Here is a 72,089-nt window from a genome sequence, read left to right on the forward strand (position 1 = left end):
TTTTTTCTTTTTCTTTGTACATTCTAAACTAAAAGTTTTTTCCATTTTATATTTGAAATTTTTATTCATTTTGTCTTTTTATATTTTTTTGATTTGCTAATTTTTTATTTTCCCCTTTTTTCGTATTTTATTTAATTTTTTCCCTTAATTTATTTTTTTCTTTTTTTTTTCCATTTTGTAATTTTTTTAATAACTTTTTCCCTTCACAATTTTCCTTCTCTTTGCCTTGCTTTCATTTTTACTTGTTTTAATTTTTTTGTTGTTTTAAAATTTTTTATTTTTCCGTTTTTTATTCCAAATCTTTTGTCTTTTCATTTTTATTCTTTTCTTGCTTCTCTTTTTTTTTCCACAAATTTCCTTTCATTTCTTATTTGCGTTTTTAAATTCTCATACTTTTTTTTATTTTGCATTAACTTTGCTCTTTTTTAATTTTTTCTCTGACTTTTTATATTATTAGGTCTTATATGTTTTTCAATTTTTTTGTATTTTTTAAACTAATTTTTTTTTCATTTTGTCATTCCATTTCATTTTTGAAATTTTTATTCAATTTTTGTCCTTTTTTTATTTTCTTACTTTTTATATTTTTTGTTGTATTTTTGTTTTTTTGTGCTTTATTTATCTTTTTTCTTTTGCTTTACTTTTTTTTCTTTTTTTATTTTCTTTCTTTATTTATAATTTCATAAATTTTTATAAAGTTTTAGAATTTTTTATTTTTCTATCTTTTTTTCTTTTATCATTCTTGGTTATTTTCTATTGCATTTTTATATTTTTTTCATTAACTTTTTCTCCTTCCAAATTTTTCTTCTTTTTTGTTCACTTTTTTCTTTGTTTAAAAATTTTCTATAAATTTTTTCTTTTTCTTTTATTTCATATTTTTGCCTCTTCATTTTTTATTTTTTTCTTTTTTTTCTCAAATTTTATTTTATATATTTTGTATTTCCATTTTTTTCTTCTTAAATCTTTTTGTTCACACCTTTTTTTATTTCTTCTTTATAGTTTTAAAACCTCAAACTTCTTTTTTTGTGCACTTTCTTTTATTTTATTTTTCATCTTTCATATTTTTTTTATTTTTCTTTGTACATTCTGAACCAATAGTTTTTTTCATTTTATATTTGAAATTTTTATTCATTTTGTCTTTTTATATTTTTTGATTCGCTAATTTTTTATTTTCTTACTTTCTTTATTTTTATTTTTTCCTTTTTTGGTATTTTATTTAATTTTTTCTCTTAATTTATTTTTTTATTTTCTTTTTTTTCTACTTTGTAATTTTTTAATAACTTTTTCCCTTCATAATTTGCCTTCTTTTTGCTTTTTTTTCATATGCTTTCATTTTTACTTGTTTTAATTTTTTTTGTTGTTTTAAAAATTTCTATCTTTCTATTTTTTATTCCAAATCTTTTGTCTCTTTTTTTCCTCAAATTTCCTTTCATTTCTTATTTGCGCTTTTAAATTCTCATACTTTTTTTTTTATTTTGCATTAACTTTTCTCTTTTTTAATTTTTTGTCTGACTTTTTATATTGTTAGGTCTTATATGTTTTTCAATTTTTTTTTTTATTTTTTAAACTAATTTTATTTTCATTTTGTCATTCCATTTCATTTTTGAAATTTTTATTCATTTTTTGTCCTCTTTCATTTTCTTACCTTTTATAATTTTTTGTTGTATTTTTGTTTTTTTTTTTTTTCTCTTTTCCTGCTTTATTTATCTTTTTTCTTTTGCTTTAATTTTTTTTCTTATTTTAATTTTTCCGTCGTTTTAAAAATTTTATTTTTCTATTTTTTATTCCAATTCTTTTTTTTTTCCATAAATTTCCTTTCATTTCTTATTTGTGTTTTTAAATTCTCAAACTTTTTATATTGTTAGAACTTATATGTTTTTCAATTTTTTGTATTTTTTAAACTAATTTTTTTCATTTTGTCATTCCATTTCATTTTTGAAATTTTTATTCAATTTTTGTCCTTTTTCATTTTCTTACTTTTTATATTTTTTGTAGTATTTTTGTTTTTTTGTGCTTTATTTATCTTTTTTCTTTTGCTTTAATTTTTTTTCGTATTTTATTTTCTTTCTTTATTTATAATTTCATAAATTTTTATAAAGTTTTAGAATTTTTTATTTTTCTATCTTTTTTTCTTTTATCATTCTTGGTTATTTTCTATTGCATTTTTATAATTTTTCATTAACTTTTTCTCCTTTCAAATTTTTCTTCTTTTTTTTTATGTGCTTTCATTTTTTTTTGTTCACTTTTTTCTTTGTTTTAAAATTTTCTATAAATTTTTTTCTTTTTATTTTTTTTTATTTTTTTCTTCTTTTTCTCAAATTTTATTTTATATATTTTGCATTTTTTATTTTTTTTCTTAAATCTTTTTGTTCACACCTTTTTTTATTTCTTCTTTATAATTTTAAAACCTCAAACTTCTTTTTTTGTGCACTTTCTTTTATTTTATTTTTCATCTTTCATATTTTATATCTTTTTCCTCTATTTGTTTTTTTTTTTTTTTTGTTTTTCTTTCTACATTCTAAACTAAAAGTTTTTTCCATTTTATATTTGAAATTTTTATTCATTTGTCTTTTTATATTTTTTTGCTTCGCTAATTTTTTATTTTCTTACTTTGTTTATTTTTATTTTTCCTTTTTGGGTATTTTATTTAATTTTTTCTCTTAATTTATTTTTTTTCAACTTTGTAATTTTTTAATAACTTTTTCCCTTCACAATTTTCCTTCTTTTTACTTTTTTTTCATATGCTTTCATTTTTTCGTTGTTTTAAAAATTTTTATTTTTCTATTTTTTATTCCAAATCTTTTGTCTTTTCTTGCTTCTCTTTTTTTTTTCCACAAATTTCCTTTCATTTCTTATTTGCATTTTTAAATTCTCATACTTTTTTTTATTTTGCATTAACTTTTTTCTTTTTTAATTTTTTGTCTGACTTTTTATATTGTTAGGACTTATATGTTTTTCAATTTTTTTGTATTTTTTAAACTAATTTTTTTTTTCATTTTGTCATTCCATTTCATTTTTGTCCTTTTTTTGTATTTCTTTTCTTTTTGTTTTATTTCATATTTTTTGCCTCTTCATTTTTTATTTTTTTCTTCTTTTTCTCATTTTTTTCTCAAATATTTTTTTATATATTTTGTATTTTCATTTGTTATTTTTTTCTTAAATCTTTTTGTTCACACCTTTTTTTATTTCTTCTTTGTAATTTTAAAACCTCAAACTTCTTTTTTTGTGCACTTTCTTTTTATATTTGAAATTTTTATTCATTTTGTCTTTTTATATTTTTTGATTCCCTAATTTTTTATTTTCTTACTTTGTTTATTTTTATTTTTTTCCTTTTATATTTTTTGATTCCCTAATTTTTTTTTTTACTTTGTAAATTTTTAATAACTTTTTCCCTTTGCAATTTTCCTTCTTTTTGCTTTTTTTTTTCCACAAATTTCCTTTCATTTCTTATTTGCGTTTTTAAATTCTCATACTTTTTTTTTGTTTTGCTTTAACTTTTCTCTTTTTTAATTTTTTGTCAGACTTTTTAGATTGTTTGGTCTTATATGTTTTTTAATTTTTTGAATTTTTTAAACTAATTTTTTTTTTCATTTTGTCATTCCATTTCATTTTTGAAATTTTTATTCAATTTTTGTCCTTTTTCATTTTCTTACTTTTTATAATTTTTTGTTGTATTTTTGTTTTTTTTCTTTTTTCGTGCTTTATCTATCTTTTTTCTTTTGCTTTAATTTTTTTTCTTATTTTATTTTCTTTCTTTATTCATAATTTCATAAATTTTTATAAAGTTTTGGAATTTTTTATTTTTCTATCTTTTTTTCTTTTATCATTCTTGGTTATTTTCTGTTGCATTTTTATAATTTTGCTTCTTTTTTTTACTTTTTTTTATGTGCTTTCATTCTTTTTCGTTCAGTTTTTTCTTTGTTTTAAAATTTTCTATAAATTTTTTTCTTTTTGTTTTATTTCATATTTTTGCCTCTTCATTCTTTATTTTTTCTTCTTTTTCTCAAATTTTATTTTATATATTTTGTATTTTTTTCTTAAATCTTTGTGTTCACACCTTTTTTTTATTTCTTCTTTATAATTTTAAAACCTCAAACTTCTTTTTTTATGCACTTTCTTTTATTTTATCTTTCATCTTTCATATTTTATATCTTTTTCCTCTATTTGCTATTATTTTTTTTCTTTTTCTTTGTACATTCTAAACTAAAAGTTTTTTCCATTTTATATTTGAAATTTTTATTCATTTTGTCTTTTTATATTTTTTTGATTTGCTAATTTTTTATTTTCCCCTTTTTTCGTATTTTATTTAATTTTTTCCCTTAATTTATTTTTTTCTTTTTTTTTTCCATTTTGTAATTTTTTTAATAACTTTTTCCCTTCACAATTTTCCTTCTCTTTGCCTTGCTTTCATTTTTACTTGTTTTAATTTTTTTGTTGTTTTAAAATTTTTTATTTTTCCGTTTTTTATTCCAAATCTTTTGTCTTTTCATTTTTATTCTTTTCTTGCTTCTCTTTTTTTTTCCACAAATTTCCTTTCATTTCTTATTTGCGTTTTTAAATTCTCATACTTTTTTTTATTTTGCATTAACTTTGCTCTTTTTTAATTTTTTCTCTGACTTTTTATATTATTAGGTCTTATATGTTTTTCAATTTTTTTGTATTTTTTAAACTAATTTTTTTTTCATTTTGTCATTCCATTTCATTTTTGAAATTTTTATTCAATTTTTGTCCTTTTTTTATTTTCTTACTTTTTATATTTTTTGTTGTATTTTTGTTTTTTTGTGCTTTATTTATCTTTTTTCTTTTGCTTTACTTTTTTTTCTTTTTTTATTTTCTTTCTTTATTTATAATTTCATAAATTTTTATAAAGTTTTAGAATTTTTTATTTTTCTATCTTTTTTTCTTTTATCATTCTTGGTTATTTTCTATTGCATTTTTATATTTTTTTCATTAACTTTTTCTCCTTCCAAATTTTTCTTCTTTTTTGTTCACTTTTTTCTTTGTTTAAAAATTTTCTATAAATTTTTTCTTTTTCTTTTATTTCATATTTTTGCCTCTTCATTTTTTATTTTTTTCTTTTTTTTCTCAAATTTTATTTTATATATTTTGTATTTCCATTTTTTTCTTCTTAAATCTTTTTGTTCACACCTTTTTTTATTTCTTCTTTATAGTTTTAAAACCTCAAACTTCTTTTTTTGTGCACTTTCTTTTATTTTATTTTTCATCTTTCATATTTTTTTTATTTTTCTTTGTACATTCTGAACCAATAGTTTTTTTCATTTTATATTTGAAATTTTTATTCATTTTGTCTTTTTATATTTTTTGATTCGCTAATTTTTTATTTTCTTACTTTCTTTATTTTTATTTTTTCCTTTTTTGGTATTTTATTTAATTTTTTCTCTTAATTTATTTTTTTATTTTCTTTTTTTTCTACTTTGTAATTTTTTAATAACTTTTTCCCTTCATAATTTGCCTTCTTTTTGCTTTTTTTTCATATGCTTTCATTTTTACTTGTTTTAATTTTTTTTGTTGTTTTAAAAATTTCTATCTTTCTATTTTTTATTCCAAATCTTTTGTCTCTTTTTTTCCTCAAATTTCCTTTCATTTCTTATTTGCGCTTTTAAATTCTCATACTTTTTTTTTTATTTTGCATTAACTTTTCTCTTTTTTAATTTTTTGTCTGACTTTTTATATTGTTAGGTCTTATATGTTTTTCAATTTTTTTTTTTATTTTTTAAACTAATTTTATTTTCATTTTGTCATTCCATTTCATTTTTGAAATTTTTATTCATTTTTTGTCCTCTTTCATTTTCTTACCTTTTATAATTTTTTGTTGTATTTTTGTTTTTTTTTTTTTTCTCTTTTCCTGCTTTATTTATCTTTTTTCTTTTGCTTTAATTTTTTTTCTTATTTTAATTTTTCCGTCGTTTTAAAAATTTTATTTTTCTATTTTTTATTCCAATTCTTTTTTTTTTCCATAAATTTCCTTTCATTTCTTATTTGTGTTTTTAAATTCTCAAACTTTTTATATTGTTAGAACTTATATGTTTTTCAATTTTTTGTATTTTTTAAACTAATTTTTTTCATTTTGTCATTCCATTTCATTTTTGAAATTTTTATTCAATTTTTGTCCTTTTTCATTTTCTTACTTTTTATATTTTTTGTAGTATTTTTGTTTTTTTGTGCTTTATTTATCTTTTTTCTTTTGCTTTAATTTTTTTTCGTATTTTATTTTCTTTCTTTATTTATAATTTCATAAATTTTTATAAAGTTTTAGAATTTTTTATTTTTCTATCTTTTTTTCTTTTATCATTCTTGGTTATTTTCTATTGCATTTTTATAATTTTTCATTAACTTTTTCTCCTTTCAAATTTTTCTTCTTTTTTTTTATGTGCTTTCATTTTTTTTTGTTCACTTTTTTCTTTGTTTTAAAATTTTCTATAAATTTTTTTCTTTTTATTTTTTTTTATTTTTTTCTTCTTTTTCTCAAATTTTATTTTATATATTTTGCATTTTTTATTTTTTTTCTTAAATCTTTTTGTTCACACCTTTTTTTATTTCTTCTTTATAATTTTAAAACCTCAAACTTCTTTTTTTGTGCACTTTCTTTTATTTTATTTTTCATCTTTCATATTTTATATCTTTTTCCTCTATTTGTTTTTTTTTTTTTTTTGTTTTTCTTTCTACATTCTAAACTAAAAGTTTTTTCCATTTTATATTTGAAATTTTTATTCATTTGTCTTTTTATATTTTTTTGCTTCGCTAATTTTTTATTTTCTTACTTTGTTTATTTTTATTTTTCCTTTTTGGGTATTTTATTTAATTTTTTCTCTTAATTTATTTTTTTTCAACTTTGTAATTTTTTAATAACTTTTTCCCTTCACAATTTTCCTTCTTTTTACTTTTTTTTCATATGCTTTCATTTTTTCGTTGTTTTAAAAATTTTTATTTTTCTATTTTTTATTCCAAATCTTTTGTCTTTTCTTGCTTCTCTTTTTTTTTTCCACAAATTTCCTTTCATTTCTTATTTGCATTTTTAAATTCTCATACTTTTTTTTATTTTGCATTAACTTTTTTCTTTTTTAATTTTTTGTCTGACTTTTTATATTGTTAGGACTTATATGTTTTTCAATTTTTTTGTATTTTTTAAACTAATTTTTTTTTTCATTTTGTCATTCCATTTCATTTTTGTCCTTTTTTTGTATTTCTTTTCTTTTTGTTTTATTTCATATTTTTTGCCTCTTCATTTTTTATTTTTTTCTTCTTTTTCTCATTTTTTTCTCAAATATTTTTTTATATATTTTGTATTTTCATTTGTTATTTTTTTCTTAAATCTTTTTGTTCACACCTTTTTTTATTTCTTCTTTGTAATTTTAAAACCTCAAACTTCTTTTTTTGTGCACTTTCTTTTTATATTTGAAATTTTTATTCATTTTGTCTTTTTATATTTTTTGATTCCCTAATTTTTTATTTTCTTACTTTGTTTATTTTTATTTTTTTCCTTTTATATTTTTTGATTCCCTAATTTTTTTTTTTACTTTGTAAATTTTTAATAACTTTTTCCCTTTGCAATTTTCCTTCTTTTTGCTTTTTTTTTTCCACAAATTTCCTTTCATTTCTTATTTGCGTTTTTAAATTCTCATACTTTTTTTTTGTTTTGCTTTAACTTTTCTCTTTTTTAATTTTTTGTCAGACTTTTTAGATTGTTTGGTCTTATATGTTTTTTAATTTTTTGAATTTTTTAAACTAATTTTTTTTTTCATTTTGTCATTCCATTTCATTTTTGAAATTTTTATTCAATTTTTGTCCTTTTTCATTTTCTTACTTTTTATAATTTTTTGTTGTATTTTTGTTTTTTTTCTTTTTTCGTGCTTTATCTATCTTTTTTCTTTTGCTTTAATTTTTTTTCTTATTTTATTTTCTTTCTTTATTCATAATTTCATAAATTTTTATAAAGTTTTGGAATTTTTTATTTTTCTATCTTTTTTTCTTTTATCATTCTTGGTTATTTTCTGTTGCATTTTTATAATTTTGCTTCTTTTTTTTACTTTTTTTTATGTGCTTTCATTCTTTTTCGTTCAGTTTTTTCTTTGTTTTAAAATTTTCTATAAATTTTTTTCTTTTTGTTTTATTTCATATTTTTGCCTCTTCATTCTTTATTTTTTCTTCTTTTTCTCAAATTTTATTTTATATATTTTGTATTTTTTTCTTAAATCTTTGTGTTCACACCTTTTTTTTTATTTCTTCTTTATAATTTTAAAACCTCAAACTTCTTTTTTTATGCACTTTCTTTTATTTTATCTTTCATCTTTCATATTTTATATCTTTTTCCTCTATTTGCTATTATTTTTTTTCTTTTTCTTTGTACATTCTAAACTAAAAGTTTTTTCCATTTTATATTTGAAATTTTTATTCATTTTGTCTTTTTATATTTTTTTGATTCGCTAATTTTTTATTTTCCCCTTTTTTTGTATTTTATTTAATTTTTTCCCTTAATTTTTTTTTCTTTTTTTTTTCCATTTTGTAATTTTTTTAATAACTTTTTCCCTTCACAATTTTCCTTCTCTTTGCCTTGCTTTCATTTTTACTTGTTTTAATTTTTTTGTTGTTTTAAAATTTTTTATTTTTCCGTTTTTTATTCCAAATCTTTTGTCTTTTCATTTTTATTCTTTTCTTGCTTCTCTTTTTTTTTCCACAAATTTCCTTTCATTTCTTATTTGCGTTTTTAAATTCTTATACTCTTTTTTATTTTGCATTAACTTTGCTCTTTTTTAATTTTTTCTCTGACTTTTTATATTATTAGGTCTTATATGTTTTTCAATTTTTTTGTATTTTTTAAACTAATTTTTTTTTCATTTTGTCATTCCATTTCATTTTTGAAATTTTTATTCAATTTTTGTCCTTTTTTTATTTTCTTACTTTTTATATTTTTTGTTGTATTTTTGTTTTTTTGTGCTTTATTTATCTTTTTTCTTTTGCTTTACTTTTTTTTTTCTTTATTTATAACTTCATAAATTTTTATAAAGTTTTAGAATTTTTTATTTTTCTATCTTTTTTTCTTTTATCATTCTTGGTTATTTTCTATTGCATTTTTATATTTTTTTCATTAACTTTTTCTCCTTCCAAATTTTTCTTCTTTTTTTTTATATGCCATCATTCTTTTTTGTTCACTTTTTTCTTTGTTTAAAAATTTTCTATAAATTTTTTCTTTTTCTTTTATTTCATATTTTTGCCTCTTCATTTTTTATTTTTTTCTTCTTTTTCTCAAATTTTATTTTATATATTTTGTATTTCCATTTTTTTTTTCTTAAATCTTTTTGTTCACACCTTTTTTTATTTCTTCCTTATAGTTTTAAAACCTCAAACTTCTTTTTTTGTGCACTTTCTTTTATTTTATTTTTCATCTTTCATATTTTTTTTATTTTTCTTTGTACATTCTGAACCAATAGTTTTTTTCATTTTATATTTGAAATTTTTATTCATTTTGTCTTTTTATATTTTTTGATTCGCTAATTTTTTATTTTCTTACTTTGTTTATTTTTATTTTTTCCTTTTTTGGTATTTTATTTAATTTTTTCTCTTAATTTATTTTTTTATTTTCTTTTTTTTCTACTTTGTAATTTTTTAATAACCTTTTCCCTTCATAATTTGCCTTCTTTTTGCTTTTTTTTTTCATATGCTTTCATTTTTACTTGTTTTAATTTTTTTTGTTGTTTTAAAATTTTCTATTTTTCAATTTTTTATTCCAAATCTTTTGTCTCTTTTTTTCCTCAAATTTCCTTTCATTTCTTATTTGCGCTTTTAAATTCTCATACTTTTTTTTTTATTTTGCATTAACTTTTCTCTTTTTTAATTTTTTGTCTGACTTTTTATATTGTTAGGTCTTATATGTTTTTCAATTTTTTTTTATTTTTTAAACTAATTTTATTTTCATTTTGTCATTCCATTTCATTTTTGAAATTTTTATTCATTTTTTGTCCTCTTTCATTTTCTTACCTTTTATAATTTTTTGTTGTATTTTTGTTGTATTTTTTCTTTTTTCATGCTTTATTTATCTTTTTTCTTTTGCTTTAATTTTTTTTCTTATTTTAATTTTTCGTCGTTTTAAAAATTTTATTTTTCTATTTTTTATTCCAATTCTTTTTTTTTTCCATAAATTTCCTTTCATTTCTTATTTCTGTTTTTAAATTCTCAAACTTTTTATATTGTTAGAACTTATATGTTGTTCAATTTTTTGTATTTTTTAAGCTAATTTTTTTCATTTTGTCGTTCCATTTCATTTTTGAAATTTTTATTCAATTTTTGTCCTTTTTCATTTTCTTACTTTTTATATTTTTGTAGTATTTTTGTTTTTTTGTGCTTTATTAATCTTTTTTCTTTTGCTTTAATTTTTTTTCGTATTTTATTTTCTTTCTTTATTTATAATTTCATAAATTTTTATAAAGTTTTAGAATTTTTTATTTTTCTATCTTTTTTTCTTTTATCATTCTTGGTTATTTTCTATTGCATTTTTATAATTTTTCATTAACTTTTTCTCCTTTCAAATTTTTCTTCTTTTTTTTACTTTTTTTTATGTGCTTTCATTTTTTTTTGTTCACTTTTTTCTTTGTTTTAAAATTTTCTATAAATTTTTTTCTTTTTATTTTTTTTTTCATATTTTTGCCTCTTCATTTTTTATTTTTTTCTTCTTTTTCTCAAATTTTATTTTATATACTTTGCATTTTTTATTTTTTTTCTTAAATCTTTTTGTTCACACCTTTTTTTATTTCTTCTTTATAATTTTAAAACCTCAAACTTCTTTTTTTGTGCACTTTCTTTTATTTTATTTTTCATCTTTCATATTTTATATCTTTTTCCTCTATTTGTTTTTTTTTTTATTTTTCTTTCTACATTCTAAACTAAAAGTTTTTTCCATTTTATATTTGAAATTTTTATTCATTTGTCTTTTTATATTTTTTTGCTTCGCTAATTTTTTATTTTCTTACTTTGTTTATTTTTATTTTTCCTTTCTGGGTATTTTGTTTAATTTTTTCTCTTAATTTATTTTTTTTCAACTTTGTAATTTTTTAATAACTTTTTCCCTTCACAATTTTCCTTCTTTTTACTTTTTTTTCATATGCTTTCATTTTTTCGTTGTTTTAAAAATTTTTATTTTTCTATTTTTTATTCCAAATCTTTTGTCTTTTCTTGCTTCTCTTTTTTTTTTCCACAAATTTCCTTTCATTTCTTATTTGCATTTTTAAATTCTCATACTTTTTTTTATTTTGCATTAACTTTTTTCTTTTTTAATTTTTTGTCTGACTTTTTATATTGTTAGGACTTATATGTTTTTCAATTTTTTTGTATTTTTTAAACTAATTTTTTTTCATTTTGTCATTCCATTTCATTTCTGAAATTTTTATTCAATTTTTGTCCTTTTTTGTATTTTTTTCTTTTTGTTTTATTTCATATTTTTGCCTCTTCATTTTTTATTTTTTTCTTCTTTTTCTCATTTTTTTCTCAAATACTTTTTTATATATTTTGTATTTTCATTTTTTATTTTTTTCTTAAATCTTTTTGTTCACACCTTTTTTTATTTCTTCTTTGTAATTTTAAAACCTCAAACTTCTTTTTTTGTGCACTTTCTTTTTATATTTGAAATTTTTATTCATTTTGTCTTTTTATATTTTTTGATTCCCTAATTTTTTATTTTCTTACTTTGTTTATTTTTATTTTTTTCCTTTTATATTTTTTGATTCCCTAATTTTTTTTTTACTTTGTAAATTTTTAATAACTTTTTCCCTTTGCAATTTTCCTTCTTTTTGCTTTTTTTTTTTCATATGTTTTCATTTTTACTTTTTTTAATTTTTTCGTTGTTTTAAAAATTTTTATTTTTCTCTTTTTTATTCCAAATCTTTTGTCTTTTCTTTTTTTTCCACAAATTTCCTTTCATTTCTTATTTGCGTTTTTAAATTCTCATACTTTTTTTTTTGTTTTGCATTAACTTTTCTCTTTTTTAATTTTTTGTCAGACTTTTTAGATTGTTTGGTCTTATATGTTTTTTAATTTTTTGAATTTTTTAAACTAATTTTTTTTTTCATTTTGTCATTCCATTTCATTTTTAAAATTTTTATTCAATTTTTGTCCTTTTACATTTTCTTACTTTTTATAATTTTTTGTTGTATTTTTGTTTTTTTTTTTTTTCGTGCTTTATCTATCTTTTTTCTTTTGCTTTAATTTTTTTTCTTATTTTATTTTCTTTCTTTATTCATAATTTCATAAATTTTTATAAAGTTTTGGAATTTTTTATTTTTCTATCTTTTTTTCTTTTATCATTCTTGGTTATTTTCTGTTGCATTTTTATAATTTTTCTTCTTTTTTTTACTTTTTTTTTATGTGCTTTCATTCTTTTTCGTTCAGTTTTTTCTTTGTTTTAAAATTTTCTATAAATTTTTTTCTTTTTGTTTTATTTCATATTTTTGCCTCTTCATTTTTATTTTTTTCTTCTTTTTCTCAAATTTTATTTTATATATTTTGTATTTTTTTCTTCAATCTTTGTGTTCACACCTTTTTTTTATTTCTTCGTTATAATTTTAAAACCTCAAACTTCTTTTTTTGTGCACTTTCTTTTATTTTATTTTTCATCTTTCATATTTTATATCTTTTTCCTCTATTTGCTATTATTTTTTTTCTTTTTCTTTGTACATTCTAAACTAAAAGTTTTTTCCATTTTATATTTGAAATTTTTATTCATTTTGTCTTTTTATATTTTTTTTATTCGCTAATTTTTTATTTTCTTTCTTTGTTTATTTTTATTTTTCCCTTTTTTCGTATTTTATTTAATTTTTTCCCTTAATTTATTTTTTTCTTTTTTTTTTCCATTTTGTAATTTTTTTAATAACTTTTTCCCTTCACAATTTTCCTTCACTTTGCCTTTTTTTCATATGCTTTCATTTTTACTTGTTTTAATTTTTTTGTTGTTTTAAAATTTTTTATTTTTCCATTTTTTATTCCAAATCTTTTGTCTTTTCATTTTTATTCTTTTCTTGCTTCTCTTTTTTTTTCCACAAATTTCCTTTCATTTCTTATTTGCGTTTTTAAATTCTCATACTCTTTTTTATTTTGCATTAACTTTGCTCTTTTTTAATTTTTTCTCTGACTTTTTATATTATTAGGTCTTATATGTTTTTCAATTTTTTTGTATTTTTTAAACTAATTTTTTTTTCATTTTGTCATTCCATTTCATTTTTGAAATTTTTATTCAATTTTTGTCCTTTTTTTATTTTCTTACTTTTTATATTTTTTGTTGTATTTTTGTTTTTTTGTGCTTTATTTATCTTTTTTCTTTTGCTTTACTTTTTTTTCTTTCTTTATTTATAATTTCATAAATTTTTATAAAGTTTTAGAATTTTTTCTTTTTCTATCTTTTTTTCTTTTATCATTCTTGGTTATTTTCTATTGCATTTTTATATTTTTTTATTAACTTTTTCTCCTTCCAAATTTTTCTTCTTTTTTTTTTACTTTTTTTTTATATGCCATCATTCTTTTTTGTTCACTTTTTTCTTTGTTTAAAAATTTTCTATAAATTTTTTCTTTTTCTTTTATTTCATATTTTTGCCTCTTCATTTTTTATTTTTTCTTCTTTTTCTCAAATTTTATTTTATATATTTTGTATTTCCATTTTTTTTTTCTTAAATCTTTTTGTTCACACCTTTTTTTATTTCTTCTTTATAGTTTTAAAACCTCAAACTTCTTTTTTTGTGCACTTTCTTTTATTTTATTTTTCATCTTTCATATTTTATATCTTTTTCCTCTGTTTGTTATATTTTTTTTTATTTTTCTTTGTACATTCTGAACCAATAGTTTTATTCATTTTGTCTTTTTATATTTTTTGATTCGCTAGTTTTTTATTTTCTTACTTTGTTTATTTTTATTTTTTCCTTTTTTGGTATTTTATTTAATTTTTTCTCTTAATTAATTTTTTTATTTTCTTTTTTTTCTACTTTGTAATTTTTTAATAACTTTTTCCCTTCATAATTTGCCTTCTTTTTGCTTTTTTTTCATATGCTTTCATTTTTACTTGTTTTAATTTTTTTTGTTGTTTTAAAAATTTCTATTTTTCAATTTTTTATTCCAAATCTTTTGTCTCTTTTTTTCCTCAAATTTCCTTTCATTTCTTATTTGCGCTTTTAAATTCTCATACTTTTTTTTTATTTTGCATTAACTTTTCTCTTTTTTAATTTTTTGTCTGACTTTTTATATTGTTAGGTCTTATATGTTTTTCAATTTTTTTTTATTTTTTAAACTAATTTTATTTTCATTTTGTCATTCCATTTCATTTTTGAAATTTTTATTCATTTTTTGTCCTCTTTCATTTTCTTACCTTTTATAATTTTTTGTTGTATTTTTGTTTTTTTTTTCTTTTTTCATGCTTTATTTATCTTTTTTCTTTTGCTTTAATTTTTTTTCTTATTTTAATTTTTCGTCGTTTTAAAAATTTTATTTTTCTATTTTTTATTCCAATTCTTTTTTTTTTCCATAAATTTCCTTTCATTTCTTATTTGTGTTTTTAAATTCTCAAACTTTTTATATTGTTAGAACTTATATGTTTTTCAATTTTTTGTATTTTTTAAACTAATTTTTTTCATTTTGTCGTTCCATTTCATTTTTGAAATTTTTATTCAATTTTTGTCCTTTTTCATTTTCTTACTTTTTATATTTTTGTAGTATTTTTGTTTTTTTGTGCTTTATTTATCTTTTTTCTTTTGCTTTAATTTTTTTCGTATTTTATTTTCTTTCTTTATTTATAATTTCATAAATTTTTATAAAGTTTTAGAATTTTTTATTTTTCTATCTTTTTTTCTTTTATCATTCTTGGTTATTTTCTATTGCATTTTTATAATTTTTCATTAAGTTTTTCTCCTTTCAAATTTTTCTTCTTTTTTTTACTTTTTTTTATGTGCTTTCATTTTTTTTTGTTCACTTTTTTCTCTGTTTTAAAATTTTCTATAAATTTTTTTCTTTTTATTTTTTTTTCATATTTTTGCCTCTTCATTTTTTATTTTTTTCTTCTTTTTCTCAAATTTTATTTTATATATTTTGCATTTTTTATTTTTTTTCTTAAATCTTTTTGTTCACACCTTTTTTTATTTCTTCTTTATAATTTTAAAACCTCAAACTTCTTTTTTTGTGCACTTTCTTTTATTTTATTTTTCATCTTTCATATTTTATATCTTTTTCCTCTATTTGTTTTTTTTTTGTTTTTCTTTCTACATTCTAAACTAAAAGTTTTTTCCATTTTATATTTGAAATTTTTATTCATTTGTCTTTTTATATTTTTTTGCTTCGCTAATTTTTTATTTTCTTACTTTGTTTATTTTTATTTTTCCTTTCTGGGTATTTTATTTAATTTTTTCTCTTAATTTATTTTTTTTCAACTTTGTAATTTTTTAATAACTTTTTCCCTTCACAATTTTCCTTCTTTTTACTTTTTTTTCATATGCTTTCATTTTTTCGTTGTTTTAAAAATTTTTATTTTTCTATTTTTTATTCTAAATCTTTTGTCTTTTCTTGCTTCTCTTTTTTTTTTCCACAAATTTCCTTTCATTTCTTATTTGCATTTTTAAATTCTCATACTTTTTTTTATTTTGCATTAACTTTTTTCTTTTTTAATTTTTTGTCTGACTTTTTATATTGTTAGGACTTATATGTTTTTCAATTTTTTTGTATTTTTTAAACTAATTTTTTTTTCATTTTGTCATTCCATTTCATTTTTGAAATTTTTTTTCAATTTTTGTCCTTTTTTTGTATTTTTTTTCTTTTTGTTTTATTTCATATTTTTGCCTCTTCATTTTTTATTTTTTTCTCAAATATTTTTTTATATATTTTGTATTTTCATTTGTTATTTTTTTCTTAAATCTTTTTGTTCACACCTTTTTTTTATTTCTTCTTTGTAATTTTAAAACCTCAAACTTCTTTTTTTGTGCACTTTCTTTTTATATTTGAAATTTTTATTCATTTTGTCTTTTTATATTTTTTGATTCCCTAATTTTTTTTTTTACTTTGTAAATTTTTAATAACTTTTTCCCTTTGCAATTTTCCTTCTTTTTGCTTTTTTTTTTCATATGTTTTCATTTTTACTTTTTTTAATTTTTTCGTTGTTTTAAAAATTTTTATTTTTCTCTTTTTTATTCCAAATCTTTTGTCTTTTCTTTTTTTTTTCCACAAATTTCCTTTCATTTCTTATTTGCGTTTTTAAATTCTCATACTTTTTTTTTGTTTTGCATTAACTTTTCTCTTTTTTAATTTTTTGTCAGACTTTTTAGATTGTTTGGTCTTATATGTTTTTTAATTTTTTGAATTTTTTAAACTAATTTTTTTTTTCATTTTGTCATTCCATTTCATTTTTGAAATTTTTATTCAATTTTTGTCCTTTTTCATTTTCTTACTTTTTATAAATTTTTGTTGTATTTTTGTTTTTTTTCTTTTTTCGTGCTTTATCTATCTTTTTTCTTTTGCTTTAATTTTTTTTCTTATTTTATTTTCTTTCTTTATTCATAATTTCATAAATTTTTATAAAGTTTTGGAAATTTTTATTTTTCTATCTTTTTTTCTTTTATCATTCTTGGTTATTTTCTGTTGCATTTTTATAATTTTTCTTCTTTTTTTTATGTGCTTTCATTCTTTTTCGTTCAGGTTTTTCTTTGTTTTAAAATTTTCTATAAATTTTTTTCTTTTTGTTTTATTTCATATTTTTGCCTCTTCATTCTTTATTTTTTTCTTCTTTTTCTCAAATTTTATTTTATATATTTTGTATTTTCATTTTTTATTTTTTTCTTAAATCTTTTTGTTCACACCTTTTTTTTTTCTTCTTTATAACTTTAAAACCTCAAACTTATTTTTTTGTGCACTTTCTTTTATTTTATTTTTCATCTTTCATATTTTATATCTTTTTCCTCTATTTGTTATTTTTTTTCTTTTTCTTTGTAAATTATAAACTAAAAGTTTTTTCCATTTTATATTTGATTATTCATTTTGTCTTTTTATATTTTTTTGATTCGCTAATTTTTTATTTTTTTCTACTTTGTAATTTCTTAATAAATTTTTCCCTTCACAATTTTCCTTCTTTTTGCTTTTTTTACATATGCTTTCATGTTTACTTGTTTTAATTTTTCATTGTTTTAAAAATTTTTATTTTTCTGTTTTTTATTGCAAATCTTTTGTCTTTTCTTTTTTTTTCCACAAATTTCCTTTCATTTCTTATTTGCGTTTTTAAATTCTCATACTTTTTTTTATTTTGCATTAACTTTTCTCTTTTTTAATTTTTTGTCTGACTTTTTGTATTGTTTGGTCTTATATGTTTTTCAATTTTTTTGTATTTTTTAAACTAATTTTTTTTCATTTTGTCATTCCATTTCATTTTTGAAATTTTTATTCAATTTTTGTCCTTTTTCATTTTCTTAGTTTTTATATTTTTTGTTGTATTTTTTTTTTTTTCATGCTTTATTTATCTTTTTTCTTTTGCTTTAATTTTTTCCTTATTTTATTTTTGTTCTTTTTTTATAATTTCATAAATTTTTATAAAGTTTGGAATTTTTTATTTTCCTATCTTTTTTTCTTTTATCATTCTTGGTTATTTTCTATTGCATTTTTATAATTTTTCATTAACGTTTTCTCTTTTCAAATTTTTCTTCTTTTTTTTACTTTTTTTATCTGCTTTCATTCTCTTTTGTTCGCTTTTTTCTTTGTTTTAAAATTTTCTATAAATTTTTTTCTTTTTGTTTTATTTCATTTTTTTGCCTCTTCATTTTTTATTTTTTTCTTCTTTTTCTCAAATTTTATTTTATATATTTTGTATTTTTGTCTTAAATCTTTTTGTTCACACCTTTTTTTATTTCTTCTTTATAATTTTAAAACCTCAAACTTCTTTTTTTGTGCACTTTCTTTTATTTTATTTTTCTTCTTTCATATTTTATATCTTTTTCCTCTATTTGCTATTATTTTTTTTCTTTTTCTTTGTACATTCTGAACTAAAAGTTTTTTCCATTTTATATTTGAAATTTTTATTCATTTTGTCTTTTTATATTTTTTTGATTCGCTAATTTTTTATTTTCTTTCTTTGTTTATTTTTATTTTTCCCTTTTCGTATTTTATTTAATTTTTTCCCTTAATTTATTTTTTTTCTTTTTTTTCCATTTTGTAATTTTTTTAATAACTTTTTCCCTTCACAATTTTCCTTCTCTTTGCCTTTTTTTCATATGCTTTCATTTTTACTTGTTTTAATTTTTTTGTTGTTTTAAAAATTTTTATTTTTCTGTTTTTTATTCCAAATCTTTTGTCTTTTCATTTTTATTCTTTTCTTGCTCCTCTTTTTTTTTCCACAAATTTCCTTTCATTTCTTATTTGCGTTTTTAAATTCTCATACTTTTTTTTTATTTTTGTGCTTTATTTATCTTTTTTCTTTTGCTTTACTTTTTTTTCTTTTTTTATTTTCTTTCTTTATTTATAATTTCATAAATTTTTATAAAGTTTTAAAATTTTTATTTTTCTATCTTTTTTTCTTTTATCATTCTTGGTTATTTTCTATTGCATTTTTATATTTTTTTCATTAACTTTTTCTCCTTCCAAAATTTTCTTCTTTTTTTTTACTTTTTTTTTATATGCCATCATTCTTTTTTGTTCACTTTTTTCTTTGTTTTAAAATTTTCTATAAATTTTTTCTTTTTCTTTTATTTCATATTTTTGCCTCTTCATTTTTTATTTTTTTCTTCTTTTTCTCAAATTTTATTTTATATATTTTGTATTTTCATTTTTTTTCTTAAATCTTTTTGTTCATACCTTTTTTTTATTTCTTCTTTATAGTTTTAAAACCTCAAACTTCTTTTTTTGTGCACTTTCTTTTATTTTATTTTTCATCTTTCATATTTTATATCTTTTTCCTCTGTTTGTTATATTTTTTTATTTTTCTTTGTACATTCTGAACCAATAGTTTTTTTAATTTTATATTTGAAATTTTTATTCATTTTATCTTTTTATATTTTTTGATTCGCTAATTTTTTATTTTCTTACTTTGTTTATTTTTATTTTTTCCTTTTTTGGTATTTTATTTAATTTTTTCTCTTAATTAATTTTTTTATTTTCTTTTTTTTCTACTTTGTAATTTTTTAATAACTTTTTCCCTTCATAATTTGCCTTCTTTTTGCTTTTTTTTCATAAGCTTTCATTTTTACTTGTTTTAATTTTTTTTGTTGTTTTAAAAATTTCTATTTTTCTATTTTTTATTCCAAATCTTTTGTCTCTTTTTTTCCTCAAATTTCCTTTCATTACTTATTTGCGCTTTTAAATTCTCATACTTTTTTTTTATTTTACATTAACTTTTATCTTTTTTAATTTTTTGTCTGACTTTTTATATTGTTAGGTCTTATATGTTTTTCGATTTTTTTGTATTTTTTAAACTAATTTTTTTTTCATTTTGTCATTCCATTTCACTTTTGAAATTTTTATTCAATTTTTATCCTTTTTCATTTTCTTACTTTTTATATTTTTTGTTTTTTTTTTTGTTTTTTCATGCTTTATTTATCTTTTTTCTTTTGCTTTAATTTTTTTCTTATTTTATTTTCTTTCTTTATTTATAATTTCATAAATTTTTATAAAGTTTGGAATTTTTTATTTTTCTATCTTTTTTTCTTTTATCATTCTTGGTTATTTTCTATTGCATTTTTATAATTTTTCTTTAACTTTTTCTCTTTTCAAATTTTTCTTCTTTTTTTTACTTTTTTTATGTGCTTTCATTCTCTTTTGTTCGCTTTTTTCTTTGTTTTAAAATTTTCTATAAATTTTTTTCTTTTTGTTTTATTTCATTTTTTTGCCTCTTCATTTTTTATTTTATATATTTTGTATTTTTTTCTTAAATCTTTGTGTTCACACCTTTTTTTATTTCTTCTTTATAATTTTAAAACCTCAAACTTCTTTTTTTTGTGCACTTTCTTTTATTTTATTTTTCATCTTTCATATTTTATATCTTTTTCCTCTATTTGCTATTATTTTTTTTTCTTTTTCTTTGTACATTCTAAACTAAAAGTTTTTTCCATTTTATATTTGAAATTTTTATTCATTTTGTCTTTTTATATTTTTTTGATTCGCTAATTTTTTATTTTCTTTCTTTGTTTATTTTTATTTTTCCCTTTTTTCGTATTTTATTTAATTTTTTCCCTTAATTTGTTTTTTTTCTCTTTTTTTTTTCCATTTTGTAATTTTTTTAATAACTTTTTCCCTTCACAATTTTCCTTATCTTTGCCTTTTTTTCATATGCTTTCATTTTTACTTGTTTTAATTTTTTTGTTGTTTTAAAAATTTTTATTTTTCTGTTTTTTATTCCAAATCTTTTGTCTTTTCTTGCTTCTCTTTTTTTTTTCCACAAATTTCCTTTCATTTCTTATTTGCGTTTTTAAATTCTCATACTTTTTTTTTTATTTTGCATTAACTTTGCTCTTTTTTAATTTTTTCTCTGACTTTTTATATTATTAGGTCTTATATGTTTTTTAATTTTTTGTATTTTTTAAACTAATTTTTTTTTCATTTTGTCATTCCATTTCATTTTTGAAATTTTTATGAAATTTTTGTCCTTTTTTTATTTTCTTACTTTTTATATTTTTTGTTGTATTTTTGTTTTTTTTGTGCTTTATTTATCTTTTTTCTTTTGCTTTACTTTTTTTTCTTTTTTTATTTTCTTTCTTTATTTATAATTTCATAAATTTTTATTAAGTTTTAGAATTTTTTATTTTTCTATCTTTTTTTCTTTGATCATTCTTGGTTATTTTCTATTGCATTTTTATATTTTTTTCATTAACTTTTTCTCCTTCCAAATTTTTCTTTTTTTTTTTATATGCCATCATTCTTTTTTGTTCACTTTTTTCTTTGTTTTAAAATTTTCTATAAATTTTTTCTTTTTCTTTTATTTCATATTTTTGCCTCTTTATTTTTTATTTTTTTCTTCTTTTTCTCAAATTTTATTTTATATATTTTGTATTTTCATTTTTTTTCTTAAATCTTTTTGTTCACACCTTTTTTTATTTCTTCTTTATAGTTTTAAAACCTCAAACTTCTTTTTTTGTGTACTTTCTTTTATTTTATTTTTCATCTTTCACATTTTATATCTTTTTCCTCTGCTTGTTATATTTTTTTTATTTTTCTTTGTACATTTTGAAGCAATAGTTTTTTTCATTTTATATTTGAAATTTTTATTCATTTTGTCTTTTTATATTTTTTGATTCGCTAATTTTTTATTTTCTTACTTTGTTTATTTTTTCCTTTTTTGGTATTTTATTTAATTTTTTCTCTTAATTTATTTTTTATTTTTTTTTTTTCTACTTTGTAATTTTTTAATAACTTTTTCCCTTCATAATTTGCCTTCTTTTTGCTTTTTTTTCATATGCTTTCATTTTTACTTGTTTTAATTTTTTTTGTTGTTTTAAAATTTTCTATTTTTCTACTTTTTATTCCAAATCTTTTGTCTCTTTTTTTTCCTCAAATTTCCTTTCATTTCTTATTTGCGCTTTTAAATTCTCATACTTTTTTTTTTTATTTTGCATTAACTTTTCTCTTTTTTAATTTTTTGTCTGACTTTTTATATTGTTAGGTCTTATATGTTTTTCAATTTTTTTTTATTTTTTAAACTAATTTTATTTTCATTTTTGAAATTTTTATTCATTTTTTGTCCTCTTTCATTTTCTTACCTTTTATAATTTTTTGTTGTATTTTTGTTTTTTTTTTCTTTTTTCATGCTTTATTTATCTTTTTTCTTTTGCTTTAATTTTTTTTCTTATTTTAATTTTTCTTCGTTTTAAAAATTTTATTTTTCTATTTTTTATTCCAAATCTTTTGTCTTTTCTTTTTTTTTTTCCATAAATTTCCTTTCATTTCTTATTTGTGTTTTTAAATTCTCAAACTTTTTATATTGTTAGAACTTATATGTTTTTCAATTTTTTGTATTTTTTAAACTAATTTTTTTCATTTTGTCATTCCATTTCATTTTTGAAATTTTTATTCAATTTTTGTCCTTTTTCATTTTCTTACTTTTTATATTTTTTGTTGTATTTTTGTTTTTTGTGCTTTATTTATCTTTTTTCTTTTGCTTTAATTTTTTTTCGTATTTTATTTTCTTTCTTTATTTATAATTTCATAAATTTTTATAAAGTTTTGGAATTTTTTATTTTTCTATCTTTTTTTCTTTTATCATTCTTGGTTATTTTCTATTGCATTTTTATAATTTTTCATTAACTTTTTCTCCTTTCAAATTTTTCTTCTTTTTTTTACTTTTTTTTTATGTGCTTTCATTTTTTTTTTGTTCAGTTTTTTCTTTGTTTTAAAATTTTCTATAAATTTTTTTCTTTTTATTTTTTTTTCATATTTTTGCCTCTTCTTTTTTTATTTTTTTCTTAAATCTTTTTGTTCACACCTTTTTTTATTTCTTCTTTATAATTTTAAAACCTCAAACTTCTTTTTTTGTGCACTTTCTTTTATTTTATTTTTCATCTTTCATATTTTATATATTTTTCCTCTATTTGGTTTTTTTTTTTTTTTCTTTGTACATTCTAAACTAAAAGTTTTTTCCATTTTATATTTGAAATTTTTATTCATTTGTCTTTTTATATTTTTTTGCTTTGCTAATTTTTTATTTTCTTACTTTGTTTATTTTTATTTTTCCTTTCTGGGTATTTTATTTAATTTTTTCTCTCAATTTATTTTTTTTCAACTTTGTAATTTTTTAATAACTTTTTTCCTTCACAATTTTCCTTCTTTTTGCTTTTTTTTCATATGCTTTCATTTTTTCGTTGTTTTAAAATTTTTTATTTTTCTATTTTTTATTCCAAATCTTTTGTCTTTTCTTGCTTCTCTTTTTTTTTTCCACAAATTTCCTTTCATTTCTTATTTGCATTTTTAAATTCTCATACTTTTTTTTATTTTGCATTAACTTTTTTCTTTTTTAATTTTTTGTCTGACTTTTTATATTGTTAGGACTTATATGTTTACTAATTTTTTTTCCTTTTGTCATTCCATTTCATTTTTGAAATTTTTATTCAATTTTTGTCCTTTTTTTGTATTTTTTTTCTTTGTTTTAAAATTTTCTATAAATTTTTTTCTTTTTGTTTTATTTCATATTTTTGCCTCTTCTTTTTCTCATTTTTTTCTCAAATATTTTTTTATATATTTTGTATTTTCATTTGTTATTTTTTTCTTAAATCTTTTTGTTCACACCTTTTTTTATTTTTTCTTTGTAATTTTAAAACCTCAAACTTCTTTTTTTGTGCACTTTCTTTTTATATTTGAAATTTTTATTCATTTTGTCTTTTTATATTTTTTATTTTCTTACTTTGTTTATTTTTATTTTTTTCCTTTTATATTTTTTGATTCCCTAATTTTTTTTTACTTTGTAAATTTTTAATAACTTTTTCCCTTTGCAATTTTCCTTCTTTTTGCTTTTTTTTTTTCATATGTTTTCATTTTTACTTTTTTTAATTTTTTCGCTGTTTTAAAAATTTTTATTTTTCTGTTTTTTATTCCAAATCTTTTGTCTTTTCTTTTTTTTCCACAAATTTCCTTTCATTTCATATTTGCGTTTTTAAATTCTCATACTTTTTTTTATTTTGCATTAACTTTTCTCTTTTTTAATTTTTTGTCAAACTTTTTAGATTGTTTGGTCTTATATGTTTTTTAATTTTTTGTATTTTTTAAACTAATCTTTTTTTCATTTTGTCATTCCATTTCATTTTTGAAATTTTTATTCAATTTTTGTCTTTTTTCATTTTCTTACTTTTTATAATTTTTTGTTGTATTTTTGTTTTTTTTTTCTTTTTTCGTGCTTTATCTATCTTTTTTCTTTTGCTTTAATTTTTTTTCTTATTTTATTTTCTTTCTTTATTCATAATTTCATAAATCTTTATAAAGTTTTGGAATTTTTAATTTTTTTATCTTTTTTTCTTTTATCATTCTTGGTTATTTTCTATTGCATTTTTATATTTTTTTCATTAACTTTTTCTCCTTCCAAATTTTTCTTCTTTTTTTTTATATGCCATCATTCTTTTTTGTTCACTTTTTTCTTTGTTTTAAAATTTTCTATAAATTTTTTTCTTTTTCTTTTATTTCATATTTTTGCCTGTTCATTTTTTATTTTTTTCTTCTTTTTCTCAAATTTTATTTTATATATTTTGTATTTTCATTTTTTTTCTTAAATCTTTTTGTTCACACCTTTTTTTATTTCTTCTTTATAGTTTTAAAACCTCAAACTTCTTTTTTTGTGCACTTTCTTTTATTTTATTTTTCATTTTCATATTTTATATCTCTTTCCTCTGTTTGTTATATTTTTTTTATTTTTCTTTGTACATTCTGAACCAATAGTTTTTTTCATTTTATATTTGAAATTTTTATTCATTTTGTCTTTTTATATTTTTTGATTCGCTAATTTTTTATTTTCTTACTTTGTTTATTTTTATTTTTTCCTTTTTTGGTATTTTATTTAATTTTTTCTCTTAATTTATTTTTTATTTTCTTTTTTTTCTACTTTGTAATTTTTTAATAACTTTTTCCCTTCATAATTTGCCTTCTTTTTGCTTTTTTTTTCATAAGCTTTCATTTTTACTTGTTTTAATTTTTTTTGTTGTTTTAAAAATTTCTATTTTTCTATTTTTTATTGCAAATCTTTTGTCTCTTTTTTTCCTCAAATTTCCTTTCATTTCTTATTTGCGCTTTTAAATTCTCATACTTTTTTTTTTATTTTGCATTAACTTTTCTCTTTTTTAATTTTTTGTCTGACTTTTTATATTGTTAGGTCTCATATGTTTTTCAATTTTTTTTTTAAACTAATTTTATTTTCATTTTGTCATTCCATTTCATTTTTGAAATTTTTATTCATTTTTTGTCCTCTTTCATTTTCTTACCTTTTATAATTTTTTGTTGTATTTTTGTTTTTTTTTCATGCTTTATTTATCTTTTTTCTTTTGCTTTAATTTTTTTTCTTATTTTAATTTTTTGTCGTTTTAAAAATTTTATTTTTCTATTTTTTATTCCAATTCTTTTTTTTTTCCACAAATTTGCTTTCATTTCTTATTTGTGTTTTTAAATTCTCAAACTTTTTATATTGTTAGAACTTATATGTTTTTCAATTTTTTGTATTTTTTAAACTAATTTTTTTCATTTTGTCGTTCCATTTCATTTTTGAAATTTTTATTGAATTTTTGTCCTTTTTCATTTTCTTACTTTTTATATTTTTTGTAGTATTTTTGTTTTTTTGTGCTTTATTTATCTTTTTTCTTTTGCTTTAAATTTTTTTCGTATTTTATTTTCTTTCTTTATTTATAATTTCATAAATTTTTATAAAGTTTTAGAATTTTTTATTTTTCTATCTTTTTTTCTTTTATCATTCTTGGTTATTTTCTATTGCATTTTTATAATTTTTCATTAACTTTTTCTCCTTTCAAATTTTTCTTCTTTTTTTTACCTTTTTTTTTTATGTGCTTTCATTTTTTTTTGTTCACTTTTTTCTTTGTTTTAAAATTTTCTATAAATTTTTTTCTTTTTATTTTTTTTTCATATTTTTGCCTCTTCATTTTTTATTTTTTTCTTCTTTTTCTCAAATTTTATTTTATATATTTTGCATTTTGCATTTTTTATTTTTTTCTTAAATCTTTTTGTTCACACCTTTTTTTATTTCTTCTTTATAATTTTAAAACCTCAAACTTCTTTTTTTGTGCACTTTCTTTTATTTTATTTTTCATCTTTCATATTTTATATCTTTTTCCTCTATTTGTTTTTTTTTTTTTGTTTTTCTTTCTACATTCTAAACTAAAAGTTTTTTCCATTTTATATTTGAAATTTTTATTCATTTGTCTTTTTATATTTTTTTGCTTCGCTAATTTTTTATTTTCTTACTTTGTTTATTTTTATTTTTCCTTTCTGGGTATTTTATTTAATTTTTTCTCTTAATTTATTTTTTTTCAACTTTGTAATTTTTTAATAACTTTTTCCCTTCACAATTTCCTTCTTTTTACTTTTTTTTCATATGCTTTCATTTTTTCATTGTTTTAAAAATTTTTATTTTTCTATTTTTTATTCCAAATCTTTTGTCTTTTCTTGCTTCTCTTTTTTTTTCCACAAATTTCCTTTCATTTCTTATTTGCATTTTTAAATTCTCATACTTTTTTTTTATTTTGCATTAACTTTTTTCTTTTTTAATTTTTTGTCTGAATTTTTATATTGTTAGGACTTATATGTTTTTCAATTTTTTTTGTATTTTTTAAACTAATTTTTTTTCATTTTGTCATTCCATTTCATTTTTGAAATTTTTATTCAATTTTTGTCCTTTTTTTGTATTTTTTTTCTTTTTGTTTTATTTCATATTTTTGCCTCTTCATTTTTTATTTTTTTCTTCTTTTTCTCATTTTTTTTCTCAAATATTTTTTTTATATATTTTATATTTTCATTTGTTATTTTTTTCTTAAATCTTTTTGTTCACACCTTTTTTTATTTCTTCTTTGTAATTTTAAAACCTCAAACTTCTTTTTTTGTGCACTTTCTTTTTATATTTGAAATTTTTTTTCATTTTGTCTTTTTATATTTTTTGATTCCCTAATTTTTTATTTTCTTACTTTGTTTATTTTTATTTTTTTCCTTTTATATTTTTTGATTCCCCAATTTTTTTTTTACTTTGTAAATTTTTAATAACTTTTTCCCTTTGCAATTTTCCTTCTTTTTGCTTTTTTTTTTCATATGTTTTCATTTTTACTTTTTTTAATTTTTTCGTTGTTTTAAAAATTTTTATTTTTCTCTTTTTTAATCCAAATCTTTTGTCTTTTCTTTTTTTTTTCCACAAATTTCCTTTCATTTCTTATTTGCGTTTTTAAATTCTCATACTTTTTTTTTTATTTTGCATTAACTTTTCGCTTTTTTAATTTTTTGTCAGACTTTTTAGATTGTTTGGTCTTATATGTTTTTTAATTTTTTGTATTTTTTAAACTAATTTTTTTTTCATTTTGTCATTCCATTTCATTTTTGAAATTTTTATTCAATTTTTGTCCTTTTTCATTTTCTTACTTTTTATAATTTTTTGTTGTATTTTTGTTTTTTTTTTCTTTTTTCGTGCTTTATCTATCTTTTTTCTTTTGCTTTAATTTTTTTTCTTATTTTATTTTCTTTCTTTATTCATAATTTCATAAATTTTTATAAAGTTTTGGAATTTTTTATTTTTCTATCTTTTTTTCTTTTATCATTCTTGGTTATTTTCTGTTGCATTTTTATAATTTTTCTTCTTTTTTTTTACTTTTTTTTATGTGCTTTCATTCTTTTTCGTTCAGGTTTTTCTTTGTTTTAAAATTTTCTATAAATTTTTTTCTTTTTGTTTTATTTCATATTTTTGCCTCTTCATTCTTTATTTTTTTCTTCTTTTTCTCAAATTTTATTTTATATATTTTGTATTTTCATTTTTTATTTTTTTCTTAAATCTTTTTGTTCACACCTTTTTTTTTTCTTCTTTATAACTTTAAAACCTCAAACTTATTTTTTTGTGCACTTTCTTTTATTTTATTTTTCATCTTTCATATTTTATATCTTTTTCCTCTATTTGTTATTTTTTTTTCTTTTTCTTTGTAAATTATAAACTAAAAGTTTTTTCCATTTTATATTTGATTATTCATTTTGTCTTTTTATATTTTTTTGATTCGCTAATTTTTTATTTTTTCCTTTTTTGGTATTTTATTTAATTTTTTCTCTTAATTTATTTTTTTCTACTTTGTAATTTCTTAATAACTTTTTCCCTTTGCAATTTTCCTTCTTTTTGCTTTTTTTTTTTCATATGTTTTCATTTTTACTTTTTTTAATTTTTTCGCTGTTTTAAAAATTTTTATTTTTCTCTTTTTTATTCCAAATCTTTTGTCTTTTCTTTTTTTTCCACAAATTTCCTTTCATTTCTTATTTGCGTTTTTAAATTCTCATACTTTTTTTTTATTTTGCATTAACTTTTCTCTTTTTTAATTTTTTGTCAGACTTTTTAGATTGTTTGGTCTTATATGTTTTTTAATTTTTTGTATTTTTTAAACTAATTTTTTTTTCATTTTGTCATTCCATTTCATTTTTGAAATTTTTATTCAATTTTTGTCCTTTTTCATTTTCTTACTTTTTATAATTTTTTGTTGTATTTTTGTTTTTTTTTTCTTTTTTCGTGCTTTATCTATCTTTTTTCTTTTGCTTTAATTTTTTTTCTTATTTTATTTTCTTTCTTTATTCATAATTTCATAAATTTTTATAAAGTTTTGGAATTTTTAATTTTTTTATCTTTTTTTCTTTTATCATTCTTGGTTATTTTCTATTGCATTTTTATATTTTTTTCATTAACTTTTTCTGCTTCCAAATTTTTCTTCTTTTTTTTTACTTTTTTTTTTATATGCCGTCATTCTTTTTTGTTCACTTTTTTCTTTGTTTTAAAATTTTCTATAAATTTTTTTCTTTTTCTTTTATTTCATATTTTTGCCTCTTCATTTTTTATTTTTTTCTTCTTTTTCTCAAATTTTATTTTATATATTTTGTATTTTCATTTTTTTTTCTTAAATCTTTTTGTTCACACCTTTTTTTATTTCTTCTTTATAGTTTTAAAACCTCAAACTTCTTTTTTTGTGCACTTTCTTTTATTTTATTTTTCATCTTTCATATTTTATATCTTTTTCCTCTGTTTGTTATATTTTTTTTATTTTTCTTTGTACATTCTGAACCAATAGTTTTTTTCATTTTATATTTGAAATTTTTAGTCATTTTGTCTTTTTATATTTTTTGATTCGCTAATTTTTTATTTTCTTACTTTGTTTATTTGTATTTTTTCCTTTTTTGGTATTTTATTTAATTTTTTCTCTTAATTTATTTTTTATTTTCTTTTTTTTCTACTTTGTAATTTTTTAATAACTTTTTCCCTTCATAATTTGCCTTCTTTTTGCTTTTTTTTTTTCATAAGCTTTCATTTTTACTTGTTTTAATTTTTTTTGTTGTTTTAAAATTTTCTATTTTTCTATTTTTTATTCCAAATCTTTTGTCTCTTTTTTTCCTCAAATTTCCTTTCATTTCTTATTTGCGCTTTTAAATTCTCATACTTTTTTTTTTATTTTGCATTAACTTTTCTCTTTTTTAATTTTTGTCTGACTTTTTATATTGTTAGGTCTCATATGTTTTTCAATTTTTTTTTTATTTTTTAAACTAATTTTATTTTCATTTTGTCATTCCATTTCATTTTTGAAATTTTTATTCATTTTTTGTCCTCTTTCATTTTCTTACCTTTTATAATTTTTTGTTGTATTTTTGTTTTTTTTTTTCATGCTTTATTTATCTTTTTTCTTTTGCTTTAATTTTTTTTCTTATTTTAATTTTTCGTCGTTTTAAAAATTTTATTTTTCTATTTTTTATTCCAATTCTTTTTTTTTTCCATAAATTTCCTTTCATTTCTTATTTGTGTTTTTAAATTCTCAAACTTTTTATATTGTTAGAACTTATATGTTTTTCAATTTTTTGTATTTTTTAAACTAATTTTTTTCATTTTGTCATTCCATTTCATTTTTGAAATTTTTATTCAATTTTTGTCCTTTTTCATTTTCTTACTTTTTATATTTTTTGTAGTATTTTTGTTTTTTTGTGCTTTATTTATCTTTTTTCTTTTGCTTTAATTTTTTTTCGTATTTTATTTTCTTTCTTTATTCATAATTTCATAAATTTTTATAAAGTTTTAGAATTTTTTATTTTTCTATCTTTTTTTCTTTTATCATTCTTGGTTATTTTCTATTGCATTTTTATAATTTTTCATTAACTTTTTCTCCTTTCAAATTTTTCTTCTTTTTTTTACTTTTTTTTTTATGTGCTTTCATTTTTTTTTTGTTCACCTTTTTCTTTGTTTTAAAATTTTCTATAAATTTTTTTCTTTTTATTTTTTTTTCATATTTTTGCCTCTTCATTTTTTATTTTTTTCTTCTTTTTCTCAAATTTTATTTTATACATTTTGCATTTTCATTTTTTATTTTTTTCTTAAATCTTTTTGTTCACACCTTTTTTTTATTTCTTCTTTATAATTTTAAAACCTCAAACTTCTTTTTTTGTGCACTTTCTTTTATTTTATTTTATATCTTTTTCCTCTATTTGTTTTTCTTTTTTTGTTTTTCTTTCTACATTCTAAACTAAAAGTTTTTTCCATTTTATATTTGAAATTTTTATTCATTTGTCTTTTTATATTTTTTTGCTTCGCTAATTTTTTATTTTCTTACTTTGTTTATTTTTATTTTTCCTTTCTGGGTATTTTATTTAATTTTTTCTCTTAATTTATTTTTTTTCAACTTTGTAATTTTTTAATAACTTTTTCCCTTCACAATTTCCTTCTTTTTACTTTTTTTTTCATATGCTTTCATTTTTTCGTTGTTTTAAAAATTTTTATTTTTCTATTTTTTATTCCAAATCTTTTGTCTTTTCTTGCTTCTCTTTTTTTTTCCACAAATTTCCTTTCATTTCTTATTTGCATTTTTAAATTCTCATACTTTTTTTTATTTTGCATTAACTTTTTTCTTTTTTAATTTTTTGTCTGAATTTTTATATTGTTAGGACTTATATGTTTTTCAATTTTTTTGTATTTTTTAAACTAAGTTTTTTTCATTTTGTCATTCCATTTCATTTTTGAAATTTTTATTCAATTTTTGTCCTTTTTTTGTATTTTTTTTCTTTTTGTTTTATTTCATATTTTTGCCTCTTCATTTTTTTATTTTTTTCTTCTTTTTCTCATTTTTTTTCTCAAATATTTTTTTTATATATTTTATATTTTCATTTGTTATTTTTTTCTTAAATCTTTTTGTTCACACCTTTTTTTATTTCTTCTTTGTAATTTTAAAACCTCAAACTTCTTTTTTTGTGCACTTTCTTTTTATATTTGAAATTTTTATTCATTTTGTCTTTTTATATTTTTTGATTCCCTAATTTTTTTTTACTTTGTAAATTTTTAATAACTTTTTCCCTTTGCAATTTTCCTTCTTTTTGCTTTTTTTTTTTCCATATGTTTTCATTTTTACTTTTTTTAATTTTTTCGTTCTTTTAAAAATTTTTATTTTTCTCTTTTTTATTCCAAATCTTTTGTCTTTTCTTTTTTTTTCCACAAATTTCCTTTCATTTCTTATTTGCGTTTTTAAATTCTCATACTTTTTTTTTTTATTTTGCATTAACTTTTCTCTTTTTTAATTTTTTGTCAGACTTTTTAGATTGTTTGGTCTTATATGTTTTTTAATTTTTTGTATTTTTTAAACTAATTTTTTTTTCATTTTGTCATTCCATTTCATTTTTGAAATTTTTATTCAATTTTTGTCCTTTTTCATTTTCTTACTTTTTATAATTTTTTGGTTTTTTTTTCTTTTTTCGTGCTTTATCTATCTTTTTTCTTTTGCTTTAATTTTTTTTCTTATTTTATTTTCTTTCTTTATTCATAATTTCATAAATTTTTATAAAGTTTTGGAATTTTTTATTTTTCTATCTTTTTTTCTTTTATCATTCTTGGTTATTTTCTGTTGCATTTTTATAATTTTTCTTCTTTTTTTTACTTTTTTTTATGTGCTTTCATTCTTTTTCGTTCAGGTTTTTCTTTGTTTTAAAATTTTCTATAAATTTTTTTCTTTTTGTTTTATTTCATATTTTTGCCTCTTCATTCTTTATTTTTTTCTTCTTTTTCTCAAATTTTATTTTATATATTTTGTATTTTCATTTTTTATTTTTTTCTTAAATCTTTTTGTTCACACCTTTTTTTTTTCTTCTTTATAACTTTAAAACCTCAAACTTATTTTTTTGTGCACTTTCTTTTATTTTATTTTTCATCTTTCATATTTTATATCTTTTTCCTCTATTTGTTATTTTTTTTTCTTTTTCTTTGTAAATTATAAACTAAAAGTTTTTTCCATTTTATATTTGATTATTCATTTTATCTTTTTATATTTTTTTGATTCGCTAATTTTTTATTTTTTCCTTTTTTGGTATTTTATTTAATTTTTTCTCTTAATTTATTTTTTTCTACTTTGTAATTTCTTAATAACTTTTTCCCTTTGCAATTTTCCTTCTTTTTGCTTTTTTTTTTTCATATGTTTTCATTTTTACTTTTTTTAATTTTTTCGCTGTTTTAAAAATTTTTATTTTTCTCTCTTTTATTCCAAATCTTTTGTCTTTTCTTTTTTTTCCACAAATTTCCTTTCATTTCTTATTTGCGTTTTTAAATTCTCATACTTTTTTTTTATTTTGCATTAACTTTTCTCTTTTTTAATTTTTTGTCAGACTTTTTAGATTGTTTGGTCTTATATGTTTTTTAATTTTTTGTATTTTTTAAACTAATTTTTTTTTCATTTTGTCATTCCATTTCATTTTTGAAATTTTTATTCAATTTTTGTCCTTTTCCATTTTCTTACTTTTTATAATTTTTTGTTTTTTTTTCTTTTTTCGTGCTTTATCTATCTTTTTTCTTTTGCTTTAATTTTTTTTCTTATTTTATTTTCTTTCTTTATTCATAATTTCATAAATTTTTATAAAGTTTTGGAATTTTTAATTTTTTTATCTTTTTTTCTTTTATCATTCTTGGTTATTTTCTATTGCATTTTTATATTTTTTTCATTAACTTTTTCTGCTTCCAAATTTTTCTTCTTTTTTTTTACTTTTTTTTTTATATGCCGTCATTCTTTTTTGTTCACTTTTTTCTTTGTTTTAAAATTTTCTATAAATTTTTTTCTTTTTCTTTTATTTCATATTTTTGCCTCTTCATTTTTTATTTTTTTCTTCTTTTTCTCAAATTTTATTTTATATATTTTGTATTTTCATTTTTTTTTCTTAAATCTTTTTGTTCACACCTTTTTTTATTTCTTCTTTATAGTTTTAAAACCTCAAACTTCTTTTTTTGTGCACTTTCTTTTATTTTATTTTTCATCTTTCATATTTTATATCTTTTTCCTCTGTTTGTTTTATTTTTTTTATTTTTCTTTGTACATTCTGAACCAATAGTTTTTTTCATTTTATATTTGAAATTTTTAGTCATTTTGTCTTTTTATATTTTTTGATTCGCTAATTTTTTATTTTCTTACTTTGTTTATTTGTATTTTTTCCTTTTTTGGTATTTTATTTAATTTTTTCTCTTAATTTATTTTTTATTTTCTTTTTTTTCTACTTTGTAATTTTTTAATAACTTTTTCCCTTCATAATTTGCCTTCTTTTTGCTTTTTTTTTTTCATAAGCTTTCATTTTTACTTGTTTTAATTTTTTTTGTTGTTTTAAAATTTTCTATTTTTCTATTTTTTATTCCAAATCTTTTGTCTCTTTTTTTCCTCAAATTTCCTTTCATTTCTTATTTGCGCTTTTAAATTCTCATACTTTTTTTTTATTTTGCATTAACTTTTCTCTTTTTTAATTTTTGTCTGACTTTTTATATTGTTAGGTCTCATATGTTTTTCAATTTTTTTTTTATTTTTTAAACTAATTTTATTTTCATTTTGTCATTCCATTTCATTTTTGAAATTTTTATTCATTTTTTGTCCTCTTTCATTTTCTTACCTTTTATAATTTTTTGTTGTATTTTTGTTTTTTTTTTTCATGCTTTATTTATCTTTTTTCTTTTGCTTTAATTTTTTTTCTTATTTTAATTTTTCGTCGTTTTAAAAATTTTATTTTTCTATTTTTTATTCCAATTCTTTTTTTTTTTCCATAAATTTCCTTTCATTTCTTATTTGTGTTTTTAAATTCTCAAACTTTTTATATTGTTAGAACTTATATGTTTTTCAATTTTTTGTATTTTTTAAACTAATTTTTTTCATTTTGTCATTCCATTTCATTTTTGAAATTTTTATTCAATTTTTGTCCTTTTTCATTTTCTTACTTTTTATATTTTTTGTAGTATTTTTGTTTTTTTGTGCTTTATTTATCTTTTTTCTTTTGCTTTAATTTTTTTTCGTATTTTATTTTCTTTCTTTATTCATAATTTCATAAATTTTTATAAAGTTTTAGAATTTTTTATTTTTCTATCTTTTTTTCTTTTATCATTCTTGGTTATTTTCTATTGCATTTTTATAATTTTTCATTAACTTTTTCTCCTTTCAAATTTTTCTTCTTTTTTTTACTTTTTTTTTTATGTGCTTTCATTTTTTTTTTGTTCACCTTTTTCTTTGTTTTAAAATTTTCTATAAATTTTTTTCTTTTTATTTTTTTTTCATATTTTTGCCTCTTCATTTTTTATTTTTTTCTTCTTTTTCTCAAATTTTATTTTATACATTTTGCATTTTCATTTTTTATTTTTTTCTTAAATCTTTTTGTTCACACCTTTTTTTTATTTCTTCTTTATAATTTTAAAACCTCAAACTTCTTTTTTTGTGCACTTTCTTTTATTTTATTTTATATCTTTTTCCTCTATTTGTTTTTCTTTTTTTGTTTTTCTTTCTACATTCTAAACTAAAAGTTTTTTCCATTTTATATTTGAAATTTTTATTCATTTGTCTTTTTATATTTTTTTGCTTCGCTAATTTTTTATTTTCTTACTTTGTTTATTTTTATTTTTCCTTTCTGGGTATTTTATTTAATTTTTTCTCTTAATTTATTTTTTTTCAACTTTGTAATTTTTTAATAACTTTTTCCCTTCACAATTTCCTTCTTTTTACTTTTTTTTTCATATGCTTTCATTTTTTCGTTGTTTTAAAAATTTTTATTTTTCTATTTTTTATTCCAAATCTTTTGTCTTTTCTTGCTTCTCTTTTTTTTTCCACAAATTTCCTTTCATTTCTTATTTGCATTTTTAAATTCTCATACTTTTTTTTATTTTGCATTAACTTTTTTCTTTTTTAATTTTTTGTCTGAATTTTTATATTGTTAGGACTTATATGTTTTTCAATTTTTTTGTATTTTTTAAACTAAGTTTTTTTCATTTTGTCATTCCATTTCATTTTTGAAATTTTTATTCAATTTTTGTCCTTTTTTTGTATTTTTTTTCTTTTTGTTTTATTTCATATTTTTGCCTCTTCATTTTTTTATTTTTTTCTTCTTTTTCTCATTTTTTTTCTCAAATATTTTTTTTATATATTTTATATTTTCATTTGTTATTTTTTTCTTAAATCTTTTTGTTCACACCTTTTTTTATTTCTTCTTTGTAATTTTAAAACCTCAAACTTCTTTTTTTGTGCACTTTCTTTTTATATTTGAAATTTTTATTCATTTTGTCTTTTTATATTTTTTGATTCCCTAATTTTTTTTTACTTTGTAAATTTTTAATAACTTTTTCCCTTTGCAATTTTCCTTCTTTTTGCTTTTTTTTTTTCCATATGTTTTCATTTTTACTTTTTTTAATTTTTTCGTTCTTTTAAAAATTTTTATTTTTCTCTTTTTTATTCCAAATCTTTTGTCTTTTCTTTTTTTTTCCACAAATTTCCTTTCATTTCTTATTTGCGTTTTTAAATTCTCATACTTTTTTTTTTTATTTTGCATTAACTTTTCTCTTTTTTAATTTTTTGTCAGACTTTTTAGATTGTTTGGTCTTATATGTTTTTTAATTTTTTGTATTTTTTAAACTAATTTTTTTTTCATTTTGTCATTCCATTTCATTTTTGAAATTTTTATTCAATTTTTGTCCTTTTTCATTTTCTTACTTTTTATAATTTTTTGGTTTTTTTTTCTTTTTTCGTGCTTTATCTATCTTTTTTCTTTTGCTTTAATTTTTTTTCTTATTTTATTTTCTTTCTTTATTCATAATTTCATAAATTTTTATAAAGTTTTGGAATTTTTTATTTTTCTATCTTTTTTTCTTTTATCATTCTTGGTTATTTTCTGTTGCATTTTTATAATTTTTCTTCTTTTTTTTACTTTTTTTTATGTGCTTTCATTCTTTTTCGTTCAGGTTTTTCTTTGTTTTAAAATTTTCTATAAATTTTTTTCTTTTTGTTTTATTTCATATTTTTGCCTCTTCATTCTTTATTTTTTTCTTCTTTTTCTCAAATTTTATTTTATATATTTTGTATTTTCATTTTTTATTTTTTTCTTAAATCTTTTTGTTCACACCTTTTTTTTTTTCTTCTTTATAACTTTAAAACCTCAAACTTATTTTTTTGTGCACTTTCTTTTATTTTATTTTTCATCTTTCATATTTTATATCTTTTTCCTCTATTTGTTATTTTTTTTTCTTTTTCTTTGTAAATTATAAACTAAAAGTTTTTTCCATTTTATATTTGATTATTCATTTTGTCTTTTTATATTTTTTTGATTCGCTAATTTTTTATTTTTTCCTTTTTTGGTATTTTATTTAATTTTTTCTCTTAATTTATTTTTTTCTACTTTGTAATTTCTTAATAACTTTTTCCCTTTGCAATTTTCCTTCTTTTTGCTTTTTTTTTTTCATATGTTTTCATTTTTACTTTTTTTAATTTTTTCGCTGTTTTAAAAATTTTTATTTTTCTCTCTTTTATTCCAAATCTTTTGTCTTTTCTTTTTTTTCCACAAATTTCCTTTCATTTCTTATTTGCGTTTTTAAATTCTCATACATTTTTTTTATTTTGCATTAACTTTTCTCTTTTTTAATTTTTTGTCAGACTTTTTAGATTGTTTGGTCTTATATGTTTTTTAATTTTTTGTATTTTTTAAACTAATTTTTTTTTCATTTTGTCATTCCATTTCATTTTTGAAATTTTTATTCAATTTTTGTCCTTTTCCATTTTCTTACTTTTTATAATTTTTTGTTTTTTTTTCTTTTTTCGTGCTTTATCTATCTTTTTTCTTTTGCTTTAATTTTTTTTCTTATTTTATTTTCTTTCTTTATTCATAATTTCATAAATTTTTATAAAGTTTTGGAATTTTTAATTTTTTTATCTTTTTTTCTTTTATCATTCTTGGTTATTTTCTATTGCATTTTTATATTTTTTTCATTAACTTTTTCTGCTTCCAAATTTTTCTTCTTTTTTTTTACTTTTTTTTTTATATGCCGTCATTCTTTTTTGTTCACTTTTTTCTTTGTTTTAAAATTTTCTATAAATTTTTTTCTTTTTCTTTTATTTCATATTTTTGCCTCTTCATTTTTTATTTTTTTCTTCTTTTTCTCAAATTTTATTTTATATATTTTGTATTTTCATTTTTTTTTCTTAAATCTTTTTGTTCACACCTTTTTTTATTTCTTCTTTATAGTTTTAAAACCTCAAACTTCTTTTTTTGTGCACTTTCTTTTATTTTATTTTTCATCTTTCATATTTTATATCTTTTTCCTCTGTTTGTTATATTTTTTTTATTTTTCTTTGTACATTCTGAACCAATAGTTTTTTTCATTTTATATTTGAAATTTTTAGTCATTTTGTCTTTTTATATTTTTTGATTCGCTAATTTTTTATTTTCTTACTTTGTTTATTTGTATTTTTTCCTTTTTTGGTATTTTATTTAATTTTTTCTCTTAATTTATTTTTTATTTTCTTTTTTTTCTACTTTGTAATTTTTTAATAACTTTTTCCCTTCATAATTTGCCTTCTTTTTGCTTTTTTTTTTTCATAAGCTTTCATTTTTACTTGTTTTAATTTTTTTTGTTGTTTTAAAATTTTCTATTTTTCTATTTTTTATTCCAAATCTTTTGTCTCTTTTTTTCCTCAAACTTCCTTTCATTTCTTATTTGCGCTTTTAAATTCTCATACTTTTTTTTTATTTTGCATTAACTTTTCTCTTTTTTAATTTTTGTCTGACTTTTTATATTGTTAGGTCTCATATGTTTTTCAATTTTTTTTTATTTTTTAAACTAATTTTATTTTCATTTTGTCATTCCATTTCATTTTTGAAATTTTTATTCATTTTTTGTCCTCTTTCATTTTCTTACCTTTTATAATTTTTTGTTGTATTTTTGTTTTTTTTTTTCATGCTTTATTTATCTTTTTTCTTTTGCTTTAATTTTTTTTCTTATTTTAATTTTTCGTCGTTTTAAAAATTTTATTTTTCTATTTTTTATTCCAATTCTTTTTTTTTTCCATAAATTTCCTTTCATTTCTTATTTGTGTTTTTAAATTCTCAAACTTTTTATATTGTTAGAACTTATATGTTTTTCAATTTTTTGTATTTTTTAAACTAATTTTTTTCATTTTGTCATTCCATTTCATTTTTGAAATTTTTATTCAATTTTTGTCCTTTTTCATTTTCTTACTTTTTATATTTTTTGTAGTATTTTTGTTTTTTTGTGCTTTATTTATCTTTTTTCTTTTGCTTTAATTTTTTTTCGTATTTTATTTTCTTTCTTTATTCATAATTTCATAAATTTTTATAAAGTTTTAGAATTTTTTATTTTTCTATCTTTTTTTCTTTTATCATTCTTGGTTATTTTCTATTGCATTTTTATAATTTTTCATTAACTTTTTCTCCTTTCAAATTTTTCTTCTTTTTTTTACTTTTTTTTTTATGTGCTTTCATTTTTTTTTTGTTCACTTTTTTCTTTGTTTTAAAATTTTCTATAAATTTTTTTCTTTTTATTTTTTTTTCATATTTTTGCCTCTTCATTTTTTATTTTTTTCTTCTTTTTCTCAAATTTTATTTTATATATTTTGCATTTTGCATTTTTTATTTTTTTCTTAAATCTTTTTGTTCACACCTTTTTTTATTTCTTCTTTATAATTTTAAAACCTCAAACTTCTTTTTTTGTGCACTTTCTTTTATTTTATTTTTCATCTTTCATATTTTATATCTTTTTCCTCTATTTGTTTTTTTTTTTTTGTTTTTCTTTCTACATTCTAAACTAAAAGTTTTTTCCATTTTATATTTGAAATTTTTATTCATTTGTCTTTTTATATTTTTTTGCTTCGCTAATTTTTTATTTTCTTACTTTGTTTATTTTTATTTTTCCTTTCTGGGTATTTTATTTAATTTTTTCTCTTAATTTATTTTTTTTCAACTTTGTAATTTTTTAATAACTTTTTCCCTTCACAATTTCCTTCTTTTTACTTTTTTTTCATATGCTTTCATTTTTTCATTGTTTTAAAAATTTTTATTTTTCTATTTTTTATTCCAAATCTTTTGTCTTTTCTTGCTTCTCTTTTTTTTTCCACAAATTTCCTTTCATTTCTTATTTGCATTTTTAAATTCTCATACTTTTTTTTTATTTTGCATTAACTTTTTTCTTTTTTAATTTTTTGTCTGAATTTTTATATTGTTAGGACTTATATGTTTTTCAATTTTTTTTGTATTTTTTAAACTAATTTTTTTTCATTTTGTCATTCCATTTCATTTTTGAAATTTTTATTCAATTTTTGTCCTTTTTTTGTATTTTTTTTCTTTTTGTTTTATTTCATATTTTTGCCTCTTCATTTTTTATTTTTTTCTTCTTTTTCTCATTTTTTTTCTCAAATATTTTTTTTATATATTTTATATTTTCATTTGTTATTTTTTTCTTAAATCTTTTTGTTCACACCTTTTTTTATTTCTTCTTTGTAATTTTAAAACCTCAAACTTCTTTTTTTGTGCACTTTCTTTTTATATTTGAAATTTTTTTTCATTTTGTCTTTTTATATTTTTTGATTCCCTAATTTTTTATTTTCTTACTTTGTTTATTTTTATTTTTTTCCTTTTATATTTTTTGATTCCCCAATTTTTTTTTTACTTTGTAAATTTTTAATAACTTTTTCCCTTTGCAATTTTCCTTCTTTTTGCTTTTTTTTTTCATATGTTTTCATTTTTACTTTTTTTAATTTTTTCGTTGTTTTAAAAATTTTTATTTTTCTCTTTTTTAATCCAAATCTTTTGTCTTTTCTTTTTTTTTTCCACAAATTTCCTTTCATTTCTTATTTGCGTTTTTAAATTCTCATACTTTTTTTTTTATTTTGCATTAACTTTTCGCTTTTTTAATTTTTTGTCAGACTTTTTAGATTGTTTGGTCTTATATGTTTTTTAATTTTTTGTATTTTTTAAACTAATGTTTTTTTTCATTTTGTCATTCCATTTCATTTTTGAAATTTTTATTCAATTTTTGTCCTTTTTCATTTTCTTACTTTTTATAATTTTTTGTTGTATTTTTGTTTTTTTTTTCTTTTTTCGTGCTTTATCTATCTTTTTTCTTTTGCTTTAATTTTTTTTCTTATTTTATTTTCTTTCTTTATTCATAATTTCATAAATTTTTATAAAGTTTTGGAATTTTTAATTTTTTTATCTTTTTTTCTTTTGTCATTCTTGGTTATTTTCTATTGCATTTTTATATTTTTTTCATTAACTTTTTCTCCTACCAAATTTTTCTTCTTTTTTTTTACTTTTTTTTTTATATGCCATCATTCTTTTTTGTTCACTTTTTTCTTTGTTTTAAAATTTTCTATAAATTTTTTTCTTTTTCTTTTATTTCATATTTTTGCCTCTTCATTTTTTATTTTTTTCTTCTTTTTCTCAAATTTTATTTTATATATTTTGTATTTTCATTTTTTTTCTTAAATCTTTTTGTTCACACCTTTTTTTATTTCTTCTTTATAGTTTTAAAACCTCAAACTTCTTTTTTTGTGCACTTTCTTTTATTTTATTTTTCATCTTTCATATTTTATATCTTTTTCCTCTGTTTGTTATATTTTTTTTTTCTTTGTACATTCTGAACCAATAGTTTTTTTCATTTTATATTTGAAATTTTTATTCATTTTGTCTTTTTATATTTTTTGATTCGCTAATTTTTTATTTTCTTACTTTGTTTATTTTTATTTTTTCCTTTTTTGGTATTTTATTTAATTTTTTCTCTTAATTTATTTTTTATTTTCTTTTTTTTCTACTTTGTAATTTTTTAATAACTTTTTCCCTTCATAATTTGCCTTCTTTTTGCTTTTTTTTTCATAAGCTTTCATTTTTACTTGTTTTAATTTTTTTTGTTGTTTTAAAATTTTCTATTTTTCTATTTTTTATTCCAAATCTTTTGTCTCTTTTTTTCCTCAAATTTCCTTTCATTTCTTATTTGCGCTTTTAAATTCTCATACTTTTTTTTTATTTTGCATTAACTTTTCTCTTTTTTAATTTTTTGTCTGACTTTTTATATTGTTAGGTCTCATATGTTTTTCAATTTTTTTTTTATTTTTTAAACTAATTTTATTTTCATTTTGTCATTCCATTTCATTTTTGAAATTTTTATTCATTTTTTGTCCTCTTTCATTTTCTTACCTTTTATAATTTTTTGTTGTATTTTTGTTTTTTTTTTTCATGCTTTATTTATCTTTTTTCTTTTGCTTTAATTTTTTTTCTTATTTTAATTTTTCGTCGTTTTAAAAATTTTATTTTTCTATTTTTTATTCCAATTCTTTTTTTTTTTCCATAAATTTCCTTTCATTTCTTATTTGTGTTTTTAAATTCTCAAACTTTTTATATTGTTAGAACTTATATGTTTTTCAATTTTTTGTATTTTTTAAACTAATTTTTTTCATTTTGTCATTCCATTTCATTTTTGAAATTTTTATTCAATTTTTGTCCTTTTTCATTTTCTTACTTTTTATATTTTTTGTAGCATTTTTGTTTTTTTGTGCTTTATTTATCTTTTTTCTTTTGCTTTAATTTTTTTTCGTATTTTATTTTCTTTCTTTATTCATAATTTCATAAATTTTTATAAAGTTTTAGAATTTTTTATTTTTCTATCTTTTTTTCTTTTATCATTCTTGGTTATTTTCTATTGCATTTTTATAATTTTTCATTAACTTTTTCTCCTTTCAAATTTTTCTTCTTTTTTTTACTTTTTTTTTTTATGCGCTTTCATTTTTTTTTGTTCACTTTTTTCTTTGTTTTAAAATTTTCTATAAATTTTTTTCTTTTTATTTTTTTTTCATATTTTTGCCTCTTCATTTTTTATTTTTTTCTTCTTTTTCTCAAATTTTATTTTATATATTTTGCATTTTCATTTTTTATTTTTTTCTTAAATCTTTTTGTTCACACCTTTTTTTTATTTCTTCTTTATAATTTTAAAACCTCAAACTTCTTTTTTTGTGCACTTTCTTTTATTTTATTTTATATCTTTTTCCTCTATTTGTTTTTCTTTTTTTGTTTTTCTTTCTACATTCTAAACTAAAAGTTTTTTCCATTTTATATTTGAAATTTTTATTCATTTGTCTTTTTATATTTTTTTGCTTCGCTAATTTTTTATTTTCTTACTTTGTTTATTTTTATTTTTCCTTTCTGGGTATTTTATTTAATTTTTTCTCTTAATTTATTTTTTTTCAACTTTGTAATTTTTTAATAACTTTTTCCCTTCACAATTTCCTTCTTTTTACTTTTTTTTTCATATGCTTTCATTTTTTCGTTGTTTTAAAAATTTTTATTTTTCTATTTTTTATTCCAAATCTTTTGTCTTTTCTTGCTTCTCTTTTTTTTTCCACAAATTTCCTTTCATTTCTTATTTGCATTTTTAAATTCTCATACTTTTTTTTATTTTGCATTAACTTTTTTCTTTTTTAATTTTTTGTCTGAATTTTTATATTGTTAGGACTTATATGTTTTTCAATTTTTTTGTATTTTTTAAACTAATTTTTTTTCATTTTGTCATTCCATTTCATTTTTGAAATTTTTATTCAATTTTTGTCCTTTTTTTGTATTTTTTTTCTTTTTGTTTTATTTCATATTTTTGCCTCATCATTTTTTTATTTTTTTCTTCTTTTTCTCATTTTTTTTCTCAAATATTTTTTTTATATATTTTATATTTTCATTTGTTATTTTTTTCTTAAATCTTTTTGTTCACACCTTTTTTTATTTCTTCTTTGTAATTTTAAAACCTCAAACTTCTTTTTTTGTGCACTTTCTTTTTATATTTGAAATTTTTATTCATTTTGTCTTTTTATATTTTTTGATTCCCTAATTTTTTATTTTCTTACTTTGTTTATTATTATTTTTTTCCTTTTATATTTTTTGATTCCCTAATTTTTTTTTACTTTGTAAATTTTTAATAACTTTTTCCCTTTGCAATTTTCCTTCTTTTTGCTTTTTTTTTTCCATATGTTTTCATTTTTACTTTTTTTAATTTTTTCGTGGTTTTAAAAATTTTTATTTTTCTCTTTTTTATTCCAAATCTTTTGTCTTTTCTTTTTTTTTCCACAAATTTCCTTTCATTTCTTATTTGCGTTTTTAAATTCTCATACTTTTTTTTTTCATTTTGCATTAACTTTTCTCTTTTTTAATTTTTTGTCAGACTTTTTAGATTGTTTGGTCTTATATGTTTTTTAATTTTTTGTATTTTTTAAACTAATTTTTTTTTCATTTTGTCATTCCATTTCATTTTTGAAATTTTTATTCAATTTTTGTCCTTTTTCATTTTCTTACTTTTTATAATTTTTTGTTTTTTTTTCTTTTTTCGTGCTTTATCTATCTTTTTTCTTTTGCTTTAATTTTTTTTCTTATTTTATTTTCTTTCTTTATTCATAATTTCATAAATTTTTATAAAGTTTTGGAATTTTTTATTTTTCTATCTTTTTTTCTTTTATCATTCTTGGTTATTTTCTGTTGCATTTTTATAATTTTTCTTCTTTTTTTTACTTTTTTTTATGTGCTTTCATTCTTTTTCGTTCAGGTTTTTCTTTGTTTTAAAATTTTCTATAAATTTTTTTCTTTCTGTTTTATTTCATATTTTTGCCTCTTCATTCTTTATTTTTTTCTTCTTTTTCTCAAATTTTATTTTATATATTTTGTATTTTCATTTTTTATTTTTTTCTTAAATCTTTTTGTTCACACCTTTTTTTTTTTCTTCTTTATAACTTTAAAACCTCAAACTTATTTTTTTGTGCACTTTCTTTTATTTTATTTTTCATCTTTCATATTTTATATCTTTTTCCTCTATTTGTTATTTTTTTTTCTTTTTCTTTGTAAATTATAAACTAAAAGTTTTTTCCATTTTATATTTGATTATTCATTTTGTCTTTTTATATTTTTTTGATTCGCTAATTTTTTATTTTTTCCTTTTTTGGTATTTTATTTAATTTTTTCTCTTAATTTATTTTTTTCTACTTTGTAATTTCTTAATAACTTTTTCCCTTTGCAATTTTCCTTCTTTTTGCTTTTTTTTTTTCATATGTTTTCATTTTTACTTTTTTTAATTTTTTCGCTGTTTTAAAAATTTTTATTTTTCTCTTTTTGATTCCAAATCTTTTGTCTTTTCTTTTTTTTCCACAAATTTCCTTTCATTTCTTATTTGCGTTTTTAAATTCTCATACTTTTTTTTTATTTTGCATTAACTTTTCTCTTTTTTAATTTTTTGTCAGACTTTTTAGATTGTTTGGTCTTATATGTTTTTTAATTTTTTGTATTTTTTAAACTAATTTTTTTTTCATTTTGTCATTCCATTTCATTTTTGAAATTTTTATTCAATTTTTGTCCTTTTCCATTTTCTTACTTTTTATAATTTTTTGTTTTTTTTTTTCTTTTTTCGTGCTTTATCTATCTTTTTTCTTTTGCTTTAATTTTTTTTCTTATTTTATTTTCTTTCTTTATTCATAATTTCATAAATTTTTATAAAGTTTTGGAATTTTTAATTTTTTTATCTTTTTTTCTTTTATCATTCTTGGTTATTTTCTATTGCATTTTTATATTTTTTTCATTAACTTTTTCTCCTTCCAAATTTTTCTTCTTTTTTTTTACTTATTTTTTTATATGCCGTCATTCTTTTTTGTTCACTTTTTTCTTTGTTTTAAAATTTTCTATAAATTTTTTTCTTTTTCTTTTATTTCATATTTTTGCCTCTTCATTTTTTATTTTTTTCTTCTTTTTCTCAAATTTTATTTTATATATTTTGTATTTTCATTTTTTTTTCTTAAATCTTTTTGTTCACACCTTTTTTTATTTCTTCTTTATAGTTTTAAAACCTCAAACTTCTTTTTTTGTGCACTTTCTTTTATTTTATTTTTCATCTTTCATATTTCATATCTTTTTCCTCTGTTTGTTATATTTTTTTTATTTTTCTTTGTACATTCTGAACCAATAGTTTTTTTCATTTTATATTTGAAATTTTTATTCATTTTGTCTTTTTATATTTTTTGATTCGCTAATTTTTTATTTTCTTACTTTGTTTATTTTTATTTTTTCCTTTTTTGGTATTTTATTTTCTTTTTTTTCTACTTTGTAATTTTTTAATAACTTTTTCCCTTCATAATTTGCCTTCTTTTTGCTTTTTTTTTTTCATAAGCTTTCATTTTTACTTGTTTTAATTTTTTTTGTTGTTTTAAAAATTTCTATTTTTCTATTTTTTATTCCAAATCTTTTGTCTCTTTTTTTCCTCAAATTTCCTTTCATTTCTTATTTGCGCTTTTAAATTCTCATACTTTTTTTTTATTTTGCATTAACTTTTCTCTTTTTTTATTTTTTGTCTGACTTTTTATATTGTTAGGTCTTATATGTTTTTCAATTTTTTTTTTATTTTTTAAACTAATTTTATTTTCATTTTGTCATTCCATTTCATTTTTTGTCCTCTTTCATTTTCTTACCTTTTATAATTTTTTGTTGTATTTTTGTTTTTTTTTTTCATGCTTTATTTATCTTTTTTCTTTTGCTTTAATTTTTTTTCTTATTTTAATTTTTCGTCGTTTTAAAAATTTTATTTTTCTATTTTTTATTCCAATTCTTTTTTTTTTCCATAAATTTCCTTTCATTTCTTATTTGTGTTTTTAAATTCTCAAACTTTTTATATTGTTAGAACTTATATGTTTTTCAATTTTTTGTATTTTTTAAACTAATTTTTTTCATTTTGTCATTCCATTTCATTTTTGAAATTTTTATTCAATTTTTGTCCTTTTTCATTTTCTTACTTTTTATATTTTTTGTAGTATTTTTGTTTTTTTGTGCTTTATTTATCTTTTTTCTTTTGCTTTAATTTTTTTTCGTATTTTATTTTCTTTCTTTATTCATAATTTCATAAATTTTTATAAAGTTTTAGAATTTTTTATTTTTCTATCTTTTTTTCTTTTATCATTCTTGGTTATTTTCTATTGCATTTTTATAATTTTTCATTAACTTTTTCTCCTTTCAAATTTTTCTTCTTTTTTTTACTTTTTTTTTTTATGTGCTTTCATTTTTTTTTGTTCACTTTTTTCTTTGTTTTAAAATTTTCTATAAATTTTTTTCTTTTTATTTTTTTTTCATATTTTTGCCTCTTCATTTTTTATTTTTTTCTTCTTTTTCTCAAATTTTATTTTATATATTTTGCATTTTCATTTTTTATTTTTTTCTTAAATCTTTTTGTTCACACCTTTTTTTTATTTCTTCTTTATAATTTTAAAACCTCAAACTTCTTTTTTTGTGCACTTTCTTTTATTTTAATTTATATCTTTTTCCTCTATTTGTTTTTCTTTTTTTGTTTTTCTTTCTACATTCTAAACTAAAAGTTTTTTCCATTTTATATTTGAAATTTTTATTCATTTGTCTTTTTATATTTTTTTGCTTCGCTAATTTTTTATTTTCTTACTTTGTTTATTTTTATTTTTCCTTTCTGGGTATTTTATTTAATTTTTTCTCTTAATTTATTTTTTTTCAACTTTGTAATTTTTTAATAACTTTTTCCCTTCACAATTTCCTTCTTTTTACTTTTTTTTTCATATGCTTTCATTTTTTCGTTGTTTTAAAAATTTTTATTTTTCTATTTTTTATTCCAAATCTTTTGTCTTTTCTTGCTTCTCTTTTTTTTTCCACAAATTTCCTTTCATTTCTTATTTGCATTTTTAAATTCTCATACTTTTTTTTATTTTGCATTAACTTTTTTCTTTTTTAATTTTTTGTCTGAATTTTTATATTGTTAGGACTTATATGTTTTTCAATTTTTTTGTATTTTTTAAACTAATTTTTTTTCATTTTGTCATTCCATTTCATTTTTGAAATTTTTATTCAATTTTTGTCCTTTTTTTGTATTTTTTTTCTTTTTGTTTTATTTCATATTTTTGCCTCTTCATTTTTTATTTTTTTCTTCTTTTTCTCATTTTTTTTCTCAAATATTTTTTTTATATATTTTATATTTTCATTTGTTATTTTTTTCTTAAATCTTTTTGTTCACACCTTTTTTTTATTTCTTCTTTGTAATTTTAAAACCTCAAACTTCTTTTTTTGTGCACTTTCTTTTTATATTTGAAATTTTTATTCATTTTGTCTTTTTATATTTTTTGATTCCCTAATTTTTTTTTACTTTGTAAATTTTTAATAACTTTTTCCCTTTGCAATTTTCCTTCTTTTTGCTTTTTTTTTTTCCATATGTTTTCATTTTTACTTTTTTTAATTTTTTCGTTCTTTTAAAAATTTTTATTTTTCTCTTTTTTATTCCAAATCTTTTGTCTTTTCTTTTTTTTTCCACAAATTTCCTTTCATTTCTTATTTGCGTTTTTAAATTCTCATACATTTTTTTTTTATTTTGCATTAACTTTTCTCTTTTTTAATTTTTTGTCAGACTTTTTAGATTGTTTGGTCTTATATGTTTTTTAATTTTTTGTATTTTTTAAACTAATTTTTTTTTCATTTTGTCATTCCATTTCATTTTTGAAATTTTTATTCAATTTTTGTCCTTTTTCATTTTCTTACTTTTTATAATTTTTTGTTTTTTTTTTCTTTTTTCGTGCTTTATCTATCTTTTTTCTTTTGCTTTAATTTTTTTCTTATTTTATTTTCTTTCTTTATTCATAATTTCATAAATTTTTATAAAGTTTTGGAATTTTTTATTTTTCTATCTTTTTTTCTTTTATCATTCTTGGTTATTTTCTGTTGCATTTTTATAATTTTTCTTCTTTTTTTTACTTTTTTTTATGTGCTTTCATTCTTTTTCGTTCAGGTTTTTCTTTGTTTTAAAATTTTCTATAAATTTTTTTCTTCTTGTTTTATTTCATATTTTTGCCTCTTCATTCTTTATTTTTTTCTTCTTTTTCTCAAATTTTATTTTATATATTTTGTATTTTCATTTTTTATTTTTTTCTTAAATCTTTTTGTTCACACCTTTTTTTTTTTTCTTCTTTATAACTTTAAAACCTCAAACTTATTTTTTTGTGCACTTTCTTTTATTTTATTTTTCATCTTTCATATTTTATATCTTTTTCCTCTATTTGTTATTTTTTTTTCTTTTTCTTTGTAAATTATAAACTAAAAGTTTTTTCCATTTTATATTTGATTATTCATTTTGTCTTTTTATATTTTTTTGATTCGCTAATTTTTTATTTTTTCCTTTTTTGGTATTTTATTTAATTTTTTCTCTTAATTTATTTTTTTCTACTTTGTAATTTCTTAATAACTTTTTCCCTTTGCAATTTTCCTTCTTTTTGCTTTTTTTTTTTTCATATGTTTTCATTTTTACTTTTTTTAATTTTTTCGCTGTTTTAAAACTTTTATTTTTCTCTTTTTTATTCCAAATCTTTTGTCTTTTCTTTTTTTTCCACAAATTTCCTTTCATTTCTTATTTGCGTTTTTAAATTCTCATACTTTTTTATTTATTTTGCATTAACTTTTCTCTTTTTTAATTTTTTGTCAGACTTTTTAGATTGTTTGGTCTTATATGTTTTTTAATTTTTTGTATTTTTTAAACTAATTTTTTTTTCATTTTGTCATTCCATTTCATTTTTGAAATTTTTATTCAATTTTTGTCCTTTTCCATTTTCTTACTTTTTATAATTTTTTCTTTTTTTTTTCTTTTTTCGTGCTTTATCTATCTTTTTTCTTTTGCTTTAATTTTTTTTCTTATTTTATTTTCTTTCTTTATTCATAATTTCATAAATTTTTATAAAGTTTTGGAATTTTTTATTTTTCTATCTTTTTTTCTTTTATCATTCTTGGTTATTTTCTGTTGCATTTTTATAATTTTTCTTCTTTTTTTTACTTTTTTTTATGTGCTTTCATTCTTTTTCGTTTAGGTTTTTCTTTGTTTTAAAATTTTCTATAAATTTTTTTCTTTTTGTTTTATTTCATATTTTTGCCTCTTCATTCTTTATTTTTTTCTTCTTTTTCTCAAATTTTATTTTATATATTTTGTATTTTCATTTTTTATTTTTTTCTTAAATCTTTTTGTTCACACCTTTTTTTTTTTCTTCTTTATAACTTTAAAACCTCAAACTTATTTTTTTGTGCACTTTCTTTTATTTTATTTTTCATCTTTCATATTTTATATCTTTTTCCTCTATTTGTTATTTTTTTTTCTTTTTCTTTGTAAATTATAAACTAAAAGTTTTTTCCATTTTATATTTGATTATTCATTTTGTCTTTTTATATTTTTTTGATTCGCTAATTTTTTATTTTTTCCTTTTTTGGTATTTTATTTAATTTTTTCTCTTAATTTATTTTTTTCTACTTTGTAATTTCTTAATAACTTTTTCCCTTTGCAATTTTCCTTCTTTTTGCTTTTTTTTTTTCATATGTTTTCATTTTTACTTTTTTTAATTTTTTCGCTGTTTTAAAAATTTTTATTTTTCTCTTTTTTATTCCAAATCTTTTGTCTTTTCTTTTTTTTCCACAAATTTCCTTTCATTTCTTATTTGCGTTTTTAAATTCTCATACTTTTTTTTTTATTTTGCATTAACTTTTCTCTTTTTTAATTTTTTGTCAGACTTTTTAGATTGTTTGGTCTTATATGTTTTTTAATTTTTTGTATTTTTTAAACTAATTTTTTTTTCATTTTGTCATTCCATTTCATTTTTGAAATTTTTATTCAATTTTTGTCCTTTTCCATTTTCTTACTTTTTATAATTTTTTGTTTTTTTTTTCTTTTTTCGTGCTTTATCTATCTTTTTTCTTTTGCTTTAATTTTTTTTCTTATTTTATTTTCTTTCTTTATTCATAATTTCATAAATTTTTATAAAGTTTTGGAATTTTTAATTTTTTTATCTTTTTTTCTTTTATCATTCTTGGTTATTTTCTATTGCATTTTTATATTTTTTTCATTAACTTTTTCTCCTTCCAAATTTTTCTTCTTTTTTTTTACTTTTTTTTTATATGCCGTCATTCTTTTTTGTTCACTTTTTTCTTTGTTTTAAAATTTTCTATAAATTTTTTTCTTTTTCTTTTATTTCATATTTTTGCCTCTTCATTTTTTATTTTTTTCTTCTTTTTCTCAAATTTTATTTTATATATTTTGTATTTTCATTTTTTTTTCTTAAATCTTTTTGTTCACACCTTTTTTTATTTCTTCTTTATAGTTTTAAAACCTCAAACTTCTTTTTTTGTGCACTTTCTTTTATTTTATTTTTCATCTTTCATATTTCATATCTTTTTCCTCTGTTTGTTATATTTTTTTTATTTTTCTTTGTACATTCTGAACCAATAGTTTTTTTCATTTTATATTTGAAATTTTTATTCATTTTGTCTTTTTATATTTTTTGATTCGCTAATTTTTTATTTTCTTACTTTGTTTATTTTTATTTTTTCCTTTTTTGGTATTTTATTTTCTTTTTTTTCTACTTTGTAATTTTTTAATAACTTTTTCCCTTCATAATTTGCCTTCTTTTTGCTTTTTTTTTTTCATAAGCTTTCATTTTTACTTGTTTTAATTTTTTTTGTTGTTTTAAAAATTTCTATTTTTCTATTTTTTATTCCAAATCTTTTGTCTCTTTTTTTCCTCAAATTTCCTTTCATTTCTTATTTGCGCTTTTAAATTCTCATACTTTTTTTTTATTTTGCATTAACTTTTCTCTTTTTTAATTTTTTGTCTGACTTTTTATATTGTTAGGTCTTATATGTTTTTCAATTTTTTTTTTATTTTTTAAACTAATTTTATTTTCATTTTGTCATTCCATTTCATTTTTTGTCCTCTTTCATTTTCTTACCTTTTATAATTTTTTGTTGTATTTTTGTTTTTTTTTTTTCATGCTTTATTTATCTCTTTTCTTTTGCTTTAATTTTTTTTCTTATTTTAATTTTTCGTCGTTTTAAAAATTTTATTTTTCTATTTTTTATTCCAATTCTTTTTTTTTTCCATAAATTTCCTTTCATTTCTTATTTGTGTTTTTAAATTCTCAAACTTTTTATATTGTTAGAACTTATATGTTTTTCAATTTTTTGTATTTTTTAAACCAATTTTTTTCATTTTGTCATTCCATTTCATTTTTGAAATTTTTATTCAATTTTTGTCCTTTTTCATTTTCTTACTTTTTATATTTTTTGTAGTATTTTTGTTTTTTTGTGCTTTATTTATCTTTTTTCTTTTGCTTTAATTTTTTTTCGTATTTTATTTTCTTTCTTTATTCATAATTTCATAAATTTTTATAAAGTTTTAGAATTTTTTATTTTTCTATCTTTTTTTCTTTTATCATTCTTGGTTATTTTCTATTGCATTTTTATAATTTTTCATTAACTTTTTCTCCTTTCAAATTTTTCTTCTTTTTTTTACTTTTTTTTTTATGTGCTTTCATTTTTTTTTGTTCACTTTTTTCTTTGTTTTAAAATTTTCTATAAATTTTTTTCTTTTTATTTTTTTTTCATATTTTTGCCTCTTCATTTTTTATTTTTTTCTTCTTTTTCTCAAATTTTATTTTATATATTTTGCATTTTCATTTTTTATTTTTTTCTTAAATCTTTTTGTTCACACCTTTTTTTTATTTCTTCTTTATAATTTTAAAACCTCAAACTTCTTTTTTTGTGCACTTTCTTTTATTTTATTTTATATCTTTTTCCTCTATTTGTTTTTCTTTATTTGTTTTTCTTTCTACATTCTAAACTAAAAGTTTTTTCCATTTTATATTTGAAATTTTTATTCATTTGTCTTTTTATATTTTTTTGCTTCGCTAATTTTTTATTTTCTTACTTTGTTTATTTTTATTTTTCCTTTCTGGGTATTTTATTTAATTTTTTCTCTTAATTTATTTTTTTTCAACTTTGTAATTTTTTAATAACTTTTTCCCTTCACAATTTCCTTCTTTTTACTTTTTTTTTCATATGCTTTCATTTTTTCGTTGTTTTAAAAATTTTTATTTTTCTATTTTTTATTCCAAATCTTTTGTCTTTTCTTGCTTCTCTTTTTTTTTCCACAAATTTCCTTTCATTTCTTATTTGCATTTTTAAATTCTCATACTTTTTTTTATTTTGCATTAACTTTTTTCTTTTTTAATTTTTTGTCTGAATTTTTATATTGTTAGGACTTATATGTTTTTCAATTTTTTTGTATTTTTTAAACTAATTTTTTTTCATTTTGTCATTCCATTTCATTTTTGAAATTTTTATTCAATTTTTGTCCTTTTTTTGTATTTTTTTTCTTTTTGTTTTATTTCATATTTTTGCCTCTTCATTTTTTATTTTTTTCTTCTTTTTCTCATTTTTTTTCTCAAATATTTTTTTTATATATTTTATATTTTCATTTGTTATTTTTTTCTTAAATCTTTTTGTTCACACCTTTTTTTTATTTCTTCTTTGTAATTTTAAAACCTCAAACTTCTTTTTTTGTGCACTTTCTTTTTATATTTGAAATTTTTATTCATTTTGTCTTTTTATATTTTTTGATTCCCTAATTTTTTTTTACTTTGTAAATTTTTAATAACTTTTTCCCTTTGCAATTTTCCTTCTTTTTGCTTTTTTTTTTTCCATATGTTTTCATTTTTACTTTTTTTAATTTTTTCGTTGTTTTAAAAATTTTTATTTTTCTCTTTTTTATTCCAAATCTTTTGTCTTTTCTTTTTTTTTCCACAAATTTCCTTTCATTTCTTATTTGCGTTTTTAAATTCTCATACATTTTTTTTTTATTTTGCATTAACTTTTCTCTTTTTTAATTTTTTGTCAGACTTTTTAGATTGTTTGGTCTTATATGTTTTTTAATTTTTTGTATTTTTTAAACTAATTTTTTTTTCATTTTGTCATTCCATTTCATTTTTGAAATTTTTATTCAATTTTTGTCCTTTTTCATTTTCTTACTTTTTATAATTTTTTGTTTTTTTTTTCTTTTTTCGTGCTTTATCTATCTTTTTTCTTTTGCTTTAATTTTTTTCTTATTTTATTTTCTTTCTTTATTCATAATTTCTTAAATTTTTATAAAGTTTTGGAATTTTTTATTTTTCTATCTTTTTTTCTTTTATCATTCTTGGTTATTTTTTGTTGCATTTTTATAATTTTTCTTCTTTTTTTTACTTTTTTTTATGTGCTTTCATTCTTTTTCGTTCAGGTTTTTCTTTGTTTTAAAATTTTCTATAAATTTTTTTCTTTTTGTTTTATTTCATATTTTTGCCTCTTCATTCTTTATTTTTTTCTTCTTTTTCTCAAATTTTATTTTATATATTTTGTATTTTCATTTTTTATTTTTTTCTTAAATCTTTTTGTTCACACCTTTTTTTTTTTCTTCTTTATAACTTTAAAACCTCAAACTTATTTTTTTGTGCACTTTCTTTTATTTTATTTTTCATCTTTCATATTTTATATCTTTTTCCTCTATTTGTTATTTTTTTTTCTTTTTCTTTGTAAATTATAAACTAAAAGTTTTTTCCATTTTATATTTGATTATTCATTTTGTCTTTTTATATTTTTTTGATTCGCTAATTTTTTATTTTTTCCTTTTTTGGTATTTTATTTAATTTTTTCTCTTAATTTATTTTTTTCTACTTTGTAATTTCTTAATAACTTTTTCCCTTTGCAATTTTCCTTCTTTTTGCTTTTTTTTTTTCATATGTTTTCATTTTTACTTTTTTTAATTTTTTCGCTGTTTTAAAAATTTTTATTTTTCTCTTTTTTATTCCAAATCTTTTGTCTTTTCTTTTTTTTTCCACAAATTTCCTTTCATTTCTTATTTGCGTTTTTAAATTCTCATACTTTTTTTTTATTTTGCATTAACTTTTCCTTTTTTTAATTTTTTGTCAGACTTTTTAGATTGTTTGGTCTTATATGTTTTTTAATTTTTTGTATTTTTTAAACTAATTTTTTTTTCATTTTGTCATTCCATTTCATTTTTGAAATTTTTATTCAATTTTTGTCCTTTTCCATTTTCTTACTTTTTATAATTTTTTGTTTTTTTTTTCTTTTTTCGTGCTTTATCTATCTTTTTTCTTTTGCTTTAATTTTTTTTCTTATTTTATTTTCTTTCTTTATTCATAATTTCATAAATTTTTATAAAGTTTTGGAATTTTTAATTTTTTTATCTTTTTTTCTTTTATCATTCTTGGTTATTTTCTATTGCATTTTTATATTTTTTTCATTAACTTTTTCTCCTTCCAAATTTTTCTTCTTTTTTTACTTTTTTTTTTATATGCCGTCATTCTTTTTTGTTCACTTTTTTCTTTGTTTTAAAATTTTCTATAAATTTTTTTCTTTTTCTTTTATTTCATATTTTTGCCTCTTCATTTTTTATTTTTTTCTTCTTTTTCTCAAATTTTATTTTATATATTTTGTATTTTCATTTTTTTTTCTTAAATCTTTTTGTTCACACCTTTTTTTATTTCTTCTTTATAGTTTTAAAACCTCAAACTTCTTTTTTTGTGCACTTTCTTTTATTTTATTTTTCATCTTTCATATTTCATATCTTTTTCCTCTGTTTGTTATATTTTTTTTATTTTTCTTTGTACATTCTGAACCAATAGTTTTTTTCATTTTATATTTGAAATTTTTATTCATTTTGTCTTTTTATATTTTTTGATTTGCTAATTTTTTATTTTCTTACTTTGTTTATTTTTATTTTTTCCTTTTTTGGTATTTTATTTAATTTTTTCTCGTAATTTATTTTTTATTTTCTTTTTTTTTCTACTTTGTAATTTTTTAATAACTTTTTCCCTTCATAATTTGCCTTCTTTTTGCTTTTTTTTTTTTCATAAGCTTTCATTTTTACTTGTTTTAATTTTTTTTGTTGTTTTAAAAATTTCTATTTTTCTATTTTTTATTCCAAATCTTTTGTCTCTTTTTTTCCTCAAATTTCTTTTCATTTCTTATTTGCGCTTTTAAATTCTCATACTTTTTTTTTATTTTGCATTAACTTTTCTCTTTTTTAATTTTTTGTCTGACTTTTTATATTGTTAGGTCTTATATGTTTTTCAATTTTTTTTTTATTTTTTAAACTAATTTTATTTTCATTTTGTCATTCCATTTCATTTTTGAAATTTTTATTCATTTTTTGTCCTCTTTCATTTTCTTACCTTTTATAATTTTTTGTTGTATTTTTGTTTTTTTTTTTCATGCTTTATTTATCTTTTTTCTTTTGCTTTAATTTTTTTTCTTATTTTAATTTTTCGTCGTTTTAAAAATTTTATTTTTCTATTTTTTATTCCAATTCTTTTTTTTTTTCCATAAATTTCCTTTCATTTCTTATTTGTGTTTTTAAATTCTCAAACTTTTTATATTGTTAGAACTTATATGTTTTTCAATTTTTTGTATTTTTTAAACTAATTTTTTTCATTTTGTCATTCCATTTCATTTTTGAAATTTTTATTCAATTTTTGTCCTTTTTCATTTTCTTACTTTTTATATTTTTTGTAGTATTTTTGTTTTTTTGTGCTTTATTTATATTTTTTCTTTTGCTTTAATTTTTTTTCGTATTTTATTTTCTTTCTTTATTCATAATTTCATAAATTTTTATAAAGTTTTAGAATTTTTTATTTTTCTATCTTTTTTTCTTTTATCATTCTTGGTTATTTTCTATTGCATTTTTATAATTTTTCATTAACTTTTTCTCCTTTCAAATTTTTCTTCTGTTTTTTACTTTTTTTTATGTGCTTTCATTTTTTTTTGTTCACTTTTTTCTTTGTTTTAAAATTTTCTATAAATTTTTTTCTTTTTATTTTTTTTTCATATTTTTGCCTCTTCATTTTTTATTTTTTTCTTCTTTTTCTCAAATTTTATTTTATATATTTTGCATTTTCATTTTTTATTTTTTTCTTAAATCTTTTTGTTCACACCTTTTTTTTATTTCTTCTTTATAATTTTAAAACCTCAAACTTCTTTTTTTGTGCACTTTCTTTTATTTTATTTTATATCTTTTTCCTCTATTTGTTTTTCTTTTTTTGTTTTTCTTTCTACATTCTAAACTAAAAGTTTTTTCCATTTTATATTTGAAATTTTTATTCATTTGTCTTTTTATATTTTTTTGCTTCGCTAATTTTTTATTTTCTTACTTTGTTTATTTTTATTTTTCCTTTCTGGGTATTTTATTTAATTTTTTCTCTTAATTTATTTTTTTTCAACTTTGTAATTTTTTAATAACTTTTTCCCTTCACAATTTCCTTCTTTTTACTTTTTTTTTTCATATGCTTTCATTTTTTCGTTGTTTTAAAAATTTTTATTTTTCTATTTTTTATTCCAAATCTTTTGTCTTTTCTTGCTTCTCTTTTTTTTTCCACAAATTTCCTTTCATTTCTTATTTGCATTTTTAAATTCTCATACTTTTTTTTATTTTGCATTAACTTTTTTCTTTTTTAATTTTTTGTCTGAATTTTTATATTGTTAGGACTTATATGTTTTTCAATTTTTTTGTATTTTTTAAACTAATTTTTTTTCATTTTGTCATTCCATTTCATTTTTGAAATTTTTATTCAATTTTTGTCCTTTTTTTGTATTTTTTTTCTTTTTGTTTTATTTCATATTTTTGCCTCTTCATTTTTTATTTTTTTCTTCTTTTTCTCATTTTTTTTCTCAAATATTTTTTTTATATATTTTATATTTTCATTTGTTATTTTTTTCTTAAATCTTTTTGTTCACACCTTTTTTTTATTTCTTCTTTGTAATTTTAAAACCTCAAACTTCTTTTTTTGTGCACTTTCTTTTTATATTTGAAATTTTTATTCATTTTGTCTTTTTATATTTTTTGATTCCCTAATTTTTTATTTTCTTACTTTCTTTATTTTTATTTTTTTCCTTTAATATTTTTTGATTCCCTAGTTTTTTTTTACTTTGTAAATTTTTAATAACTTTTTCCCTTTGCAATTTTCCTTCTTTTTGCTTTTTTTTTTCCATATGTTTTCATTTTTACTTTTTTTTAATTTTTTCGTTGTTTTAAAAATTTTTATTTTTCTCTTTTTTATTCCAAATCTTTTGTCTTTTCTTTTTTTTTCCACAAATTTCCTTTCATTTCTTATTTGCGTTTTTAAATTCTCATACTTTTTTTTTTTATTTTGCATTAACTTTTCTCTTTTTTAATTTTTTGTCAGACTTTTTAGATTGTTTGGTCTTATATGTTTTTTAATTTTTTGTATTTTTTAAACTAATTTTTTTTTCATTTTGTCATTCCATTTCATTTTTGAAATTTTTATTCAATTTTTGTCCTTTTTCATTTTCTTACTTTTTATAATTTTTTGTTTTTTTTTTCTTTTTTCGTGCTTTATCTATCTTTTTTCTTTTGCTTTAATTTTTTTCTTATTTTATTTTCTTTCTTTATTCATAATTTCATAAATTTTTATAAAGTTTTGGAATTTTTTATTTTTCTATCTTTTTTTCTTTTATCATTCTTGGTTATTTTCTGTTGCATTTTTATAATTTTTTTTCTTTTTTTTACTTTTTTTTATGTGCTTTCATTCTTTTTCGTTCAGGTTTTTCTTTGTTTTAAAATTTTCTATAAATTTTTTTCTTTTTGTTTTATTTCATATTTTTGCCTCTTCATTCTTTATTTTTTTCTTCTTTTTCTCAAATTTTATTTTATATATTTTGTATTTTCATTTTTTATTTTTTTCTTAAATCTTTTTGTTCACACCTTTTTTTTTTCTTCTTTATAACTTTAAAACCTCAAACTTATTTTTTTGTGCACTTTCTTTTATTTTATTTTTCATCTGTCATATTTTATATCTTTTTCCTCTATTTGTTATTTTTTTTTCTTTTTCTTTGTAAATTATAAACTAAAAGTTTTTTCCATTTTATATTTGATTATTCATTTTGTCTTTTTATATTTTTTTGATTCGCTAATTTTTTATTTTTTCCTTTTTTGGTATTTTATTTAATTTTTTCTCTTAATTTATTTTTTTCTACTTTGTAATTTCTTAATAACTTTTTCCCTTTGCAATTTTCCTTCTTTTTGCTTTTTTTTTTTCATATGTTTTCATTTTTACTTTTTTTTATTTTTTCGCTGTTTTAAAAATTTTTATTTTTCTCTTTTTTATTCCAAATCTTTTGTCTTTTCTTTTTTTTTCCACAAATTTCCTTTCATTTCTTATTTGCGTTTTTAAATTCTCATACTCTTTTTTTATTTTGCATTAACTTTTCTCTTTTTTAATTTTTTGTCAGACTTTTTAGATTGTTTGGTCTTATATGTTTTTTAATTTTTTGTATTTTTTAAACTAATTTTTTTTTTCATTTTGTCATTCCATTTCATTTTTGAAATTTTTATTCAATTTTTGTCCTTTTCCATTTTCTTACTTTTTATAATTTTTTGTTTTTTTTTTTCTTTTTTCGTGCTTTATCTATCTTTTTTCTTTTGCTTTAATTTTTTTTCTTATTTTATTTTCTTTCTTTATTCATAATTTCATAAATTTTTATAAAGTTTTGGAATTTTTAATTTTTTTATCTTTTTTTCTTTTATCATTCTTGGTTATTTTCTATTGCATTTTTATATTTTTTTCATTAACTTTTTCTCCTTCCAAATTTTTCTTCTTTTTTTTTACTTTTTTTTTTATATGCCGTCATTCTTTTTTGTTCACTTTTTTCTTTGTTTTAAAATTTTCTATAAATTTTTTTCTTTTTGTTTTATTTCATATTTTTGCCTCTTCATTTTTTATTTTTTTCTTCTTTTTCTCAAATTTTATTTTATATATTTTGTATTTTCATTTTTTTTTCTTAAATCTTTTTGTTCACACCTTTTTTTATTTCTTCTTTATAGTTTTAAAACCTCAAACTTCTTTTTTTGTGCACTTTCTTTTATTTTATTTTTCATCTTTCATATTTTATATCTTTTTCCTCTGTTTGTTATATTTTTTTTATTTTTCTTTGTACATTCTGAACCAATAGTTTTTTTCATTTTATATTTGAAATTTTTATTCATTTTGTCTTTTTATATTTTTTGATTCGCTAATTTTTTATTTTCTTACTTTGTTTATTTTTATTTTTTCCTTTTTTGGTATTTTATTTTCTTTTTTTTCTACTTTGTAATTTTTTAATAACTTTTTCCCTTCATAATTTGCCTTCTTTTTGCTTTTTTTTTTTCATAAGCTTTCATTTTTACTTGTTTTAATTTTTTTTGTTGTTTTAAAATTTTCTATTTTTCTATTTTTTATTCCAAATCTTTTGTCTCTTTTTTTCCTCAAATTTCCTTTCATTTCTTATTTGCGCTTTTAAATTCTCATACTTTTTTTTTTATTTTGCATTAACTTTTCTCTTTTTTAATTTTTTGTCTGACTTTTTATATTGTTAGGTCTTATATGTTTTTCAATTTTTTTTTATTTTTTAAACTAATTTTATTTTCATTTTGTCATTCCATTTCATTTTTGAAATTTTTATTCATTTTTTGTCCTCTTTCATTTTCTTACCTTTTATAATTTTTTGTTGTATTTTTGTTTTTTTTTTCATGCTTTATTTATCTTTTTTCTTATTTTAATTTTTCGTCGTTTTAAAAATTTTTTTTTTCTATTTTTTATTCCAATTCTTTTTTTTTTTCCATAAATTTCCTTTCATTTCTTATTTGTGTTTTTAAATTCTCAAACTTTTTATATTGTTAGAACTTATATGTTTTTCAATTTTTTGTATTTTTTAAACTAATTTTTTTCATTTTGTCATTCCATTTCATTTTTGAAATTTTTATTCAATTTTTGTCCTTTTTCATTTTCTTACTTTTTATATTTTTTGTAGTATTTTTGTTTTTTTGTGCTTTATTTATCTTTTTTCTTTTGCTTTAATTTTTTTTCGTATTTTATTTTCTTTCTTTATTTATAATTTCATAAATTTTTATAAAGTTTTAGAATTTTTTATTTTTCTATCTTTTTTTCTTTTATCATTCTTGGTTATTTTCTATTGCATTTTTATAATTTTTCATTAACTTTTTCTCCTTTCAAATTTTTCTTCTTTTTTTTACTTTTTTTTTTTATGTGCTTTCATTTTTTTTTGTTCACTTTTTTCTTTGTTTTAAAATTTTCTATAAATTTTTTTCTTTTTATTTTTTTTTCATATTTTTGCCTCTTCATTTTTTATTTTTTTCTTCTTTTTCTCAAATTTTATTTTATATATTTTGCATTTTCATTTTTTATTTTTTTCTTAAATCTTTTTGTTCACACCTTTTTTTTATTTCTTCTTTATAATTTTAAAACCTCAAACTTCTTTTTTTGTGCACTTTCTTTTATTTTATTTTTCATCTTTCATATTTTATATCTTTTTCCTCTATTTGTTTTTTTTTTTTCTTTTTCTTTCTACATTCTAAACTAAAAGTTTTTTCCATTTTATATTTGAAATTTTTATTCATTTGTCTTTTTATATTTTTTTGCTTCGCTAATTTTTTATTTTCTTACTTTGTTTATTTTTATTTTTCCTTTCTGGGTATTTTATTTTATTTTTTCTCTTAATTTATTTTTTTTCAACTTTGTAATTTTTTAATAACTTTTTCCCTTCACAATTTCCTTCTTTTTACTTTTTTTTCATATGCTTTCATTTTTTCCTTGTTTTAAAAATTTTTATTTTTCTATTTTTTATTCCAAATCTTTTGTCTTTTCTTGCTTCTCTTTTTTTTTCCACAAATTTCCTTTCATTTCTTATTTGCATTTTTAAATTCTCATACTTTTTTTTATTTTGCATTAACTTTTTTCTTTTTTAATTTTTTGTCTGAATTTTTATATTGTTAGGACTTATATGTTTTTCAATTTTTTTGTATTTTTTAAACTAATTTTTTTTCATTTTGTCATTCCATTTCATTTTTGAAATTTTTATTCAATTTTTGTCCTTTTTTTGTATTTTTGTTTTATTTCATATTTTTGCCTCTTCATTTTTTATTTTTTTCTTCTTTTTCTCATTTTTTTTCTCAAATATTTTTTTTATATATTTTATATTTTCATTTGTTATTTTTTTCTTAAATCTTTTTGTTCACACCTTTTTTTATTTCTTCTTTGTAATTTTAAAACCTCAAACTTCTTTTTTTGTGCACTTTCTTTTTATATTTGAAATTTTTATTCATTTTGTCTTTTTATATTTTTTGATTCCCTAATTTTTTATTTTCTTACTTTGTTTATTTTTTTTTTTTTTGATTCCCTAATTTTTTTTTACTTTGTAAATTTTTACTAACTTTTTCCCTTTGCAATTTTCCTTCTTTTTGCTTTTTTTTTTCCATATGTTTGCATTTTTACTTTTTTTAATTTTTTCGTTGTTTTAAAAATTTTTATTTTTCTCTTTTTTATTCCAAATCTTTTGTCTTTTCTTTTTTTTTCCACAAATTTCCTTTCATTTCTTATTTGCGTTTTTAAATTCTCATACTTTTTTTTTTTATTTTGCATTAACTTTTCTCTTTTTTAATTTTTTGTCAGACTTTTTAGATTGTTTGGTCTTATATGTTTTTTAATTTTTTGTATTTTTTAAACTAATTTTTTTTTCATTTTGTCATTCCATTTCATTTTTGAATTTTTTATTCAATTTTTGTCCTTTTTCATTTTCTTACTTTTTATAATTTTTTGTTGTATTTTTCTTTTTTCGTGCTTTATCTATCTTTTTTCTTTTGCTTTAATTTTTTTTCTTATTTTATTTTCTTTCTTTATTCATAATTTCATAAATTTTTATAAAGTTTTGGAATTTTTTATTTTTCTATCTTTTTTTCTTTTATCATTCTTGGTTATTTTCTGTTGCATTTTTATAATTTTTCTTCTTTTTTTTACCTTTTTTTATGTGCTTTCATTCTTTTTCGCTCAGGTTTTTCTTTGTTTTAAAATTTTCTATAAATTTTTTTCTTTTTGTTTTATTTCATATTTTTGCCTCTTCATTCTTTATTTTTTTCTTCTTTTTCTCAAATTTTATTTTATATATTTTGTATTTTCATTTTTTATTTTTTTCTTAAATCTTTTTGTTCACACCTTTTTTTCTTCTTCTTTATAACTTTAAAACCTCAAACTTATTTTTTTGTGCACTTTCTTTTATTTTATTTTTCATCTTTCGTATTTTATATCTTTTTCCTCTATTTGTTATTTTTTTTTTCTTTTTCTTTGTAAATTATAAACTAAAAGTTTTTTCCATTTTATATTTGATTATTCATTTTGTCTTTTTATATTTTTTTGATTCGCTAATTTTTTATTTTTTCCTTTTTTGGTATTTTATTTAATTTTTTCTCTTAATTTATTTTTTTCTACTTTGTAATTTCTTAATAACTTTTTCCCTTTGCAATTTTCCTTCTTTTTGCTTTTTTTTTTTCATATGTTTTCATTTTTACTTTTTTTAATTTTTTCGCTGTTTTAAAAATTTTTATTTTTCTCTTTTTTATTCCAAATCTTTTGTCTTTTCTTTTTTTTCCACAAATTTCCTTTCATTTCTTATTTGCGTTTTTAAATTCTCATACTTTTTTTTTTTATTTTGCATTAACTTTTCTCTTTTTTAATTTTTTGTCAGACTTTTTAGATTGTTTGGTCTTATATGTTTTTTAATTTTTTGTATTTTTTAAACTAATTTTTTTTTTCATTTTGTCATTCCATTTCATTTTTGAAATTTTTATTCAATTTTTGTCCTTTTTCATTTTCTTACTTTTTATAATTTTTTGTTGTATTTTTCTTTTTTCGTGCTTTATCCATCTTTTTTCTTTTGCTTTAATTTTTTTTCTTATTTTATTTTCTTTCTTTATTCATAATTTCATAAATTTTTATAAAGTTTTGGAATTTTTAATTTTTTTATCTTTTTTTCTTTTATCATTCTTGGTTTATTTTCTATTGCATTTTTATATTTTTTTCATTAACTTTTTCTCCTTCCAAATTTTTCTTCTTTTTTTTTACTTTTTTTTTATATGCCATCATTCTTTTTTGTTCACTTTTTTCTTTGTTTTAAAATTTTCTATGAATTTTTTTCTTTTTCTTTTATTTCATATTTTTGCCTCTTCATTTTTTATTTTTTTCTTCTTTTTCTCAAATTTTATTTTATATATTTTGTATTTTCATTTTTTTTTCTTAAATCTTTTTGTTCACACCTTTTTTTATTTCTTCTTTATAGTTTTAAAACCTCAAACTTCTTTTTTTGTGCACTTTCTTTTATTTTATTTTTCATCTTTCATATTTTATATCTTTTTCCTCTGTTTGTTATATTTTTTTTATTTTTCTTTGTACATTCTGAACCAATAGTTTTTTTCATTTTATATTTGAAATTTTTATTCATTTTGTCTTTTTATATTTTTTGATTCGCTAATTTTTTATTTTCTTACTTTGTTTATTTTTATTTTTTCCTTTTTTGGTATTTTATTTAATTTTTTCTCTTAATTTATTTTTTATTTTCTTTTTTTTCTACTTTGTAATTTTTTAATAACTCTTTCCCTTCATAATTTGCCTTCTTTTTGCTTTTTTTTTTCATAAGCTTTCATTTTTACTTGTTTTAATTTTTTTTGTTGTTTTAAAAATTTCTATTTTTCTATTTTTTATTCCAAATCTTTTGTCTCTTTTTTTCCTCAAATTTCCTTTCATTTCTTATTTGCGCTTTTAAATTCTCATACTTTTTTTTTTTATTTTGCATTAACTTTTCTCTTTTTTAATTTTTTGTCTGACTTTTTATATTGTTAGGTCTTATATGTTTTTCAATTTTTTTTTTTATTTTTTAAACTAATTTTATTTTCATTTTGTCATTCCATTTCATTTTTGAAATTTTTATTCATTTTTTGTCCTCTTTCATTTTCTTACCTTTTATAATTTTTTTTTGTATTTTTGTTTTTTTTTTTCATGCTTTATTTATCTTTTTTCTTTTGCTTTAATTTTTTTTCTTATTTTAATTTTTCGTCGTTTTAAAAATTTTATTTTTCTATTTTTTATTCCAATTCTTTTTTTTTTTCCATAAATTTCCTTTCATTTCTTATTTGTGTTTTTAAATTCTCAAACTTTTTATATTGTTAGAACTTATATGTTTTTCAATTTTTTGTATTTTTTAAACTAATTTTTTTCATTTTGTCATTCCATTTCATTTTTGAAATTTTTATTCAATTTTTGTCCTTTTTCATTTTCTTACTTTTTATATTTTTTGTAGTATTTTTGTTTTTTTGTGCTTTATTTATCTTTTTTCTTTTGCTTTAATTTTTTGTAGTATTTTATTTTCTTTCTTTATTTATAATTTCATAAATTTTTATAAAGTTTTAGAATTTTTTATTTTTCTATCTTTTTTTCTTTTATCATTCTTGGTTATTTTCTATTGCATTTTTATAATTTTTCATTAACTTTTTCTCCTTTCAAATTTTTCTTCTTTTTTTTACTTTTTTTTTTTTATGTGCTTTCATTTTTTTTTGTTCACTTTTTTCTTTGTTTTAAAATTTTCTATAAATTTTTTTCTTTTTATTTTTTTTTTCATATTTTTGCCTCTTCATTTTTTATTTTTTTCTTCTTTTTCTCAAATTTTATTTTATATATTTTGCATTTTCATTTTTTATTTTTTTCTTAAATCTTTTTGTTCACACCTTTTTTTTATTTCTTCTTTATAATTTTAAAACCTCAAACTTCTTTTTTTGTGCACTTTCTTTTATTTTATTTTTCATCTTTCATATTTTATATCTTTTTCCTCTATTTGTTTTTTTTTTTTCTTTTTCTTTCTACATTCTAAACTAAAAGTTTTTTCCATTTTATATTTGAAATTTTTATTCATTTGTCTTTTTATATTTTTTTGCTTCGCTAATTTTTTATTTTCTTACTTTGTTTATTTTTATTTTTCCTTTCTGGGTATTTTATTTTATTTTTTCTCTTAATTTATTTTTTTTCAACTTTGTAATTTTTTAATAACTTTTTCCCTTCACAATTTCCTTCTTTTTACTTTTTTTTCATATGCTTTCATTTTTTCCTTGTTTTAAAAATTTTTATTTTTCTATTTTTTATTCCAAATCTTTTGTCTTTTCTTGCTTCTCTTTTTTTTTCCACAAATTTCCTTTCATTTCTTATTTGCATTTTTAAATTCTCATACTTTTTTTTTATTTTGCATTAACTTTTTTCTTTTTTAATTTTTTGTCTGAATTTTTATATTGTTAGGACTTATATGTTTTTCAATTTTTTTGTATTTTTTAAACTAATTTTTTTTCATTTTGTCATTCCATTTCATTTTTGAAATTTTTATTCAATTTTTGTCCTTTTTTTGTATTTTTGTTTTATTTCATATTTTTGCCTCTTCATTTTTTATTTTTTTCTTCTTTTTCTCATTTTTTTTCTCAAATATTTTTTTTATATATTTTATATTTTCATTTGTTATTTTTTTCTTAAATCTTTTTGTTCACACCTTTTTTTATTTCTTCTTTGTAATTTATTTTTCCTTTCTGGGTATTTTATTTTATTTTTTCTCTTAATTTATTTTTTTTCAACTTTGTAATTTTTTAATAACTTTTTCCCTTCACAATTTCCTTCTTTTTACTTTTTTTTCATATGCTTTCATTTTTTCCTTGTTTTAAAAATTTTTATTTTTCTATTTTTTATTCCAAATCTTTTGTCTTTTCTTGCTTCTCTTTTTTTTTCCACAAATTTCCTTTCATTTCTTATTTGCATTTTTAAATTCTCATACTTTTTTTTATTTTGCATTAACTTTTTTCTTTTTTAATTTTTTGTCTGAATTTTTATATTGTTAGGACTTATATGTTTTTCAATTTTTTTGTATTTTTTAAACTAATTTTTTTTCATTTTGTCATTCCATTTCATTTTTGAAATTTTTATTCAATTTTTGTCCTTTTTTTGTATTTTTGTTTTATTTCATATTTTTGCCTCTTCATTTTTTATTTTTTTCTTCTTTTTCTCATTTTTTTTCTCAAATATTTTTTTTATATATTTTATATTTTCATTTGTTATTTTTTTCTTAAATCTTTTTGTTCACACCTTTTTTTATTTCTTCTTTGTAATTTTAAAACCTCAAACTTCTTTTTTTGTGCACTTTCTTTTTATATTTGAAATTTTTATTCATTTTGTCTTTTTATATTTTTTGATTCCCTAATTTTTTATTTTCTTACTTTGTTTATTTTTTTTTTTTTTTGATTCCCTAATTTTTTTTTACTTTGTAAATTTTTACTAACTTTTTCCCTTTGCAATTTTCCTTCTTTTTGCTTTTTTTTTTCCATATGTTTTCATTTTTACTTTTTTTAATTTTTTCGTTGTTTTAAAAATTTTTATTTTTCTCTTTTTTATTCCAAATCTTTTGTCTTTTCTTTTTTTTTCCACAAATTTCCTTTCATTTCTTATTTGCGTTTTTAAATTCTCATACTTTTTTTTTTTATTTTGCATTAACTTTTCTCTTTTTTAATTTTTTGTCAGACTTTTTAGATTGTTTGGTCTTATATGTTTTTTAATTTTTTGTATTTTTTAAACTAATTTTTTTTTCATTTTGTCATTCCATTTCATTTTTGAATTTTTTATTCAATTTTTGTCCTTTTTCATTTTCTTACTTTTTATAATTTTTTGTTGTATTTTTCTTTTTTCGTGCTTTATCTATCTTTTTTCTTTTGCTTTAATTTTTTTTCTTATTTTATTTTCTTTCTTTATTCATAATTTCATAAATTTTTATAAAGTTTTGGAATTTTTTATTTTTCTATCTTTTTTTCTTTTATCATTCTTGGTTATTTTCTGTTGCATTTTTATAATTTTTCTTCTTTTTTTTACCTTTTTTTATGTGCTTTCATTCTTTTTCGCTCAGGTTTTTCTTTGTTTTAAAATTTTCTATAAATTTTTTTCTTTTTGTTTTATTTCATATTTTTGCCTCTTCATTCTTTATTTTTTTCTTCTTTTTCTCAAATTTTATTTTATATATTTTGTATTTTCATTTTTTATTTTTTTCTTAAATCTTTTTGTTCACACCTTTTTTTCTTCTTCTTTATAACTTTAAAACCTCAAACTTATTTTTTTGTGCACTTTCTTTTATTTTATTTTTCATCTTTCGTATTTTATATCTTTTTCCTCTATTTGTTATTTTTTTTTTCTTTTTCTTTGTAAATTATAAACTAAAAGTTTTTTCCATTTTATATTTGATTATTCATTTTGTCTTTTTATATTTTTTTGATTCGCTAATTTTTTATTTTTTCCTTTTTTGGTATTTTATTTAATTTTTTCTCTTAATTTATTTTTTTCTACTTTGTAATTTCTTAATAACTTTTTCCCTTTGCAATTTTCCTTCTTTTTGCTTTTTTTTTTTCATATGTTTTCATTTTTACTTTTTTTAATTTTTTCGCTGTTTTAAAAATTTTTATTTTTCTCTTTTTTATTCCAAATCTTTTGTCTTTTCTTTTTTTTCCACAAATTTCCTTTCATTTCTTATTTGCGTTTTTAAATTCTCATACTTTTTTTTTTTATTTTGCATTAACTTTTCTCTTTTTTAATTTTTTGTCAGACTTTTTAGATTGTTTGGTCTTATATGTTTTTTAATTTTTTGTATTTTTTAAACTAATTTTTTTTTTCATTTTGTCATTCCATTTCATTTTTGAAATTTTTATTCAATTTTTGTCCTTTTTCATTTTCTTACTTTTTATAATTTTTTGTTGTATTTTTCTTTTTTCGTGCTTTATCCATCTTTTTTCTTTTGCTTTAATTTTTTTTCTTATTTTATTTTCTTTCTTTATTCATAATTTCATAAATTTTTATAAAGTTTTGGAATTTTTAATTTTTTTATCTTTTTTTCTTTTATCATTCTTGGTTTATTTTCTATTGCATTTTTATATTTTTTTCATTAACTTTTTCTCCTTCCAAATTTTTCTTCTTTTTTTTTACTTTTTTTTTATATGCCATCATTCTTTTTTGTTCACTTTTTTCTTTGTTTTAAAATTTTCTATGAATTTTTTTCTTTTTCTTTTATTTCATATTTTTGCCTCTTCATTTTTTATTTTTTTCTTCTTTTTCTCAAATTTTATTTTATATATTTTGTATTTTCATTTTTTTTTCTTAAATCTTTTTGTTCACACCTTTTTTTATTTCTTCTTTATAGTTTTAAAACCTCAAACTTCTTTTTTTGTGCACTTTCTTTTATTTTATTTTTCATCTTTCATATTTTATATCTTTTTCCTCTGTTTGTTATATTTTTTTTATTTTTCTTTGTACATTCTGAACCAATAGTTTTTTTCATTTTATATTTGAAATTTTTATTCATTTTGTCTTTTTATATTTTTTGATTCGCTAATTTTTTATTTTCTTACTTTGTTTATTTTTATTTTTTCCTTTTTTGGTATTTTATTTAATTTTTTCTCTTAATTTATTTTTTATTTTCTTTTTTTTCTACTTTGTAATTTTTTAATAACTCTTTCCCTTCATAATTTGCCTTCTTTTTGCTTTTTTTTTTCATAAGCTTTCATTTTTACTTGTTTTAATTTTTTTTGTTGTTTTAAAAATTTCTATTTTTCTATTTTTTATTCCAAATCTTTTGTCTCTTTTTTTCCTCAAATTTCCTTTCATTTCTTATTTGCGCTTTTAAATTCTCATACTTTTTTTTTTTATTTTGCATTAACTTTTCTCTTTTTTAATTTTTTGTCTGACTTTTTATATTGTTAGGTCTTATATGTTTTTCAATTTTTTTTTTTATTTTTTAAACTAATTTTATTTTCATTTTGTCATTCCATTTCATTTTTGAAATTTTTATTCATTTTTTGTCCTCTTTCATTTTCTTACCTTTTATAATTTTTTTTTGTATTTTTGTTTTTTTTTTTCATGCTTTATTTATCTTTTTTCTTTTGCTTTAATTTTTTTTCTTATTTTAATTTTTCGTCGTTTTAAAAATTTTATTTTTCTATTTTTTATTCCAATTCTTTTTTTTTTCCATAAATTTCCTTTCATTTCTTATTTGTGTTTTTAAATTCTCAAACTTTTTATATTGTTAGAACTTATATGTTTTTCAATTTTTTGTATTTTTTAAACTAATTTTTTTCATTTTGTCATTCCATTTCATTTTTGAAATTTTTATTCAATTTTTGTCCTTTTTCATTTTCTTACTTTTTATATTTTTTGTAGTATTTTTGTTTTTTTGTGCTTTATTTATCTTTTTTCTTTTGCTTTAATTTTTTGTAGTATTTTATTTTCTTTCTTTATTTATAATTTCATAAATTTTTATAAAGTTTTAGAATTTTTTATTTTTCTATCTTTTTTTCTTTTATCATTCTTGGTTATTTTCTATTGCATTTTTATAATTTTTCATTAACTTTTTCTCCTTTCAAATTTTTCTTCTTTTTTTTACTTTTTTTTTTTATGTGCTTTCATTTTTTTTTGTTCACTTTTTTCTTTGTTTTAAAATTTTCTATAAATTTTTTTCTTTTTATTTTTTTTTTCATATTTTTGCCTCTTCATTTTTTATTTTTTTCTTCTTTTTCTCAAATTTTATTTTATATATTTTGCATTTTCATTTTTTATTTTTTTCTTAAATCTTTTTGTTCACACCTTTTTTTTATTTCTTCTTTATAATTTTAAAACCTCAAACTTCTTTTTTTGTGCACTTTCTTTTATTTTATTTTTCATCTTTCATATTTTATATCTTTTTCCTCTATTTGTTTTTTTTTTTTCTTTTTCTTTCTACATTCTAAACTAAAAGTTTTTTCCATTTTATATTTGAAATTTTTATTCATTTGTCTTTTTATATTTTTTTGCTTCGCTAATTTTTTATTTTCTTACTTTGTTTATTTTTATTTTTCCTTTCTGGGTATTTTATTTTATTTTTTCTCTTAATTTATTTTTTTTCAACTTTGTAATTTTTTAATAACTTTTTCCCTTCACAATTTCCTTCTTTTTACTTTTTTTTCATATGCTTTCATTTTTTCCTTGTTTTAAAAATTTTTATTTTTCTATTTTTTATTCCAAATCTTTTGTCTTTTCTTGCTTCTCTTTTTTTTTCCACAAATTTCCTTTCATTTCTTATTTGCATTTTTAAATTCTCATACTTTTTTTTTATTTTGCATTAACTTTTTTCTTTTTTAATTTTTTGTCTGAATTTTTATATTGTTAGGACTTATATGTTTTTCAATTTTTTTGTATTTTTTAAACTAATTTTTTTTCATTTTGTCATTCCATTTCATTTTTGAAATTTTTATTCAATTTTTGTCCTTTTTTTGTATTTTTGTTTTATTTCATATTTTTGCCTCTTCATTTTTTATTTTTTTCTTCTTTTTCTCATTTTTTTTCTCAAATATTTTTTTTATATATTTTATATTTTCATTTGTTATTTTTTTCTTAAATCTTTTTGTTCACACCTTTTTTTATTTCTTCTTTGTAATTTTAAAACCTCAAACTTCTTTTTTTGTGCACTTTCTTTTTATATTTGAAATTTTTATTCATTTTGTCTTTTTATATTTTTTGATTCCCTAATTTTTTATTTTCTTACTTTGTTTATTTATTTTTTTTTTTTATTCCCTAATTTTTTTTTACTTTGTAAATTTTTACTAACTTTTTCCCTTTGCAATTTTCCTTCTTTTTGCTTTTTTTTTTCCATATGTTTTCATTTTTACTTTTTTTAATTTTTTCGTTGTTTTAAAAATTTTTATTTTTCTCTTTTTTATTCCAAATCTTTTGTCTTTTCTTTTTTTTTCCACAAATTTCCTTTCATTTCTTATTTGCGTTTTTAAATTCTCATACTTTTTTTTTTTATTTTGCATTAACTTTTCTCTTTTTTAATTTTTTGTCAGACTTTTTAGATTGTTTGGTCTTATATGTTTTTTAATTTTTTGTATTTTTTAAACTAATTTTTTTTTCATTTTGTCATTCCATTTCATTTTTGAATTTTTTATTCAATTTTTGTCCTTTTTCATTTTCTTACTTTTTATAATTTTTTGTTGTATTTTTCTTTTTTCGTGCTTTATCTATCTTTTTTCTTTTGCTTTAATTTTTTTTCTTATTTTATTTTCTTTCTTTATTCATAATTTCATAAATTTTTATAAAGTTTTGGAATTTTTTATTTTTCTATCTTTTTTTCTTTTATCATTCTTGGTTATTTTCTGTTGCATTTTTATAATTTTTCTTCTTTTTTTTACCTTTTTTTATGTGCTTTCATTCTTTTTCGCTCAGGTTTTTCTTTGTTTTAAAATTTTCTATAAATTTTTTTCTTTTTGTTTTATTTCATATTTTTGCCTCTTCATTCTTTATTTTTTTCTTCTTTTTCTCAAATTTTATTTTATATATTTTGTATTTTCATTTTTTATTTTTTTCTTAAATCTTTTTGTTCACACCTTTTTTTCTTCTTCTTTATAACTTTAAAACCTCAAACTTATTTTTTTGTGCACTTTCTTTTATTTTATTTTTCATCTTTCGTATTTTATATCTTTTTCCTCTATTTGTTATTTTTTTTTTCTTTTTCTTTGTAAATTATAAACTAAAAGTTTTTTCCATTTTATATTTGATTTTTCATTTTGTCTTTTTATATTTTTTTGATTCGCTAATTTTTTATTTTTTCCTTTTTTGGTATTTTATTTAATTTTTTCTCTTAATTTATTTTTTTCTACTTTGTAATTTCTTAATAACTTTTTCCCTTTGCAATTTTCCTTCTTTTTGCTTTTTTTTTTTCATATGTTTTCATTTTTACTTTTTTTAATTTTTTCGCTGTTTTAAAAATTTTTATTTTTCTCTTTTTTATTCCAAATCTTTTGTCTTTTCTTTTTTTTCCACAAATTTCCTTTCATTTCTTATTTGCGTTTTTAAATTCTCATACTTTTTTTTTTTATTTTGCATTAACTTTTCTCTTTTTTAATTTTTTGTCAGACTTTTTAGATTGTTTGGTCTTATATGTTTTTTAATTTTTTGTATTTTTTAAACTAATTTTTTTTTTCATTTTGTCATTCCATTTCATTTTTGAAATTTTTATTCAATTTTTGTCCTTTTTCATTTTCTTACTTTTTATAATTTTTTGTTGTATTTTTCTTTTTTCGTGCTTTATCCATCTTTTTTCTTTTGCTTTAATTTTTTTTCTTATTTTATTTTCTTTCTTTATTCATAATTTCATAAATTTTTATAAAGTTTTGGAATTTTTAATTTTTTTATCTTTTTTTCTTTTATCATTCTTGGTTTATTTTCTATTGCATTTTTATATTTTTTTCATTAACTTTTTCTCCTTCCAAATTTTTCTTCTTTTTTTTTACTTTTTTTTTATATGCCATCATTCTTTTTTGTTCACTTTTTTCTTTGTTTTAAAATTTTCTATGAATTTTTTTCTTTTTCTTTTATTTCATATTT

Source organism: Durio zibethinus, chromosome 19 (assembly GCF_047325235.1).
Source record: "Durio zibethinus cultivar Kanyao isolate XHJ-2024 chromosome 19, ASM4732523v1, whole genome shotgun sequence".
Lineage (NCBI taxonomy): Eukaryota > Viridiplantae > Streptophyta > Magnoliopsida > Malvales > Malvaceae > Durio > Durio zibethinus.